Genomic DNA, 71350 nt, shown 5'->3' with positions numbered 1-71350 from the left:
TTTTCTGTGTTTGGTGTACCAGAAAATTACCTGCTTGGTCCCTCTCCACCTGCAGAGAAAGATAGTTGGATACCTCACCAAGATCCTTCATGTCAAAGTGCTCCTTCAGCTGAGCTAGGGTGCTTAGGTAAAAAGCCTGATTCTTCCAAAACATCAGAAGATCATCAACAAAACATAAACAATACAGTTTGTTTTGCCCCTCCTCCTTGACAAACACACATGGATCAGCTTTGCCCTGGTGAAAACCTAGAGAGAGCAATGTCTCAGTGAGTTTTGTGTTCCAACACCTGGCACTCTGCTTGAGACCATATAAGGATTTCCGCAGTTTACAGACCATTCCTTTCTGTATCTGCATCCCGTCAGGTGGAAGCATGTACAGCTCCTCCCCCAAAATCCCGTACAAAAAAGCTGTATTTATGTCATGATGGGAAACATGCAGTTTCTCCTCCGCAGCGATCTTGAGCATCAGCCGAATGCTCTCATATTTGACCGTGGGTGAGTAGGTCTCGTGGTAATCCTGCCCTGGTACCTGTGAAAAACCTCTGGCAACCAATCTGGCTTTGTGTCTGACAACCTTGCCATTCTGGTCTGTCTTGGCCTTGAAGACCCATTTGCTGCCAACCAGTCTCATTCCTGGGACTACCGGTACCAGTTCCCAAGTTTGGTTCCTATTCAAGGAATCAACTTCAGCCTTCATGGCATTAAGCCAAGGCTCAGCATCTTTAGAGGTTAACTCCTGGACCTCTTTGAAGCTTGAAGGTTCCCACACCTTCTCTGAGCTACTAAGAACAGCAGTTGCCATCTTAGCAAACTCATCAGCAAATCTCTTTGGAGGTTTGCCTTTGGTCGCCCTTTCAGACCTGCGAACCAGACGCAAGTCTTCTGGACTCATCTCCTCCTTCTTAGGAGAAAAGTGACCAATGGTGAACAGTGGTTCTTCCAGTTCATTGTCAGACTCATCAGATGGTCTGACCGAGGCCTTTGCGCTCTTGTAGTCTGCTGTGTCATCACTGTCACTGACAGCAGCAGCAGCGCCACCCACTGAACTGGAATCCGAACTCTGATCATCATCATCATCATCATCCTCAGTTTCCTCAGCTTTCTCAGCATGATCTGCTTTCTTCACATCACCTTCATCCTCCTCTGGGTAACTCTGGAAAATTCCCACATTTTCCCCCCACTTAGGATTGTACTTAACACTCCTTGTGAACTTTATGGATTTAGAGTTAGTCATCCATACCCTGTATGCACCTTTTTCGTACCCCATGAACAAACCATGTGCCCCACGCTTCCCAAGCTTGTTGCTTTGTGGGGTGTGCACCCACATGTCAGAACCAAAGATTCTCAAGTGCTTGGTGTTAGGTTTCTTACCAAACATCTTCTCATAGGGAGTGCAGCCTATAGGTGATGACAGTCTGCGATTAAAAGTGTAAACAAAATTTGCCAAAGCCTCCCCCCAAAACTTCTCAGGGAGATTGGCATCATGCAACAAGGTTTTTATCCCTTGCAGCAACGTTTGATTTGCTCTCTCTGCAAGCCCATTCATCCATGGCGATCTGGGCGTTGACAAATCATGCTGGATTCCCTTCTCAGTCAGGAAAGCTTCAAACTGCTGAGAAGTGAACTCCCCGCCCCGATCGGTAAACAGACACCCAATACGTTTACCATGAGCATTCTCCAACCAAGCACAGAATGCCTTGAACTTAGGAAATGCTTGCGATTTCTGCTCGAGCATAAACACATGAATGTACCTGGAAAAAGAATCAATTAGAACCATGAAGTACCTTGCTCTACCCAAAGAGGGCGCTAGAGGACCTACCAGGTCTGCATGAACTAGCTGGTAGGGTTTGGAAGCCTGCCTGCTAGACTCCTTGCCATTTGGAGCAACCTTCACCTTGTTCTCTGCACAAGAGACACATTTCATGTGAAACTTACAAGGTTTGATGTCCAAACCTTCAACCAACTCAGGCATCTTGGCTAGCGCTTGCCAAGAGAGGTGACAGAATCTTCGATGTGCATCATGAATGCATCCTGCATGAAGAACCTTGTTAGTTTGTGCAACACAACAAGTATCAGCATTAGATATAACAGCATTGTCATCATAAGTTAGACAGAACAAACCATCCATCAACTTTGCATGCCACATGTCCTCTTTGCCTTTTCTGATGACACAGACAGTCCTCTTGAAGGAAACCTCAAAACCACGCCCAGTCAGCTGTGGTACACTAATCAAATTGTCCGCAGCTCCTGGAACAAAAAGTACATTGCTAATGGTAGTATGCAGACTTTCAAGTTTCACAGTCCCAACTCCTGTAGCTTGCAAAGTCCTTCCATCAGCCAGCTGGACCTCTCCATCTTGAGGTGTGAAGGAGATAAACAGATGGCGGTCTTTGGTGAGATGGCGCGTGCAGCCTGAATCAATAACAAACCTGGCCTTGGCCTTGTTTCCCACCGGCGTGGGCTTTTGCAGCTTGCCTTTAGCCTTTGGTGAAGCTGTGCCAGCAAACATTGCCTTGTTTTCCACTGGCGATGGCTTTTGCAACTTGCCCCCCTGCTCCTGGCCATCAGACGTGCCTTTAGCCTTTGGTGGAGCTGTGCCAGCAAACATAGCCTTGTTTTCCACTGGCGTGGGCTTTTGCAACTTGCCCCCCTGCTCCTGGCCATCAGACGTGCCTTTAGCCTTTGGTGGAGCTGTGCCAGCAAACATAGCCTTGTTTTCCACTGGCGTGGGCTTTTGCAACTTGCCCCCCCGCTCCTGGCCATCTGCAGGCTTTATCCTTTGTTTACAACTGGCCTTCCGGCCTCTGCATAGGCTCTGACCTTGGTTCTCACGAGAAACAGAGCTCTCAGCTGCCGACTCCTTGGCTCCCCCTGGAGGCTGGAATGCTGCCTGGGATGAGGTTATTGTCTGCTCCCCCTGCAGCTTGCAACCGGTGCCCTCAGCATCCCTGCATTCACTAGCATTCTGGGAAACAGCCAGGACCTCCGATGCATTCAAACACTGGGCTGGGATTATTGGCTGGTGGGCCTTTTTCAAAGCATCCCACATGTCACGTGCCGTGAGATTTCCAGCAAGCGTCTTTATTTCCTCCAGAGAGACAGATAAGACTATTATATCCACGGCCTTCAAATTCTGGCCCTGCCATTTCTCTGTCCGAGGAACTGGAGTGGCTTGAGAGACAGTATGCCAGACTCCAAACTGACGCAGCAAACTCTCACACCATTTTGCCCAGGTCTGATAGTTGTGCTGATTTAACTTAGGGCACTCAGTGGCCTCCGAAGCTTGGAAAAACTCCATTCCAGCTTTTTACGTGAGCCGTTATGCCTTGGAAGACTTCTTATCTCGGCAGCTCATAAATCACGATGCCTCTGGCTCGGCTCCCAGGCCAATTAGTTTTGCCGGACATCAAAGGCCTTTCCGCGGCATCCAGAATAGCCTCTACTTTCACTTTTCCAGCACATACCTTTCAGCAGTCTGTCGCTGTCTTACTCTCCTGCAAGTGCTGTGAATCTGGGCCCGAAACCTTGTTGTTGGGATACTGCCAGGGAGATAAAGTCCATCTGAGCCCCCAAGCTCGGTGCCGGACGATCCATCAACCTCCCGTAGTCAGGCAATATCAGCAATTCAGCGACACTAAGCCTCACGCTTAGTGCACACTATAACAGCAGAATTCACACAGCAAAAAGTTGCACAGCATGAGAGCAGAACATGCATATTTACAGTTTATTAGGCGTTGGTCAGAACAAAGGAGACATGACCGTCTGCTCCGACTGCTCAGGCAAAACAGCTAGAAAACGAAAGGAACTTACAAACATAAACATCCTGTGAGACAGGAAACGCGCAGGCTGTTATACAAACATCCTGCTCCCTTTTAAGGTGGAACGGAAATATCCTAACATTCCCTTCCGGCGGAAGAAACTCTGCAGAGCAGACCCAGTGAACTCCCCGCCTCGATCACTCTGAAAGCTCTGTACCTTGGTGGAAAACTGTAGTTCCACCTCCGCAACCCAGTCTTTGATCAGTTGCGCTGCCTCGCTTTTTTGTTTCAGCGAGAAGACCCACCCGGTCCTAGTAAAATCATCTGTCAGCGTGAGCGCAAATCTGGCCCCGCCCAGACTCTTTGGCATGGGCCCACAAAGGTCTGTGTGCACAAGCTCAAAAGGCTTTGTGGTTACCCTCTCCGACCTGGGATAACTGCACCTTTTTACCTTTGCTCTTTTGCATGCCCTACAATCCAGAAATTTATCACATGATTTCATCTTGCAACCTTCAGTGCATTGGGGCAACTTCTGGATATATTTCCAACAGCTATGCGACATTCTCCTGTGCCACAAGTGAGCACACGAATCATGAGTGGGAACATTAGCACACTTCGCCTGTGCTGTCTCGGCGTCCCCCTTACCCTCCAGAGGTGTCTCCAGAACAAAGAGGTTGTTCTGACATGCAACACTGACCAGTTGTTCCCCACCCCTGGAAATGGAACAGACATCATTTTCAAAGCAAACCTTATAACCCTCCTTTACAAGAGCAGATACAGATAAAAGACAACAATGCATTTCTGGCACAACGTAGACCTCCAGCTCTGCCTGTAAAAAAGAAACAAACACATTTGCAACAGAGGTTAAATGTCTGTGATCCATCAGCAAGAATAACTGTTTTCCCAATTGAAACAGCCCTACAGACTCAGGAAGCCCATGCAGGTGGACAAGAAGAGAAACTTGAGAGTTCTGAGAGTGTGAAGAAAGAGATATATGTTGTTCCTGAGGAAAAGGAAGGAGGAGATGTAATGTTACAGATAATAAAGGAGGGCCAGAGGCCTGGCATGATGGTTACAAAGGAAAATAAGAACTTGATGGTGAAAATTTGGTCTGAATTGGAAACTGAAGAATGGAGAGATCTCCTTATGTGGAGATCGGAAGACCCAAGGGTTACAAATTTGATTAAGGTGGAAGTTGGAGCTTTGGGGACATTTGGACTTGGAAGGAGTAAGAAACAAGATTCAGGCTCCACTTTTAAGTATGGAGGTCTGGCTGGAAGAAACATGGACCCTATTGGACTAGTGCTTCTCCGAGATTTGGTGCTTAATACCAAGGACTATCAAAAAAACCGGCAGAGAGGAACTGAGAGAGAATTAAGAGCCTCGGATGTGAGATCTCCAGGCTGATAGTAGATTGATTGATGGACGTTTGTTGGGGATTGAAACCGGGAAAGGGGGGTGGAGTTTAGGAATCCAAAGGGTGTATAATTATAATTTGTTTTGTTTTTACTTTTGTTATCTGTCTGAGAATGGAGGAAATCGTGGAAGGGAATTTAGGCCGACTTTAGAAAAAGGTTTTAAGAATAAGCACTGATGTATCACTATTGATGTTTATAAGGCAAAATTGGTTTTTTAAAATGAACTAAATATAAAAAGGTTAAAAATTAGGGATAAGAACTTGTTGAACCAACAATTTGAATTGGAATACAAGAGGGGGAGGTGTGGGGAAGTCAGGGAAATATGTTATTGAAAATAAGGATTGTGAATTCTATGTGTTTTTAAACTTTTTTGTTTTTTGTTTTTTGATTTTTTAATGTATTACAATGGAAAATTTTAATAAATATCTTTTTTAAAAAAAGAAACAGCCCTGCAGTTCCACATTTCACCACTAGGTGGCGCTGGCATAGGTGGTGGCTGGCTCCTGAGTCGATGACCCAACGCAGCATGCTGCCTTCACTGGAGTTGTCCCTCAGCGTTGCCATAGAGGCAGCTAGGTGATAAGAAGAACCGTCCTTCTCACTTCCTGTGTCACGTCCTCCCTTCGCATTCCCACGCTGGCCTCCTCTCCTAGACTAGCTGCCATGGAAACCTGGCTGACTGCCATGGGAAGCGACCTTGGAGACATCCTGCCCGGCCTCTCTGGCTCTCCGCGGACAGGATCGACGCAGATGGTCAACAGATGCGCAGATAAAACAGCGACGAGTGGAAAAAACCTGAACTGTGCCTTCTGCTGGCCTGGCCCCCCCTCTGCAACCGGCAGGGCTCTCTGCGCCAGCTCGGCCCTCTCTGAGACGGCGTTCCTGTTCGTCACACAACTCCACAGCTCTTATCTCTACTTGCTGCAGGTGGCTGGCCTTGAAGCCTCCACCACAGCTAGGCTTCAGCTCTTGGCGTAAACAACTCTTGGCAGCTTTTGGAGAAAGAGGCGTCTCTGAGCTTTCACTGCTCACTGCCCCCCCCCACTTCTCACGGGGCTCCCAGGACGTTTTCCTGCACCCCCTCTGGTGGGTAAAGGGCTCCCAACTCTTGGCCTCTCTCCTGGCTCCTCACACAGACTCGTTGCAGCATCCATACAGCTCCCAGGCTCAGCAAAAGCCCCAGCAGCATTATCAGCAACAGCAACAGCAACAGTCCCTTCGCCCCCCGGTGGGGGCTTACAGCTCCTCCCAGCTGTGTGTCGGCTCTCAAGAATGTGGCCGGCACCATCTTGCCTCTCCCCTTCGGATGCAGCCACGTCTCGGCCCTTGCTTCCCACTCCTGCTCCACAAGCTTCTCGGAGTGCTAGCCAAGCGGCCTCTGGCCTTTTAGCATCCAGGACAACTGGCACTCGATGAGCATCCACATTCTCTGCCAAAAAAGCAAGCACACGCTTCTCAATTTCACTTTGCTCTGCAGCCCTTTTAGCCTCTGCTTTCCCAGCTGCCTTCCGTGGTGGCTGGACTATGTCCCACAGCTGCTCCCCCACCAGCAACAGCTCCGCTTGAAAGCTCCACTGCAGCCAATTTTGGCTACCCAGCTTCTGACATGGCAGCTTAAGCTCAAAGCCATGTTCTTGGGGCTGAGCCATTTGCCTCCCTTCTGTTGGCCTTTGCAAAAGTACTCACTCAGCAGCCAAACCGGGCACTCGGTCCTGAAGATGAGATCCTCCCCAGCAAGCCTCTCTGCCTCAAACGTTTGGCAGGGCTCCAACTGGCTCTAGCAGGCTTCTCCCACACACACAGGCACGACGTGGCAACAGCTTCCAAAGCTTGGCTGGCCTCCATAACCTGTGCAGGTAAGATGGCGTCCGGCACGTTTCTGCTGCGCCACTGCTCTTCTGTGCCGAGCTCACTCCAGCTCTCCCAGCAGAGTCCCAGCAGAGTTCAGCAGCAGGAGAAACTGTTGCCGTGTGTGGGTAATAAATTCAGACTGACAGCAGGCTTCTTGCTAATCTCCAACAGTCTTTTAATGAGAAGAAAAACATCATAGATTAACCCGGCGAAAGAGCAGGCATCCTTCGCCTCTCAGTCAAAACCGAAAGAGAACTCACACACAGAGGAAGATTCCCGTATGTGAACATAACCACGCCTCAGAATGTGAGACGTCACACAGAACTGTTTAACCCTGTAAGTTCTGATTCTACTCACAATATATATATATATATATATATCCACATTTTCCTAGCTACGTTTTCCCAAAAAAGTATACACTCGAATACATTTGAATCAAATACATTTGGAACAAGTGGTTGTTACATTTAAGGAACATTCTCTAGGCGATGAGATTGGGGGGAAATACAAAAACCCATTCGGATACATTTGGATACATTTAGAAAAGTACAGCATTTTGAGGAAAAATACATTTGAGTCGAAAAATACATTCAGATCCATTCTTAAAGTCAATGAGAAAGATACAGCAAAAACGATACTGTCAGGGAACTGACATCAGAGATTAGCGGAGAGGGAAGTCGCTCCAATGATGCAGGGGAGGGAACTAGCAAGGAGAGAGAGAGAGCTTCCGCTGGGGAAGGAAACCAAGGTGACACCAGGAAGAAAGGGGAGGCTGAGAGTACTTCGGAGGGAAGGTTCCGAGACTCTTCCAGTGAGATCAGTGGGGAGAGCGCAGGACCTCCGCTTGGCACGCCTACTCTGCGCAGAAGGCTTCCGCACAGAGAAGCTAGGCGGAGACTGGCTGTCAAGGAATTTTTATGTTGGAAGAAGTTCAGGAAACTCCCACTGACGGATTCTGCCAGTGATTGAGACGGTCGCGTTGTAAGGGGCTGTCAAACTAGGGAAAGGTTTAGCTGTACAACCCGCTTGGAGCAGTTTGGAGTTTTACGCATAAGCAACCCCAATTCCCACTACAGCAATCCGTCAGTCCCCTAAGTTGCTTGTGCGCAGAGAAGCAGGGGCAGCATCATGAGTCAAACTGGAGGAGCCGGCGCCGGAGAGGGGGGCAGAGGAGGACCAACTCTGGAGGAGAGAAACAGAGAGTTGGAGCAGCAACTGGCCCTACTAGCGGCGCGGCTGGATGAAAGGCGGACTCAGGATGCCCAGGGGAAGCCCACCCCCATCGCAAGGAAGGTACCGGGACTAGTGCAGAAGTTTGGGGGCAATCCCAGAGACGATAATGCATTTAAGACAGAAGTGCAGTATGCGCTGGACCTGCAGTACGAGGACTTTGTAGACGATGCAGGGAGGGTAGCTTTCGTGGTAGGGCATCTGGAAGGGCGCGCCAGAGATTGGATCCGACCCTTGATGGCGTCGGAGAATGCTGCCTTGAAGGATTTGAGAAAAATTTTTAGCGCCATGGACCATATGTTCTCGAGTGATGTGGAGCAGAGCGTGACCCGCAAAGAACTGATGGGGTGCAAACAAGGGAACCAATCAGTGAGAGAGTACTGGTCGCGATTTGCAATGCTGATCCATAGACTTGGGTGGGAACTGGGTTCTGCACCAGTGCAAATGTTATTTGAGGAAGGCTTATCCACTTGGGTAAAAGATGAACTCTCCCGCGCGCCCCGTCCGGAATCGATGGACCAGCTGACCAAAATGGCGCTTGCTGTGGGAGTACGCCAAGAGGCGCGCGCTCTAGAAAGGCGGGAAGGGAGAGCAGAGCGTTGGTATGACAACCGCATTCCGGACGTGCCTGAGCAACCCGCGCCGCCCGCGGAACCAATGGAGATTGGAGGAGCGCGCGCGGGGGGGGGGTTTCAAACTCCAGCGAGGTTCGCAAGAAGGAGGGGAAAACGACTAAGAAGTGCTTTCTCTGCCAGCAGCCGGGACATTTTGCCAGAGTCTGCCCTCAGAAAAAGGCGTGGCAAGGAATGGTGGGGGCAGTTGGGGGGGAGGAGGAAAGAAATAAAGAGCAGGGAAATGGGAATGCTTGGCTGCCGGAGAGCGGGCACAGCAGCCAGGCGAGCAACCAGTAAAGGTGCCCAAACCAGACCCTCCCCGAGCGGCCATAGCCATAGAGGTGATACTAGAACTCCCTAACGGACACCCAATTAAGGTGAAGGCATTGCTGGATTCAGGCAGCTCTTGCAACTTTTTTAGCAGGGATTTTGCACTAGAACACCAGCTCCAAGTAGTGCCTCTAGAACACCCCTTGCAAGTAATGACCATTGATGGGAGAGAACTCCTGGGGGGGGGGAGTGACCCACCAGACCCCCCCCCATGAAAATGAGGGTCGCCAGACACACTGAGACAATTGCCTTTCACATAGCCACACTAGCAGGACCACCAATCATACTGGGAATGAGTTGGCTGGCACTGCACTATCCAGTGGTGGGATGGCACCAGCGGACAGTCACCTTTGGATCTGCTCACTGCGTAGAGCACTGCCATGGAGGGGAGACCCAGAGGATGGCAGTAGCAAGGGTGGCAGGGATGGTGGTAGGAGAAAAGGGGAGAATACCATCTCAGTATGCAGACCTGGAAGAAGTCTTTAGTGAGAAGGAGGCTGATAGACTACCCCCTCACAGGCCCTTTGACTGTCAGATCAACCTACTCCCAGGGGCTCAGCTGCCCGTGGGTAAGCGGTACACCATGTCGGACAGGGAGATGCAGGAGTTGCGGAAGTTTATTGACAAGAACCTGAAGAGGGGTTTCATACGAGAATCAAGGGCGGTGGGGGGCAGTCCAGTGTTCTTTGTGGACAAGAAAGACTTTAAAGAGCCCAGATTGGTCGTAGATTACCGGACTTTGAACCTGGTGTCGGAACCAGTGACATTCCCAATGCCCAGAATTGACGACATTTTGGCCAGGGTAAGGAAAGGGAAGGTCTTTACCAAGCTGGACCTTCGGGGGGCGTACAATTTGATAAGGATGAGGGAGGGGGATGAATGGAAAAGCACCATGTTCACCCCTCTGGGGGCCTTTGAGTACTTAGTTATGCCCTTCGGATTACAATCAGGCTCAAGCACATTTCAAGCTTTCATGCACCACATGCTGGGGTCCCTGCTGTACAAGAATTGCGTGGCTTTCTTGGACGACGTGCTAATCTACTCGGAGAACGAAGAGCAGCATGTAAAGGACGTCAGGGAAGTGCTGAAAAGGCTGCAGGAGCACCAGCTGTGGGTCAAACTGGAGAAATGCCAATTCCACGCCCGAGAGGTGGAGTTCCTGGGTTACAGGTTGTCTGACAAAGGCTTAGCCATGGACCCAGGCAAGGTGCAAGCGGTGCTAGAATGGAGGACTCCCAAGAACCGGAAGGACGTGCAGAGGTTCCTGGGGTTTGGAAACTTCTATAGGAAGTTCATCAAGAACTTCGCCCACTTAACGGCACCCATAACCGATTGCCTCAGCAGCAAGAAGAAGTTTGAATGGACGGAAGAGGCTCAGCAGTCCTTTGAAAAGCTAAAGAGGGCGTTCGCTTCGGAAGAGCAACTCTTACACGTGGATCTGCAGAAGCCGATGAGGCTGGAGACAGACGCGTCAGACAGAGCGGTGGGAGCCGTATTGCTCCAGCCAGGAAATCGGGGAGAGTGGAAGCCGTGCGCCTTTTTCTCAAGGAAGCTGAACAAGTCAGAACAAAACTACACGGTGTATGACAGGGAACTGCTGGCAATTCATGAGGCTTTTCGCCGCTGGAGACATTTTCTAATATGTGCACAGCACAAAATCCAGGTGTGCACGGACCATAAGAACCTGGAATATTGGAGGACTGTGCAAGTCCTGAACCAAAGACAGGTGCGATGGGCACAGGAGTTTTCCAAGGTTTTTTTTGAGATTAGGTACGTGCCGGGGAAGGAAAACGTCAGAGCAGACGCTCTCTCTCGCAAACCGGAGTACTTGGAAGGAGAGGAAGTGTCGGAAGTACGTCATGTCATACCCGAGGACCGATGGGTGTGTGGGGGAGTGTTGGTAGGGAGACAAGAACTAGCCGGTTTAACGAGGGATGACCAGTACGCCCAAACCAAAATCAGGGAGATTCGAGATGCCGAAAATCCGGGGGGTTTTGAGGTTAAGGAGGGGGCTTTGTACTATAAGGGTGCGTTGTACATACCGGAAGGGGACTTGAGGAGAAAAATACTCAAACAACTGCATGACAACCCCACGGCGGGACATTTCGGTCAACACAAGACCATGTTGCTTGTCACCAGGCAGTTCTGGTGGCCAAGGGTGAGGGAGGATGTGCGGGAATATGCACGGGGGTGCGAGTGCTGCCAGCGAGCTAAAGGGGAGAGGGCAGCACCCGCGGGGTTACTGGAACCCTTACCCACACCAGAAAGACCATGGGAAGGGGTATCAATTGATTTTATGACTGATTTACCCAAGTCCAGGGGGAAAACAGCAGTCATGGTGGTAGTTGACTTGATGACTAAAATGTGCCATTTTATTGCTTGCTCGCATGCAGTGACTGCAGAGGAAACAGCTAGGCTGTTTGTAGATCACGTCTTCAGGTTGCATGGCGCCCCCTTGAGGGTTTTGTCTGACAGAGGCCGGCAATTTACTTCCAGATTCTGGAGGAAGCTCATGAGCCTGCTGGAAGTTGAGGTTAGCTTCTCGACGGCCAGACACCCAGAGACCAACGGACAAGCAGAAAGAGCTAATAGCATACTTCAACAGTATCTACGCTGCTACGTCAATGAAAGGGAGAACGATTGGGTGGACAAACTAGCGCTGGCTGAATTTGCATACAATAACGCGGAACATGTGTCCACGGGGATGAGTCCATTCATGGCCAATTACGGGTGTCATCCCAGGGCCTTCCCAGGGGAGGGGGAGGGAAGGTGGAGTGTACCAGCGGCCGAACAATTTGTGGAAGAAATGGAGGCTTTACACCAACAACTTAAGGTTAACCTGGAGAGGGCGAAGGAAGCGTACAAGAGGCAGGCAGACAAGCACCGCAGAGAAGGGGAAACTATAAGAGTGGGGGACCAGGTGTGGTTGTCTACCCAAGGGTTACCGATCAAAGGGGGGGTGTAAGAAACTACGGCCAAGGCGATTGGGACCTTTCGAGGTAACACAACAGGTTAATCCTGTGACCTTTAGACTCAAATTGCCCACCAACATGAAACTGCACCAGGTGTGCCACCGGTCCTTACTCTCACCGTACAGGGAAGGGAGGGAATTTCTGGGACAAGAAAGAGAAACACCCAGGCATCCCCGGGTGGAGGAAAGGGAACTCAGTGGTCATGCAGCTGAAATTCTCGATTCAAGGTGGAGAGGGAGGAGGGTGGAATATTTGGTGGCGTGGGAAGGGGAGCCCGAATCGGAGAACACTTGGGTTCCTGCAGAAGAGATCAGGGATGAGTATCTGCAGGAGGAGTTTCATCGCAGGTTCCCAAGGAAGCCCAAGCCATTAGGGAGGTTCTGGGAGGAGCAATTTGGCAACACGGAGGATGAAGAAGAGTTTGTGGGATTTCCCGCCTCCGAAGAGGAGGAAGGGGAGAGATCCGAGGAAGAGGAATCCGACTGGGGAGATTGGGCAGAGGAAAGAGAGAGCAGCAGGTGGAGAGCGGTGTTGGAATCATCTGAGGAGGAGGATAGCTCCTTCCGGGGTTTTCCCGCTTCACCGTCCCCGGGACGGATGGGGGAGGGGGAGGGGCCTGGGAGGGAGGTGGGTGTCAGGGAACTGACATCAGAGATTAGCGGAGAGGGAAGTCGCTCCAATGATGCAGGGGAGGGAACTAGCAAGGAGAGAGAGAGAGCTTCCGCTGGGGAAGGAAACCAAGGTGACACCAGGAAGAAAGGGGAGGCTGACAGTACTTCGGAGGGAAGGCTCCGAGACTCTTCCAGTGAGATTAGTGGGGAGAGCGCAGGACCTCCGCTTGGCACGCCTACTCTACGCAGAAGGCTTCCGCGCAGAGAAGCTAGGTGGAGACTGGCTGTCAAGGAATTTTTATGTTGGAAGAAGTTCAGGAAACGCCCACTGACGGATTCTGCCAGTGATTGAGACAGTCGCGTTGTAAGGGGCTGTCAAACTAGGGAAAGGTTTAGCTATACAACCCGCTTGGAGCAGTTTGGAGTTTTACGCATAAGCAACCCCAATTCCCACTACAGATACAATTCGATACAGCGAAAAACGATCCATTCCCCAAGGCACAGTTGACCTTCTTGTAGGGTGTTAAGGCAGAATACAATATATTTGATATTGGTAGGGTCCTTCTCCTTCATTCCCCTCTCTGACCCTGACTCTCTTACGACACAGTGACCATCCCAGAGTGTGGGCACAACTTCTGCCGGTCCGGCCTGATCCAGTGCAGCGGGGCAAAAAGGAGGCTGGCTTCCTGTCCTCAAGGCCGAGTTGGAGTCCAGAGAAGGAGCCTCGTCCGCAATCGGCAATTGGCTACCTTTGTCAAAATAGCCAAGACTCTCAGTCTTCAAGAGGGAAAGGAGGAGTCTGTGAGAAGCACCAGGAGCCCCTGAAACTCTTTTGCAAGGAGGTTGAAGCCCCCATCTGTGTGGTTTGTGGCAGATCCAAGAAGCACAAACACCACAAGGTGATTCCTCTGGAAGAGGCTTTCGAGGAATACAAGGTACCTTGAGGGGGAGAAATAGCTGTGTATTCTTCTTGGCAGGTTATCTTTTTAATTCTCAGATCCAAAGTAGGCATGGTATTAATTGGTGGTTGTTTATTACCTTAGAAGCAGCCAAGGGGAAGCCTGAGGGCTGCTGGGATGGCTGTGAGGAGGCAGTCGAAATTTCTCTCTCTGCCAGGGGGGCCAAGGGATCTTCCCTTGAAATACAGCAGCTTCAAAGATTTGGGTTGGGACCATGGCAGGGAGAGAAAGGGTTAACCTCATCCACATCCCCCAGCAAGGTTGCTTTGTACATATTTAGAACGCTACAAATGTGAATTGCACATACACAACTAAGGACATGTCTCCTTTGGCTAGCAGGATGCCTCCTCAATACCCTGCAAAGCAGATAGCAGCAAGGGATCAGCTGCAAGGGGGTGGGGACTGGTGGCCAGTGTTATAAGGAAAAAACTGCTCCTTTTCCCTTATGGGGTACCTCAGAGCCCATATAGAGTCCTTACATAGGTTCCCTATTGGTAGGAGAAAATAACAGAGGCCAACCAGAGAATATTGAGAAGCAAAGCAGCTAGTAAGCCAGATCTTTATTAACTGTTGCAACAGGGCGCTCACCACCACCACCACCCCCACGCAGAAGGGAGGAGGAGACCCCGAACCATGCACGCAAGTCGTTATATAGACATTTGAAATTGCCCACCCTGGAGCCCAAGACCACCCCTCCATACTGTTGAAATGTCGCCGGCCCAGAAGCTGTGCCAGCCTCCCAGTGCACTCAAAAAGCGAAACATTCCGATGGTCACTCCCTGGCTGCCGTTCAGGAATCTTCCTCTCAGTCCAGGTGACCGGTCATTAGGCAGCTTCTCTTTTATAAGAAAAGCATACCAGTTTCCCTTGCAAACATTAGAAGGGAAAAGGCAGTCTTGTAGTCTCATTACTACATTTATTTACTGCAAAACAACAAACACAAAGGACTGCATGTCTGAGCAGTCAAGCCCTGGGTTTTGCCACACACCCAGCTCTCTCCTGAGAGTGGAAGAGAGTGGAAGAGACTTCTCGTCCCAGCACACAGTGAGAGTCACGCTGAGAACAGAATCTCACTTCCTTTCTCACGCTGTGCCACCTCACATGATGTAAACAGCATCTGCTGTTTCCTGCCAGCGTGGCAACTGGTGGGGGCTGAAATCCCAACACATACATCATACATACATCACAGAAGGGGTGGTCTACAACAGAATCCTGTCTGGCAGGAAACCTGTTGCTGGGTTTACCTGGATATTCTTTTGTGATGATAACTACTTACGGTATTTATGTATGTGTTTATATCTTAGACCTTCTAATTCTCCTAACACCAGGAATTGACCAGATGGTGCAGGATGCCCCCCACCCAAGTATCTGTAGGAAGCAGATTTAGGAGTGGGGGGTGGAAGCATCTACTGGTGGGGAGCACACTTCTTCTGGGGATGCGTCCTCCTCCTCCTCCTCCTCTTCCCACTTCTCCCTGGGGCCTCAAGATGTGAAGTCAGGCTGGAAGTCTACTCGGAGAAGACAAAGGAGCAAGCATGGCTGCCTTTACTCTTCTCCAGACCAGTTAGTTGGACTAGAAAACTTTCCCATCCCAGTTCTGCAGTGGGTTTCAAGCAGTATGCTGTGGCACCTGGGGTGCCTTGAATGATGGTCAGGGGTGCTGTGGGAGACACTGGCCTCTGTCCCTCTTTCCTTCCCTCCCTCCTCGGCTTGCCGAGCTGTTTGTTTCAGCAGCCCTGGCTACAAGCTTCGCAGGCGAATAGTGCCTCTGGGGCTGGCCAGGGAGTGTGGGCTGCCAGGAGCTGAGGCGGCCTCAGAGTAAGCAAGCAAACTGGCGAGGGGCCCTTGCTGTTGGGAATGGACAGGCAAGTCCCAGGCCCCTGGGGGGCAGCGGGGGCAGCTCAGAGACCAAGAGGAGGACTCCTAAGGAGAGGGGAGAGGAGAGGAGGCTGAGAGAGCACTCCGCAAGGGAGGCTGTTCGAGAAAGGGTGAGGGGAGGCAAGCTGGGCAAGCAAGGGGGGACCTAACTGGTCTCCTGAGCCCCACAGGGGTGCCGCAGAAAGAAGGGAGTTGGTCCAGGGAGCCGTGGACCCAAAAAGGTTGAAAACCTCTGTACTTTTATTTCCTCCAGTAAATTACTTTGCTATTATAGCAAGGCCACTGGACCCAAGAAGCCAGTAGAATATTCATCTCCTCTCTTTGTCCCCGCCTGGAGATTCGGAGGAAAGAGAGAGGGGAAATTCTGGCCTATCAAGCAGACCTGGACAAGGAAAGCAAAGACCTCCTTGTAAGTGTCACTATTGTCACTAGTGAGGGAACAAGCACTTCAAGAAGCAAGTCCGGACTGAGGAGGGATGGGGAAATCTGCCCATTTCAACTTCTCCCCATTTCTCCTTTTTCCATATCAGTTTGTTATATTTATTATTCTGAATCAAATGCTAGGGTGTCTACCTTCTCGTATAAATATTTTGATACGTGCTTTACCCTCATAAATACATTTTTTTGTGAACATTACCTGGCTGGGTCAACCTTGAAAAATTCAGAGGTGTGAATTTCAAAAGATTGCTGTTTTGGTCTCCATATTTTTCCAAGAATTGCGAATTAGGTAAGTTCACCTTTGAATGCATCTAAGTGGAGTTTATTTCCCATTGTTGTTTATTATGTGAAAAGCAGTCAAGGAGAAGCCTGAGGACTTGTGAGCTGAGAGGGTGGAAGCAGTTCAGTTCAAATCATAATTCTCTTGCTGATGCTTTGAAGGCTGACCATCTTCCTCACTCAGACCTCCTCAGAACCAGAGAGTCTGAAGACTGTGGAGAAGTTGAGACAACTGCGCCAGTTCCTGGAAGAAGAAGAAGAAGAAAAGCATCTGCTGAATCATGTGGAAGAGGTGGAGAAGGAGATTGCAGGGAGAAGGGATGAGCAGCTGGCCAGACTCTGCAGGAAACTCTCCTCTCTTGAGAGGATCATCCAGGTGATGGAGGAAAAGGGTCAGCAGCCAGCAAGTGAACTGCTGCAGGTAAGACGGCTCCAGGAAAAGGCTGCCTCCCATCCTTTCTGTGCCCCTTTCATGTACGCAAGGAGTGTAGGCGCTCAGTTTATGTACTGAAGTTCTCACCCTGGGCCAGCAGGGGGATACTGTAGATAGTTATGCAAATGAAGGATCGCAAGTGACATTCAGTGATTGGATAGTTTGTATGCAAATGAAGGATCGAAAGTGACGTTCAGTGATTGGATAGTTTTAGAAAATGGCAACAGTTACATTGTTCTGGAGCTCTATAATAAGCAGGCTGACTGAGCTCCTCAGATCAGTTCTGTTCCAGCTTACAAATAAAGAGCTGCTTTGGAAGAATCGCTGTGTCGTCTGATATGTTCGCCCACAACTTAACACTGGCGACGAGGATGGGATCGATGGACTTCAGAGCACAGCCAGATGCAGCCATCCTCTGAACTGAGCTGAATCACTGAGCTGAATCACTGAGCTGAATCACTGAGCTGAATCTGTGGAGAGAGGATCAGAACTCACAGGGTTAAGAAGTTCTGAGTGACGTCTCACATTCTGAGGCGTGGTTTAGAATACTGAGGGGAGTGTTTTACTGTGTTTCTCTCAGTGTGTGTTATGCTCCGGTGCAAGAGAGGAGCGAACATGTGTGCTCTGTCACCAGGAGAGTTATGAGCTATTTGTTTTGCTAAGGGAATAAAGACTTAAAGTAAGATAAGAAGACACCGTGAGTTAAGCCTGATTTATTATGCACACACACGGAAACGGCTTCTGTTCCGCTGTGTTTACACTCTGCTGAAATCGGAGGAGCCCTGGGAGAACAGAGTCGCCCAGAGGAAGCGTGTGGACCCCCCGGGGCTGGTAAAGCTACTAATAAATCACCGGCACAGGTTATGGGTTATCAGCAAACGCCTGAAGCAGAGATAAGCAACATTCGTGTGTGTGGTGCGGCCAGCTAACGAGACGCTGGGAAAGAAGACGCAAGACTGCAGTCAAAGCCAGCTGGAGCTGTGCCTATCTTGAGGCAGAGGGCTCGCTGGGAAGATCTGGTCTGCCGAACCGGCTGCGAGGAGAAGCTACTACTGTAAGTAAGCTGGGCCCCGGGGGAGAAGATGGCAGACAGCCATGAATCGTACTCCGTCCCTTTTGATAAGGTGGATGGGAGCAAGCCCTGGGTCGCGTGGCAGGCACTGAAGACGGCAGTGGGAGCCAGGCCAGAGGGGGCTGAGAGCTGCTCTGAGGAAGCACCAAGCCCAGGAGGGGCTGAGGGACGCCCAGAAAGCTCAGAGGGGGCTGGGACTGTGTTGGAAGGCTGTTGCAATGCTTCTACACGTCTGTCTGATGGGCTGTGTGCTGGGGAGCGGCTGAGAGAAGAGAAGAGAGATGCAGTGGCAGTCTGTTCCACTGGGAACTTTGCACCTGGGAGTGGGGGTGCAGGCCATTCCAAGGGTCTTGAGAGTGCCCAGGCTGTTTGGCAGGAGCTGGAGAGGGTTTGCAGAGTAACCACAGCAGAAGCCAAAAGCCACGTCCCCAGAAGCGCTGTTAGCAAGGTTGGGGGGGCAGAGAAGACCAAAGGCAAGTTTGCAAAGTTTTCCACTCGGCGTTGCTTTGTTTGCAATTCCTCTAAACATCTGCATCGCTGCTGCCCACAGAGAGCAAGGGAGACAGGGCAGGATGTGTCCAAGGTTGCTTCCCATGGGAACCAGCCGGGTTTCTATGGCAACCAGTCCAGCAGAGGAGGCAGGCGTGGGAAAGCGCAGATAGTACATGCTTCAGAGGGGGAAGGAGACGCTTATCAGCTGACTGCTTCGATGGCAGTCTTGGAAAACACCTGCAGCAAAGGCCCCAAGGTCGGGGGCAGCGGGAAGTCTGTTGCTAAGGCAACAAAGAAGGACAACTCCAGTGAGGAGAGAGTGCTGCGTTGGATTGTGGACTCTGCTTCTAATGCTCATTTGGTAGCAGAGACACCTGGTGTCAAGATAAGGAACTGCAGAGCTGTTTCAGCTGGGAAAACACTGTGTTTTGCTGATGGTTCACAGAGACGTGTGACTAATGTGGGAAACATGTTTGTCTCTTTCTTACAGGCACAGCTGGAAGTCTACGTATCGCCGGGGATAAAACATTGTCTTTTATCTGTACCGTGCCTCTTACAGGAGGGATATATGGTTTGTTTTGAGAAAAATGTCTGTACAATTTCCAGAGGGGGGAAGCAGCTAGCACGTGTTGAAAGAAATCAGAACAACCTCTTTGTTCTGGAAACACCTCTGGAGGGTGAGGGGAATGCTGGGAAAGCCACTGATCACACTCATGTTTCGTGTGCTTGCGTGTGGCACAAGAGAATGTCACATGGTTCCTGTGAAGACATTCAGATGTTATCAGAGTGCACCAAAGGGTGCAAGGTAAGAGAATGTGGGCAACCTTTGAATTGCAGGGCTTGCAGAAAAGCCAAGAACAAGGGATATAATTATCCCAGGGTGGAGAGAGTAACCACAAAGCCTTTTGAGCTTGTACATGCAGACCTTTTTGGTATGCCACAGCCAAGTCTGGGCAAGGCCAGGTTTCTGATGGTGCTGACAGATGATTTTTCGCACAACTCATGGGCGTACACGCTGAGAATGAAGGAGCAGGCAACACAACTGATCAAAGATTGGGTTGCAGAGGTGGAACTAAGGTTCTCCACCAAGGTGCAGGGGTTCAAGTGTGACCGAGGTTCAGAGGTCACTGGGTCTGCTCTAAAGAGTTTCTTTCGCCAGAGAGGGATACGTCACAAGGTGACTTCTCCTCAGGAGAGTGGCGTGGCAGAGCTTAGGAGTAAAGCTCTGGTTCAAGCATCAGAGATTCTACTGTATGACTCTGGTTTGCCTCACAGTTTTTGGGGGGAGGCGGTAAAGACGGCCAATTTCACGATGAACAGGTGCTACAATGCAGTGGTAGGTGACACCCCGTATTTCCTGCTTCACGGAGAGAGGCCGCAAGTGCATTTCTTTCGTGCGTTCGGTAGCAGAGCCATGGTGCCTGTACCAAAGTTTCAGCAGCAAGAGGGTGGCCCAAGGTACCAGGAAATGATCTTCTGTGGGTATGAATCTGCGACAAAGGGATGGAGATTCGCATATCCAGAAGGTGATCAGACCAAGCTTCTGATCAGTAAACAGGCTGAGTTCTATGAGCAGGATGGTTGGGCAAGGCGCAAAGCGAGCCCTGACGTTCACTCAGATTGTCTGTCTGACTCTGAGGAGGAGGGAGAGCCAGAGCCTGAACCTGCTGGTGGAGACCAGGTCCCTGAACAGAGTAGGGCGTCTCCACAGGTTGTTAAAAGAGTGTCCAAGAGTGAGCCCTCATCTCCTGTTCGCATAATGGAGAAAGCTCACAGACGTGTCAAGTCAGAGGGGGAATCATCTGATGAAGAAGACACACTTGCTGACCCCAGTGGATCAGAAGGAGCAGCCCAGTTTGTGCCCAGGCGGTCATCTCGGGCAACAAAGGGAATTCCACCTGAGAGGTTTCAGGTCACAAATGCGTGGGTTGGTTTCGCACAGTGCGAACCTGAGATTTGTGAGGAGGTTCAACAGGTGCCTGACAATGATGCCAGAAAGGGGCGTAAGGCAGTGGGGAAAGTGTTGAACACTCAGAGGTCTGTAAATGTGTGTTCACAACTCCTCTCAGAAAGTGATTCGAGAGGGGGTGTGGAGAGAGGATCAGAACTTACAGGGTTAAGAAGTTCTGAGTGACGTCTCACATTCTGAGGCGTGGTTTACAATACTGAGGGGAGTGTTTTACTGTGTTTCTCTCAGTGTGTGTTATGCTCCGGTGCAAGAGAGGAGCGAACATGTGTGCTCTGTCACCAGGAGAGTTATGAGCTATTTGTTTTGCTAAGGGAATAAAGACTTAAAGTAAGATAAGAAGACACCGTGAGTTAAGCCTGATTTATTACGCACACACACGGAAACGGCTTCTGTTCCGCTGTGTTTACACTCTGCTGAAATCGGAGGAGCCCTGGGAGAACAGAGTCGCCCAGAGGAAGCCTGTGGACCCCCCGGGGCTGGTAAAGCTACTAATAAATCACCGGCACAGAATCACTGAACAGAACCAATTCAGAGCTGTCTGTTCTGGCTAGAGCACTGTGTTCCATCCATCGCCCTTCACGCCGGCATCGGAGTCATGGCTTCACTTGTGCCTCTACCGCCGTTTGCGCCAGCCTCTGAATCATGGGACTCCTACCTCGCTCGGTTCAACTGCTACCTCCAAGCCAACGAGCTGACAGCAGTACCAAAGGAACAGAAGTGGGGCCTATTCCTCAGCCTCTGTGGGCCTGAGGTGTTTGAGACGGCCCGAGCACTGGTTGCGCCTGAAGCAGTCCAGGCAACACCATGGGACACGATCCAAGAGAAGCTCTGCAACCACTATGCGCCAAAGCCGTCCAAGATTGCTGCTCGCCATGCGTTTTACCACCGGAACCAGGCAGAGGGGGAGTCAATCAACAACTACACCACCGCCCTGCGACAGGCTGCAATGCACTGCGAGTTCCGAGACTTAGACGATGCCCTGATGGATCGAATTGTCTGCGGGGTCCGGGACATCCATCTGCAACGGCGTCTCCTCGCCAAGCCAGACCTCACGCTGCAGAAAGCCATTGAGGAGGCTGTGGCCTCGGAAGCCCAGGAGATCCGCAAGGCCAGCAGCCCGCGTCTTGCTAGGAAGCCAGTTCCAGTGCCTCACGAAGAGGCCAGCAGTGATGAGGCATCCTCCAGTGAAGATGATGACGTGCACCAGACAAAGCGGGAGCCCAGGAAGTTCCAACAGAAGTCCAAGGGCCAACTGGAATGTGCTGGCTGCAGAGGCAACCATTCCCGTGCCAAGTGTTGATTCAGAGACGCCATCTGTCGGATGTGTTCCAGAAGGGGCCACATCGCTAAGGTCTGCTGATCAGCTCCATCTGACACCCCCCCTTCACCGACTCGCAAGTCCAAGTCTTCACTCCAGTCTGCCAAGGAAAGCTGTTTCGCTCTCACCAACTGCCGCTGCCCATCTGGAACCACGATTGGCCAAACCGACTCGCCTACGCGACGCAAGCTGAACGTCACGGTGCTCACTGAAGGAGCTCCATGCGACATGGAGATCGACACCGGGTCTGCCCTGTCCATCGTGTCTTGGAGCACCATCAAAAGACTGGTACCCAGAGTGTCCAAAAGGCAACTCGACTCTCACCGCGTACACCTGAGAGACTACCAGGGAAACGACATTCCCGTGGTAGGCGTTGGCCGGTTCCGGATCGCCTTCAAGGATTTTTCGGGCCTGCTCCGACGTGGTGGTCGAAGGTCAGCGGCCAAGCCTTCTAGGGCTAGACTGGTTTGATGCCCTCGGCCTGGAAGTCACCGGCATCAACTGCATCTCTAACGCAGAGACTGAGGGTCTGGTCAAAGACTTTGCCGAGGTTTTTGACGGCACTTTGGGGCAATATACAGGTACGCCCATCTCCTTTAGCCTTGATCCACAAGTCGCCCCCATCAAGCTAAAGGCACGCAGGGTTCCTTTTGCTCTCAAGGCTAAGGTGGACGAACAACTGGACAAGCTGATCACCCAAGGAGTTTTGGAGCCGGTTGACCACGCCAAGTGGGAAACCCCCATCATCACGCCTGTCAAGCCAGACGGGTCGGTGAGAATCTGCGCTGACTACAAGTGCACGATCAACAAGGCACTTCAGCAGCACTCTTATCCGGTTCCTGTTGTCCAACACCTGCTGCATTCCCTGGGTGAGGGTAAGGTCTTTGCTAAGCTGGACCTTGCCCAAGCCTATCAACAACTGCCTGTTGATGATGCCACTGCTGAAGCCCAGACGATCGTCACCCACTGAGGGGCATTCCGTTGCCGCCGGTTGCAGTTCGGGGTGAGTGTGGCTCCTGGCATCTTCCAAAGCCTTATGGAGCGTCTCCTGCAAGGGCTTCCGGGCGTGGTACCATATTTTGATGACGTCTTGGTGTCCGCAGACTCACACCAGCAGCTGTTCGAGAGCCTCCGTGCCGTGCTGACCAGGTTCCAGGAGGCTGGACTCAAGGTAAAGAGGGAGAAGTGCCAGATCGCCGTTCCACAGGTGGAGTTCCTGGGCTATCTTATCGACGCCTCCAGCCTTCACCCGACCACATCCAAGATCCGCGCTATCCAGCAGGCCCCCATCCCAAAGAACAAGACGGAGTTGCAGGCGTTCCTGGGGCTGCTGAACTTTTATAAAATGTTCCTGCCCCACAAAGCCACGGTGGCTGAGCCTCTTCACCGACTCCTCAGCACAAAGACCCCTTGGTCCTGGGGTCATCGGGAGACGGCGGCCTTCAACATGGTCAAGGCTCTCCTTTCATCGGACAGTGTGCTGGTACAGTACAGTGAAGCCAAGCCGCTGGTCCTTGCCTGCGACGCCTCACCTTTTGGCATCGGCGCTGTCCTTAGTCACCGTTTTCCAGACAGAAGAGAAGCATCGCTTGCCTACTTTTCCAGGACGCTATCTCTGACTGAACAGTATTACAGCCAGCTCAACAAGGAGGCACTGGCACTTGTGGCTGGAGTGAAGAGGTTCCATGAATACCTCTACGGCAGGACTTTTGACCTCATCACTGACCTGGGCCTCCTCGCCGGTGATCGTCCAACTCCACCGGTCCTCTCGCCACGCATGCTGCGATGGACTGTTTTCCTGGCTGCCTACCACTACCGGCTCGTCCATCGCCCGGGGAAATCGATGGGCCATGCCGACGCCCTCAGCCGTTGCCCTCTTCCAGCGTTTGTGGAAGACCCGGCTCCTGCTTCATCGCTCCTCCTGATCAAGGATCTTCCGGCAGCCCCTGTATCGGCTGCCACTGTGGCCTCCGCATCTGTCCAAGTTCGCACCATCAGCCATGTGCTCAACTGGGTGTGGAGGGGGTGGCCACAAGGGCCTTTTGCATCGGAGTTCCAACCGTTCGCAACCAGACAACATGAACTCTTGGCTCATTGCGGCTGTCTGCTGTGGGGAGACCGCGTCGTGATTCCCCAAAGACTCCGTCAACATGTCCTGGAGGCTCTGCACGTTGGCCACCCAGGAATCATCAAAATGAAGGCGTTGGCTCGGTGTTACGTCTGGTGGCCTAACATGGATGATGCCATCACTGCCTGGGTGTCCGCCTGTCAAGCATGCCAAGGATCAAGGCCTGCACCACCAGCAGCTAAGGGACACACCTGGGAGATGCCCAAGACACCCTGGTCGAGGGTGCACATCGATCTGGCCAGCCCCTTTCACGGCCGGACCTTTATGGTAGTGGTGGACGCCTATTCCAAATGGCTGTAGGTGGCCCTGATGCCCTCCACCACTACCGAGGCCGTCATCTGGGTGCTGCGAGGCCTCTTTGCGACGCATGGGTGTCCTGATGTCCTTGTCTCTGACAACGGACCGCAGTTCACGTCAGGCACTTTTGAGTGGTATCTTTTGGGACTGGGCATCCGCCATGCCCTAACGGCACCATTTCATCCATCCAGTAACGGGCAAGCGGAGAGAATGGTGCACTCGGCAAAAGAGGCACTGGCGCGCCTGGACCGGGGAGACTGGCACGAGCGGGTCGCCGAATACTTGTTTGTGCAACACATCACCCCTCATGCGACCACAAGGCGGAGTCCTGCTGAACTGCTTATGGGCCGCCGCCTCAGGTCCCCGCTCAACCGGCTGCACCCGGACTTTGCCGTGGCCGAACCCCCAGGCTGTGCCAACGCACCACAGTCATTTGTTCCAGGAAACCAGGTCTTTGCCTGGAACTATGTGGGGGACATTCCTTGGGTGCCAGCCACAGTAGTGGGAGTCACTGGACCTTGCTCATACCAGGTGGCACTCGAAGACTGACGCTTGTGGCGCCGGCACATAGACCAGCTTAGGCGCAGGCTTGGGGACTTGGACACTACCATGGTGCCCCCAACTGCGCTCGTGGCTCCGGAAGAGACACTTACAGATGGTGCGGCTCCACCTCTCTCGCAAACTGCCAGCGTGGAGCCGAACCAAGCCACTTCAGAGGGTCTGCCAGACTTACCACAGAGTCAGACCACTCCACTTGCGGAGGCTCCACCCACAGCAGCGGATCCAGAGGACTTGGTTTCAACGCCACCTAGGGTCGCACCACAGCCTCAGCAAGAATTGTGTGGCCCCCCGGACTTGGCTACCAGTCCCCGGCGGTCTGGCAGAGTTTCCAAGCGCCCAACTTATTTAAAGGACTATGTTGTTGGACATGTATCACTGTTGGTCTAAGTATGTGAAATGTAACCGATATGCTTTTGTGCCTAATTGAACCATTACGTGTAGTGCTGTATATAAGGAAACCATTACGATTGTAACTAATGCCTTAGCTAGGTGGGGAGGGGTGTTATGTACTGAATTCAAGCCAGCAGAGCCAGCGAAGCTCTGAGGAATTTGGCCACCCTCCAGGTGCCCGGCTTGAATTCTTGTTGACCTCCTGTCTTCCTCCCGGCAAGATCAAAGGAGGTCTCCAATCGGCGATTCTTCCCAACGTGAAGAAGAACACACCATTCCTCCCCCTCCCATCACCAGGGGGGGGGAAAGAGACAGACAGAAATATATTTACATACTTTTATTTCTGTCATTCCAGCAGTACAGAGAAAACATGTCTGTATTCTCTCATCCCAACTGCAGAGAGTGAGAAACTCCACCCATGTACTTCCAGTACAGGGTCATGTGACACTCTGAGCTAACATCCGGTGCTCAGTGCACTGAATAGACCGTCCCTGGTTCCCACGGTACAATCCAATAACATCAGCTTCCTGTTTACCATTCCAGCCACCTGGAGCTCGCTTCTGCATTGCTCCTTTTTCGTAACATCCTCCCCCAAAAGAATCAATGCGTGTTGCGGCAAGCAAAGCGTGATCCAGAGAAGAAAACAAACAGTTGTTATACACATAACACTCCCCTGTTGTTTCAGTTCCACCCTCGGAACTCCCCGCCACTGGTTTCCCCAGTGTACCTCTCTGGTTGTCTGGCTTCCAAGGAATGAGTGCATCTGCATTACCTTGGCTAGCAACTCCCTGTTGTGTCTTTGTCTCTGACTTAGACACAGCTCCAACCTGTCCTCGGTTGTTTACAACAGCAACACATGCAACAGCTAAGTTAGCAAACTCTTTTGAGTACCTCTTGGGTGGTTGACCCTTTGTAACTCTCTCAGACCTACGTATGAGGTGCTGATCCTCTCTGCTCACTGGTTCTGTCTCAGGACTCTTTGGAGAACCAGTTCCAATGGTAAACAGTGGTTCATCCTTCACCTGTGAAGGCCTATCCATTGTGTGAGATTTCCTCTCAATGACTGTGACAACTGAGCTCTCCGAGCTATCACTGTCACTCTCAGTACCACTGTACTCTGTAAAATCACCATCATCATCTGTATCGTCCTCTGTGGGAAATGTGTGTACTATCACTCTCTCCTGTTCAGGAGCACTCTCTAGAAATTTTGTGAGAATCACCTGACCAGATTCAGACAAAATTACTCTATAGAGACCCTTTTCATACCCCACAAAAATGCCTCTGGCATTCTTTACTCCACCTGGAGCTTCTGTCCTCACATGAGACCCAAAAACCTTGAAATGGGCAACAGAAGGTTTTCTATGGAACAGTTTCTCAAAAGGAGAACTTCCCAACTCTTTTGAAACCTTTCTCATCTTCGTATAACAATACGACATTAGAGACTCGGCCCAGAACTCATGTGGCAGATGTGAACTAAGCAATTGCGCATTCATCCCCTTTTGCAATTCTTTGTTCACCCGTACACAGACACCCCTGTTCCACGCTTCCTCTGAAACAGCAATCTTGTGTCTGATTCCTTTCTTCTGCAGGAACCTCTGGAAATCCTGTAAAAGAAAAATCTGCTTCTCGTCTGTGAATAGACAATCAATGCATATTCTTAACCTTGTCACAATACTCCTGAAACATCTCCAAGGCTTCCTGTGGCTTTCTCAACACATAAATCCAGACATAGTTAGAGAAATGATCCACACACACAAGATAATATCTTGCATTGCCTCTAGATGGTTCTAGAGGACCAATCACATCAGCATACACCCGCTGAAATGCTCTGTTGACCCCGGTCACCTTCTTGGACACACCTGCAAGAGAAACTATGTTAGACACAGATGAATTACATTCCATGTAATCACTTTGGTCAAAAGTCAACAAATATAATCCATCTTTCTCTCTGGCAGAAAGAAATAACTCTCCATCTTTGTAGATCTTGCAGCTCTCAGCATCATAGGACAGTCTCAGTCCTTTCTTTGCAATCTGCGAAACACTCAGCAGATTGAACTTCAATTCAGGAACCAAGTAAACATTGTTTACAGTCAAGTTCAGACTCTTAAGATACACAGTCCCTACGCCGGTCGCTTCCAGCTCCTGACCGTTGGCCTGTTTCACAGCGAAGCTTTGCTTCTTAAACGTTGAAAAGAGTCCTCTGTGTGGGGACATATGGACGGTCGCTCCAGTGTCAATAACAAACGAGTTCCCAACACCTGGCGTGGTTCCTTTCGCCATCAAAGCCTTTCCAGGTTTCACCATAGGCTTGGTATGACCTTTGCCTGACGCCTCAGGCTTTGCTGAGCGGCCCTTCGCTCCTTTTGGCTGACGTGGCTTCTTACAGTTCCGCTGAAGATGCCCAGCCTGTCCACAATTGTAACATTGGACAGCGTTCAAAGCTAGAGCTTTCTCTCCAGTAGCTTCATCTGCGGGGGAATTAGAACTCCGTTCCTCCCTCCCCCTGTCCTTTTCTTCCAGTGCAGCAAGTCTGTCGTGTTCATTCAAAACGACGGCACACACCCTTTCCGCGGTCAAATCGTGAGCGGGGAGGGAACCAAGCTGACTGGCAACGGTTTTGTAAGTCCGATTTAGGCTGTTGATCATCATGAAGCAAAACACTTCCTCCTGCAGACAGAAATTGCGTTCCACCATCTGCTGGCGCAGATATTTCATCTCCGTCAGGTGCGCTTGAACATCTCCATCAGGCACAAGCCTCAGATTGGACAGCTTCTCAAAATACAGCAACGCTGAAGAACCAGCATCCCTCTGATGTGTTCTACGCAGCGTCTCCCAAATTTCCCGTGCATATTCCAAACCCTGAATATGCACCAATTGGTCATCTGACACACACAGAATTATAGCCATTCTGGCTTACAGATTCTGTGACTCCCAACCTCGGGTTGGTGCTGCAGGGATGGGGTTCTCAATCACGTCAAAGATCCTCTGATTCTGCAGCAGGGCCTTCATCTTTATAGACCAAGATGAATAATTGTCATTAGTCAGGGGAGGTGGATAGGGTAACCCTCCCCCCTTCTTGGAATCCATGCTGAATCCAAGTCTTTGCACTCAATCTCAAGCCAGCTTTCACTTTCAAGCCAGTAAAACCCAAAAGTCTTTTGGCTGTTTACTGCTCCACTGGCAGGCAAACTTTTGGGCTGTTTTCAAAATCCTTGCACATGCTGCGCAGAATTCAAAACAATTCCACTTCCCAGGCTCTTTGCCTGCCATTCAGTAACTTTCCAAGTACTGGCGGTCGTTGCCTAGCAACCTGCTCAGGACGGGAATCTTATCTCACCACAGGAATTCCTGGTATGCAACCCTTCTTTCAGAGCTGTTTTCTTAAACGCAGCTCTTTCTTGTGAACCCGAGAATAAATTTTTCTGCGTTCATTCTCTTTAGCCCGAAATTCAGCATACCTTTTTGGCTCCGTTGCCTCTCGGTGTCCAGCTTGTCTGTTCAGCTTCTGGCTGCAGGCAGACGCTTTCTTTATCTCCTTAGGTGCAGAGGATGGCAACGATTCATCGACCTCTCACCTCTCATGCAGATTCTCATAGATCTTTAGCCATCGGCACTGCTACCAGATGTCGATTTCAAGCCAGCAGAGCCAGCGAAGCTCTGAGGAAAATTGGCCACCCTCCAGGTGCCCGGCTTGAATCCTTGTTGACCTCCCTGCCTGCCTTCGACTCCCGGCAGGATCAAGGCAAGATCTCTTCGGCGATCCTTTTCAACGTGAAAAGAACACACCACTCCTCCCCCTCCTCTCCCAGGGAGGGGAAAGAAACAGACAGAAATATATTTACATGTTTTATTTCTGTCATTCCAGCAGTACAGAGAAAACGTGTCTGTACCCTCTCATCCCCAACTGCAGAGAGAGAAAAACTCCACCCATGTACTTCCAGTACAGGGTCATGTGCTACTCTGAGCTAACATCCGGTGCTCAGTGCACTGATTAAACCGTCCCTGGTTCCCACGGTACATTCCAATAACATCCTCTTGCTGTTTACCATTACAACCACCTGGAGCTCGCTTCTGCATTGCTCCTTTTTCGTAACACGAACGACGTCCCTGCTTCTGTTCCGCTGTGTTTACGTGCTGCTGGAGTCGGAGGTCTCTGGGGGAAGAATCAAAGCCGCGCAGAGGAAGCGTGCCAGACCCCCCGGATTGGCTCAATTAAAAAACCAGAAGCATTTTTACTAGGCATTGTTGGAGATGATATAACTAGAAGTGACTGTAAGTTGTTTCTGTATGCAATGACGGCAGCAAGAATATTATTGGCACAAAATTGGAAGCAAGAAGAATTACCAATGAAAGAAGACTGGAGGATGAAACTGATGGACTATGCAGAACTAGATAAACTAACAGGAAGAATTTGAAACCGGTGGGACCAGAGATTCACAGATTGACGTAAATTTACGGACTATTTGAAAAGTAGTTGTGATGACCAGATTACATTTGTAGGTTTACAAGAAGTTTTGTAAGGTAAATAATTGGAATTATTGCTTTATTGAATGAAAAGGATGATGTTAGTTAGGATAATTAAGGCAATAAGAATTTAAGAAATGCAGAATAAATTATAAAAATGGAAGATCATCAGAGGTGCTGATGGAAGTCCAAAATGATTGTATAAGAGAAGAAATTTTGTGGAATGTATGACAATTATTATGTTTGAAATTTATTTAAATTTTTTTTTAAAAAAGGAGAATAAATTGAGGATCTTGTGTGACATTGTAAATGATTATGATTGTGATTATATTTAGACCCTGCCCACCCAGCTGGGTTTCTCCAACCACAATTGTATATTGCCACAGAAAGAAATATTAAAAATTAAGAAGTTTAGTTGTTTGCCCACAAATCTTTCCCTATAGACCAATATTTGGATTCTTCTTGAACATTCTCCACAGTTTGAGGAAGTTCCAGGCAGCTGTAAAAGTTATAAACTGTTCCATGAAGTTTTAAAAAGTGCTAATAGTTGTGAGTAGTAACGTTACATATATGATGTTTCCAACTTTTGATTTTGGGTTGACCTTTTTCCATAACTGAGAATACTTAGTCCCTTTTCCAGTGTTTCTAAGCAAAAGTGCACCCCTTTATGATACAGGGAATTGTTTTTGGGGAAGAAAAGAAAAGTCAACAAGTTATACCCCTAGTGCCCACACAAACACACAGACACGCCTTCTTGGCACTGCCTGCTTTCATCCACATGCCTTGGAATATGTGTAGAGGGTGCTTCTGAGCATGTACAAAGTACCCCCCCACACACACATACACAAAAACCCTATCTCCACCGGCTTATCACACAGCTCACCCATGAGCATGCCTGAGTCTGGATGTGCAACTGGAGAGGGTGAGGGGTGTGTAGAAAACAGTCACCCTTAACCAAATTTGAAAATTGCAATGGATAGAGAGGGGGGGAAGGATTAGATTCTAAATTATACTCTCTATTGCTTCATGTAGGTTATCAATGGATATATGGAACCCCTTAAAAAGATATGGCACACAAATGATTCCCAAGGATGGGAATAAAATTTGGGAATCGCAGCCCTTAAAATCTGCTTCCAGATTTCTTTGGGGAAACTCCTTGAAATTATTGCACAGATGGGAGAGCAGGACCTGGTCGCTCGCGCATGCGCCTGGCAGGGACCTGACCTTGTCGTGAGCAGCAGAGCTTCCAGCCATGGGGCTCACGGCGGACTCCCGAGAAGGGCACGGAGGCTGCATCGCCTGCTGTCGCTTACTCCAAAGTAAGTGTGTACACACTTACCTGGGACTAGTTGGCCTGATCTGACTCAATGCACTTACTTCTGAGTAGACATTTAGGGGATTGCTCTGAACGCCTCCATTAAGGGGGTGAAATGTTGCGTGTGCCTGTTGCGCTCTGTCCTCAGCGCCAGCAAGGAGAGGGAGCTTTCTTGCAGGAAAATTGCCAGGAAAGTGTTATTATTATACCTGTTGCTTGAGAGAGGCAGAGTTTTCCCGAACTGCCAGCACGGCAAGGAGGCAAGGTGCGCGCCAAATGGGTGGCAGACACGTGTATGCCTGCGTGTGTGTGAATGTGAAGTTGCATGCAGTGGGCGAGAGATGAGACCTGCAGCCAGGGAGAAAGTGTGGTTCCCACAGGCTGGAAGGGCTGTGTGTTTTCTCATGGGAAGCGTGCAAGGCAGGGAAGAGGCGCTTGCCTTCCGAGCATGCAGCAGGACATGATACAAGAGCGAGCGCCCAAAAGGTGTGAGCCACCCGTGCACGCCAGGCACAGATGGCAGCAGCGGCTTCCTCCGAAAGCAAGGTGCAGGGATTCGTTTTCTGAGGGTATAGGCAGCAAGGAGCAAAAGACAGCTCATGAGCGTGCAAAGGGAAGGCAGTGTGGTGTTGCGGTTAGAGAGCTGGCCTAAGACCTGGGAGGCTGAACGTGGGGGCCAACCTAATCTTACTCAGAGCAGACCCATAGACATTACTGGACACAGAGATAGTTTGGTGTAGTGGTTAGACTGGCAGACTGAGACCTGGGAGAGACCAGGGTTCAAATCCCACCAGGAAGCTCCTCTCCACAGGGGGTTGGACTAGATGACCCTTGAGACCCCTTCCAACCCTGCAATTCTATGATTCTTTGAGAGCATGAGAAGAACTTTTCCCTACCCGCTTTCTCAATGCCATCCAGAATTAAAAAAAATTCCATCCTGTCGTCTCTTGTTTGTCTAACTCCCAAGTGCTGCAGTCTTTCTTCATCAGGGATTCACTCCACGTGGTGTGTGGCGGGAAGAGAAGACTGCTCTGGTTATCCAAACTGAACGTAGTCGTAATTTGGTTGCATTTTACAAAGCACTTCAGGGCGGTTCAGACACTTCCTTGGAGAAAGCTCCCCTGCCCACAAAATCTTCCTAACAGCCTTGTGAGGTGGGCTCGTTCCCATCTTAGTAGCGACTGGCTTTGAAAGCAGGTGGCAGTTTACTAAGATGCTGACTTTTGTTTGAGAATTTGTATTTTGCTGCCTATAAACCTTACTTTCTCTGCGTTAATTTTCTTGCCCTTACTGGCAGCAGGGGTGGGTGGGAGGTGGGCAGGGGATTTTGTTGAATAACTGCCCAGGTCCGGCACGTTTCCGCTGCGCCAGAAATCCTGGCCAGCAGCAGAGCGGCAGCGTGTGCTTGATGTGTGAGTGAAGAGACAGTCCAAACGCTGTTTGTTCCTAATCTAAACAGCTTTATTTACACAGACAGATAAAACAAACAATCCCGTCAGAGACCGGAGCCATAGTGTGCATCTCTTACTCTTCTCCGGTGAGAAGTGAAAGTAACTCACAAAGAACTCAGCTCCTCCCCAGACGCAGGACACATAGAGGTTAGCCCTATAACCACCATATTCCACCCCCCCTCTTGCCCGTACCTGGGGAAACAAGCAACACTGCTTACCCCAAACACAGACCTTCACAGAACTCCCCATGACGCTGGAAGGTCAGCGGTTTTTCGAAACCATCAGCGAGGTTCTTGGCACTGGGACAGTATTTCAGGTGTACTAATCCCAACCGAAGGGACGCGGGTGGCGCTGTGGGTAAAAGCCTCAGCGCCTAGGGCTTGCCGATCGAAAGGTCGGCAGTTCGAATCCCCGTGGCGGGGTGCGCTCCCATTGCTCGGTCCCAGCGCCTGCCAACCTAGCAGTTCGAAAGCACCCCTAGGTGCAAGTAGATAAATAGGGACCGCTTTCTAGCGGGAAGGTAAACGGTGTTTCCGTGTGCGGCTCTGGCTCGCCAGAGCAGCGATGTTACGCTGGCCACATGACCCGGAAGTGTCTCCGGACAGCGCTGGCCCCCGGCCTCTTGAGTGAGATGGGCGCACAACCCCAGAGTCTGGCAAGACTGGCCCGTATGGGCAGGGGTACCTTTACCTTTACCTTTAATCCCAACCGAACACTCTGGCACACATTCTGGAAACGGATGTCTAGGTGTTTGGTCCTGGCCTTAAACTGCCCAGACTCTGCCAACTTCAGTCAGGGTTGATTTTTTTCCCAAACAGTGACGGGCAAACAACCCTCTTCCCAGATCTCCTGAAACAAGCACACATAGATTTCCAATTCCCTGCAAATCTCAGACAGCGCACTGAACTCAGCCTCAGTAGAGGAGAGCGCTATGAGACTTTGCTTTCGGGACTTCCACCCAACCAAAGAGTCCCCGAACTTCACCACCATACCAGACACGGACTTCCTGTCCGCCAGATTTGCCCAATTGCTGTCTAACCAGCACGTCGATTTGACGTCGCCCTTGGCTGACAGCTTGAGGCAAAAGTCTTTGGTATCTTGCAGGTAACGCAGAACCTGTTTGATACCATTCCAGGCTTGTACGCTTGGGTTTGTAGCTTCCTGGCTGAGCAGACTGGTAGCAAATGCTATGTCAGGTCTGCTCCACTGGGACAGATACAACAGACTACCTAGAGCTGACTGAAAGAGCTCAGCATTTTCAAACACAGCGTGTTTTACTTGCTGACTGTCTTTCACGTAGCTGGTCTCCATGCGTGTCCTGACCCCTGCACATTCAGACATCCTGAACTTCTTAAGCAACTGCTTAATCTTTCCTTTCTGACTGAGCAAGAAACTTCCATCTTCAGCTCTAAAAATCTCTACACCTAGGTATATCCTTACTGCACCCAGGTTCTTGAGCTTGAACTGTTTACCAACCTCTTTGGCAAACTTCTCCACCTGTGCAAGTGTCTTTGAGACATGGACTATATCCTCAACAAAGATTAAAATCAACTCCTGTGACTCACCTGACCCTTTAAGGTACAGGCAGCTATCAGCAAGACTTCTCTTGAAACCTAGCTTCTCTAAGGCTTCATTCAGACACATGTTCCAATTTCTGGCCGATTGCCTCAACCCATAGATCGATTTATGCAATCGCCAAACAGTGCCTTGTCTCTTGCCCTCAAACCATGGAGGAGGAATCATGTACAACTCCTCCTGGAGGTCTGAGTTCAAGTAGGCTACATCCACATCAAAGTGATGCACCTTCCAACCTCTTTGTGCAGCAATGGCCAAGAGCATGTGCAGAGTTTCACTTCTGGAAGTAGGAGCATACACCTCGGTGTAATGCAGCCCCTTTCGCTGCGTGAACCCTCTGGCTACTAGCCTAGCCTTGTACAGCGGTTCTCCAGATTCCATGGGTTTAAGGCGATAAACCCACCTGCTGCTCACAGCCTGTTTGCCAGCCAGCAACGCTGTGAGAGAGAACACACCTAGAGACTCCATTGAGCTCATCTCCTTCTGCATTGCCTTTTGCCATTTGCTGGCTTCTTCCTGAGGCAGTGTCTGAACATCCTCAAAACTTTCAGGTTCACACTGAGCCACCCCAACCCACAAACTTGTGGCCTCAAACCTGTCAGGCAGTTTACCCTTCGTGGTTCGGGTTGATGTCCTCAGCGTGAGCTCCGGTACCCCCTCTGACCCACTAGGGCCAGCTAGACCACCCCCAGTGTCAGAGAGCTCCCCCTCTGACCTGCTGCGTCTTTTGAACCTTACAGCTGGACCTGTGGGTGAGGACGGTTCACTCTTTGGCTCTGTCTTGACAGCCTTTGGAGAGGTTTTAGGCTGCTCCTGCTCTGAACTCTCTTCCTCAGCAGCAGGTTCAGTCTCCACCTCCTCCTCATCATCTGAGTCAAGAAACCTTTGTGAAAGAACATCTGGGTTACCATGTATGCGTGTCCACCCACTTTGCTCACAGAACTCAGCACTGCTGCTTACTAGCAGCCTAGATTGATTGCCATCTGGGTAGGCAAATCTCCACCCATTGGTACCTGATTCATACCCAACGAAGATCATCTTCCTGGACCTTGGTCCACCCTTTCTGCGTTTGGCCTTTGGTATAAGAACCCAAGCCTCACAGCCAAAAACATGGAAGAAATGCATCTTGGGCTTCTTACCGTGCAGCAGAAAATAGTGCGTGTCCCCTATAACAGACTATGCACGCGATTCTGCACAAGTGAAGCGGATTTCCAGGCTTTGGCCCAAAAGCACTGTGGGAGCCCAGAATCAAACAGCATCGCAGCCACAGCCTCTTGCAGTGTTCTGTTCTTGCATTCAGCAACACCATTCTGCTGAGGACTGTGTGGTGCTGTCAGCCTGTGTCTTATCCCTTTCTGGCGGAAGAAATTCTGCAGCGCAGACTCAGTAAACTCCGCCCCCTATCAGATTGAAAGTTTCTGACCTTTGCAGAGAATGTCAGTTCTACAGCTGCTATTCAGTCTTTTACCAGTGCAGCAGCTTCCCCTTTGTGTTTAATTGTGAAGACCCAAGAGTTCTTCAAAAAATCATCCAAAAGAAGCAAAATATATTTAGCCCCACCCAGACTGGCTACTGGCACAGGGCCACACAAGTCTGCATGTACCAGCTCAAAGGGCCTGGTTGTTTCTCTGCTAGACTTGGGGTATGTGCACGTTTTTACCTTGGATTGCTTACATGCTCTGCAATCTAAAAACTTATCACATGCCTTCATTTTACACCCCTCTGTGTACCCCGGGGCCTTCTTGACATAATTCCAATTCAGATGTGCCATCCTGCGATGCCATAAGTGGGAACAACCATCATGTGGTGGGACATTTGCACACTGCACCTGTGTTACCTCAGTGGGACCATCATCTGCAATAGGCATCTCAACCACGAACAGCCTGTTCTTGCATTCAACACTGAACAGTTGTCTCTCACCCCTGGAAAAAGAACACATGCTATTCTCAAAACAAACACTGAAGCCGTCAGCGACTAATGCAGAGACAGACAAAAGACAACTGGACATTTCTGGAACCACATAAGCTTGAATCTCATGCTCCAAGAATGGACAGTACAAAGTTCCAGACATTGCCAGTGAGCGTCTGCTTCCATCTGCCAGCGTGACAGATCATCCACCTTTTACAGCCTTGCAATCCCGAAAAAGCCCAGCAGATGGAACTAAAGAGTGAGTTGCTCCAGAGTCTATTATGAAAGTCAGCCCAGCTTCCTGTTTACAGTCTTTAACCGTTGCCACGGAGGCTGCAAGATGATACTGAGAAGGCTTTTCTTTGCTTTCAGCTCAAGTGGAACCTTTGGGTATCTTCCCGCGCCTCGCTGCTGTGGAAGAGCCCCTTATCCCTCTCGGCCCTTGGCTCCCACTGTGTTTTTGCAAACCTTTTCCAGTGCCTGCCAAGCGGCCTGGGCCATCTTGAGACCCTCAAGGTGGGGCAACAGCAAAGCATCCACGCTTAGCTTCAGCATGCTCAGCACACGCTGATCCCTCTTCAGAGCAGCTGCCACGGCTGCTCCAGCAGCCCTATCAGCAGCCTGGAGCGGTGGGGTTTGCATGCAATCCCAGAGCTGTTTGCCCAACAGCCAAAACTTCATTTTCTCCAACCAGTCCTCCCAATTGGGGCCAGTAAGGAACAAAAAGGAACAGTGAAAGCCTCCTGAGCCTGAGCCATTTTCCTGGGGCTATAAGCTTACTCACGCTTTCTGCCGGCCAGTTGATTAAAAGATGCTTCCTGCAGCAAGCTTCGCTTTCACCAGTGAAATCATGAGTGCCTCTGCCCCTTCACAACAGCAGGCAGGATCTCAGAGCTGGACTCTGCTTCGTTCCCTTCCCACACTCAGCACCAACGCAGCCAGCCGTAACCTGTTGAATAACTGCCCGTGTCCGGCACGTTTCCGCTGCGCCAGAAATCCTGGCCAGCAGCAGAGCGGCAGCATGTGCTTGATGTGTGAGTGAAGAGAGAGTCCAAACGCTGTTTGTTCCTAATCTAAACAGCTTTATTTACACAGACAGATAAAACAAACAATCCCGTCAGAGACCAGAGCCATAGTGTGCATCTTTTACTCTTCTCCGGTGAGAAGTGAAAGTATCGTATTTTTTGCTCTATAAGACTCACTCTATAAGACTCACTTTGCTCTATAAGACTCCCTCCTAAAAAGTAAGGGGAAATGTGTGTGCGTCTTATGGAGCGAATGCAGGCTGCGCAGCTATCCCAGAAGCCAGAACAGCAAGAGGGATCGCTGAGCAGTGAAAGCAGCAATCCCTCTTGCTGTTCTGGCTTCTTAGATTCAGAATATTTTTTTTCTTGTTTTCCTCCTCCAAAAACTAGGTGCGTCTTGTGGTCTGGTGCGTCTTATAGAGCAAAAAATACGGTAACTCACAAAGAACTCAGCTCCCGGATGTAGAAAGCTCCTCCCCAGATGCAGGACACATAGAAGTTAACCCTATAACCACCAAACCTCACAGATTTACCTATTTCTATGGGGAAAAGAGAAATGTCATAAATTCATTTAGTGACGATGACAAAGCAGGTGCCACTTGAAAATAAGTATTAGCTTGGCAGGTTCAAACTTTTTAGCTTTGTTTACTAAGTGCAAGGAAAACAAGCAGGCTAAATTGGATAGCTCATTAGTCCTGGGATGGAGAATCTTTCGTCAGCCCCCGCAGGCGTGGCAATGGCTAGGAATGGATGGAGTTGTATTGTAGTTCAGCAACATTGGGGAGGGGCACAGTGTTCCCCACACCTGCTCTTGGTCATTAGGACGTTTGCCCCCTTCAACATTTCCCCCCAAGTGGTTAGCACGCTGTCCACCAGCCCAAAGAGTGCTGGATTGTCTGTGTGCTGCATGTTCTCTTATGGTAGTCTGTCGTAACATACACAGAGCTACTCTCTCAACCGAAAAGGAGAGTAGAACTCTTCAAAATAAATAACTTAATCAGCCACAGGTTTGCTTGATCTATAAGTGATACATTGTGGTCCTAATATTTATCACTTAATTGGTCTAGGGGTTTTCAATTCAGCTATGCAGTTGTTCCTCGCAATATTGACTTGATAAAATTCTTATGACCCTGAGAGGTAGTGACTGGCCCATGGTCACTCAGTGAGCTTCATGGCCTGCTGTGGATTTGGACCCTGGGTCCAACACCCTTACCACCACCGCACAGTGACTGTCGGAGGAATTGGCAAAAGCCCTCCCAGTGCAGGCCTTAAATACATGAGGGGAAACTGTTGCGCAGCAGTCAATTAATCAAAGCAGGGTCTTCTTCATAAACAGAATAAAAGTTTACTGAAGAAAATAAACTTGTTCAGAAACAGCCTAGTCAAAGAGCATACACCGAGTGCTCCTAACAGCCTTCTTAGTCTTCCCAGAGGCACAGATCTTAGTTACTGATTAACTGGAGTCCTGGAGCCGCTCTGTCTGCAACAACACAACATACTGGTTGAGACACACACACTCTACACACAGACTGAGGCCCACAGAGATGGCTGGTTACATTTATAGGGAACCCAAGATGAGTCACGAGTCATAGTGACACAGCATTTGACTGCTAACACTTAGGTTTGAAAGATTTGTGCAGCCCTCGTAGGCCGCACTGCCTAGGCCTTGCCTGCTTCTGCTCTCAAGAACCTTTGTCTCCTGACAAAAACTCAGCCCTGTCCTTAAGCGCTTAGCCATATTCTTGGTTCTTGGGACAGAAGCATGCAGCTAAAGTGTCCCATCCTTGCTGCTTCTCACCAGTTCTGAGTCAGGCAGGTCTTTGGCCAATTTGTGGCAATGCATCAACTTTGATGTGATAGAGAGAAGTGAAGCTACTGTGGAACCATTGCTCTGCCAAGTCCTCAAGGGGCGGTACAGAGTTCTCCTCCCTCCCACTTATTCCCACAGCCACGCTGAGAGGCAGGGACTGGGCATTCAGTGAGCTTCACGCCTAGTGTGGATTTGGACCATGGTCTGCCCAGTCTTAGTTCAACACTCTTACCCCTACCTGTTAGAGGAATTGGCAAAAAGCCACAGGAAAAGTCTCTCAATCTGTGCACTTTTGCCCATGCTAGACCCCAGCAATGCTTATGCAGCTGCAGAATGCTGCTACATGTAGGATATCAGGTGCAGTAAAAGAGCCAGGATGCTTCCTTGGATGTTTGATCATGGTCCATATTGGAGATCTAACTTCTTTTTGTGTCTCTCCTCCTGCTGTAGGTCCGAGGGCGGCTTCCAAAGAAGCTACTGGGTAAGTTTGTTTTACTTAAAGTCTTTGCAAAAGAGGTGGACAATATTGATGCTGCTTCTGTGCAGTCGCTTTGACTGTGAGCCCGATTGAGATGCACAACAGTGCACTGCCGCCTTGGGCAAACGAGAAGCTATGGAGGGATCATGCAACTTTTTGTTCTTTTCAAAGTTTGCACTTCAAGACTTTTATTTTTTTTTAAATCCCCTTTGCAAATTTGATAAGTTTCCCCATGTTGTGCCTCAGCATTTGACACTGCTTCTGTGCAGCCTCACCAGTGCACTGTGCTCACAAGAAAGACTCCCTTAAAAATCCATTCTTTGCCAAACTCATTTTGGCACCAATGCTCATAATAATAATAATAATAATAATAATAATAATAATAATAATAATAATTTATTTATACCTCGCCCATCTGGCTGGGCTACCCCAGCCACTCTGGGTGGCTTCCAACAAAATATTAAAATACAGTAATGCATCAAACATTAAAAGCTTCCCTAAACAGGGCTGCCTTCAGATGTCTTCTAAAAGTCTGGTAGTTGTTGTTCTCTTGGACATCTGGTGGGAGGGCGCTCCACAGGGCGGGTGCCACTACCGAGAAGGCCCTCTGCCTGGTTCCCTGTAACTTGGCTTCTCACAGCGAGGGAACCGCCAGAAGGCCCTCGGCGCTGGACCTCAGTGTCCGGGCAGAACGATGGGGGTGGAGACGCTCCTTCAGGTATACTGGACTGAGACTGTTTAGGGCTTTAAAGGTCAGCATCAACACTTTGAATTGTGATCAAAAACGTACTGGGAGCCAATGTGGTCTCGGCGGCCACTCCCAGTCACCAGTCTAGCTGCCGCATTCTGGATTAATTGCAGTTTCTGAGTCACCTTCAAAGGTAGCCCCATGTAGAGCACATGGCAGTAGTCCAAGCGGGAGATAACTAAAGCATGCACCACTCTGGCGAGACAGTCTGTGGGTAGATAGAGTCTCAGCCTGCGTAACAGATGGAGCTGGTAAACAGCTGCCCTGGACACAGAATTGACCTGCGCCTCCGTGGACAGCTGGAGGAGAAAAATAATAATTTCCTTAATAACAATTTAAATAGTGCATTTAACTAAAACAATAAAATTATAGCATATGTATCCATGTTTGTTAACTGATGTGGTTAAACGTGGGGGTTTTTTTTGTTAAAAAACCCAGAAAAACCTTAGACTGAGTTTTAGCACACATGAAAAACTTAAAACAAATACTTCTTTCCTGATGAATAGCCTTTGGACTATAATGTAACTTAAATAGAAAACTATCTTTAGAAAGATCTTTCCTCCAAAAGCATTTTATTTTAAAAATCCAATTTAAATAAAAAACAGATTTTTTAATTATTATTTTTTAAATCATTGATTTTTATCCACCCTGTTGGGTGTACACACTGAATGTGTCATACCTGAAAAATACCTCTTGCAAGAGCAGCCATAGGAGGTGCGCTCTAGTAGAGGCAACTCGTCCTCAGCTTGGCTATGTGCCCTGGTTCTTCTTGAACAAAAGACATTCATCATGAATTCTTCCCTTCTCCTTATCAGATTCTTGTATAAAGAGGACTGTCAAGGTAGGGAAAGATGCTCCACCTCGTAATAATCCTAATTGTTTTAGCTAATCTCTTGGCTGAAAGATAGAAAATTAATATTTGTGTGCCTGCTTCTTAGCCTAATCATGTTTCTTCCCACTTTAATGCAGTTCTGTAGAGTAACATGAAAGACACCCTAACTCAGGCTTCCTCAACCTCGGCCCTTCAGATGTTTTGAGACTACAATTCCCATCATCCCTGACCACTGGTCCTGTTAGGTAGGGATCATGGGAGTTGTAGGCCAAAAACATCTGGAGGGCCGAGGTTGAGGAAGCCTGCCCTAACTCCTTGAGATGTTCAACTTGCTCCCAGCTTCGGAGTACCTGGTATAAAATAGACAACTCTAAAAAAGTCACAGTGCTCCAAAGCGTCACCAGTTGCATAAAGTTGCTTTAGAGAGAGCATTCATGATCATCCTTATCACATTACAAAATTGCTTGGCGACTAAGCAGTGAGCAGCACACGGAGATAAGGGGGGAAGCAAGTACTCTGCAGCCTGTGCCTCTCCCATCCCTGTGCATCATGAGTTCAACAAGTACAGAATGTAATGCAACCAAGCACAGCAAAAGCAAGAGGGGCAGTCGCAACACCTCCGCAAGACCTCCTCATACTCTGGACAAGATGATGGTGGGAACTGCTTCTGAACCCTGTATCCCCTCCTCCTCCTCCTCCTCCTCCTCCTCCTCCTCCGCCTCCTCCTACCTGTCACACAGCCTTAATGATAGAAGTATTGATGTGGAAGTAGTTGACCTCACTTGTGAAACTTCAGAATCTATAGTTGTTGATCTTACACAAGACGATTCTCTTGTGCTTGTTGGAGAGAGTGGGCAGCAGCCCAATAGAGAGTTAAGACATCAACCATTGTCTGACAGCCTCATATTTAGTGGTGGTGGTGGTGGTGATAGCAGACACACACAGAGTGGTGCTCTTGCCACTAGAAAGCTCCCCAGAGAAGTGGGAAGGATGGAATTTGCAAGATCCTCAGGTACTTTGAGTTGTGGAATTTGCATAGACAGCTATGCAGAGAGTGTGCAAAGCGGACGGCTTATAGTGTCAACAACATGTGGTCACATCTTCTGTAGTCAGTGCCTCAGCAATTTTCTTAGGCATGCTAACTTTTGCCCAATTTGTAGGAGGAAACTCACTCCAAAGGAGTATCATCCAATTTATATATGAAGACATGGGTGTTCCTGAACACATTCTAATGTGGCCTTCATAAACTGATGGTTGTGTGCAGATTTGCCGGTTTCACTGTCCCAGCTCCTGCAATTCTCAACATCTTTCCATCAGCCTGTTGGATCTCCCCATCTTGATGCGTGAAGGAAATAAACAAGTGCCGATCCTTCGTAATGTGCCTCGTGGCTCCAGAATCGACAATAAAGTGGCCTTTGGCCTTTGGAGAAGAAGTGCCAGCAAACAAAGCCTTGTTTGTCAGTGTTTGTAAAAAGGAAAAAGAAGGAGGAAAAGGTTCTAACCTCCCTTTGTCTCCTCAGCCTGGTCCTCGGACCCTTGTCAGCACAAAAAGAGTCCACGAGAATATCCTTGCAGAGTTTTATTCTTAAAAGTCTTTGTGCAAAAGCGACTGAACTATACACACCAACACTAACCAACCAACCAACCCCACCGCAACAAACTAACATTTATCATTCTATATTGTAATGCGTATGGGTTGCTCGTGCGTAAACTGCCGCCTCTCCAGGCTAAATTGCCTTGTTAAACCTTTCTGACTGGACAGCCCTTCTCACCGTGGCTGCCTCAGTCGCTAGCAGAATCCGTCAGTGGGCGTTTCTTAAACCTCTTCCAACATAAAAGTTGTTTGACGCCCAGTCTCCTCCTCCTCTCACTGCGCGGGAGTCTTCTGCGCAGGGAGGGCGTGGGTAGAGGAGGACCTGTGCTCTCCCCGCTGATGTCCAGTGAAGAGTCCTGGAGCTCTCCCGCCGATTCCCCCATCTGCCCCCCTTTATCCCTGGTGTTGCGCTGATTTGCTTCCCCCTCTACTGAGCTGCCTCTCCCCCTGCTGGGCCCTTCGCCACCATCATCTGGGAGCCTTCCCTTCGCCTCTCACTCCGATGTTAGTTCCCTGACATATATATACAACCCAGTGCAGGCCGCTGACTCATGCTGACCCAGCTTTATTCGCATTAAAGAAACAGCGGCCATTTTAGCCGTGACATTGTTTTCCACCGGCTTGGGCTGCTGCTTGCCCCCCTGCTCCTGGCCATCTGCAGGCTTCTTCTTTTGTTTAGCTCCAGCCTTTGGACAGTATCTCTGAATTTGACCTTGGTTTCCACAGTTCCAGCACTTCACAGCTGCCAACGCCTTGGTTCCCCCTGGAGGCTGGACTGCTGTCCCACACTGCTCCCCCTGAAGCACACAAGCTGACTCAGCTGCATTCCTCCTATCATATTCGTTTTGCAAGGTCGCCAAAACTTTTGTAGCAGTGAGGTCCTGCGCAGGAAGAGTTGCCAGCTGGCTTGCCACAGCATGATAGCTCTCATCCAGGGAGTCCAGGATAAGGATTGCAAACAGAGACTCAGGCATATTAAAACCTCTATGAGTCAATTTCTGTCTGAGATGCTGCAAATGCAAAATGTGGGCTCTAAGGTCTTCCCCTGGCTCCAAATGCTTCCTGTGCAGCTTTCTGAAGTAAAGCAACACAGACCCAGCCTCTTGTTGGAGATGACAGGCTTTAAGCCCATCCCACATCTCACGGGCGCTGGCCTTGCCAGCCAGGGTGATTAACTCTTCAGGAGCTACGGAGAACAAAATTATTCCCGTGGCTCTTGAATCTTGTGCCACCCATTCATCTGTCAGAGGTGCTGGGGGGTCCTCAGAAACAGTGTGCCACACACCAAGCCTTCTCATCTGCCCCTCACAGTAGCTTGCCCAGGTCTGATAGTTGTGGCCATTAAGCTTTGGGCACGGAGCCCCAACGGAGGCTTGTAAAAGCTCCATTTCAGCTCTTTACTTCAGCCGTGAGCCTTATTCCCTTCACAGGCTCCTTATCTTTAGCACGTCGTAAATTACGAGGCCTGCTTGCTCTCTGCCGGCCTAATTACTTTGCTTGGACTTCAAAGACTCTCTGCCGCGGCACAGAAAAGCCTCGCTTTTCTCCACATACCTCTGGATCTTGCAGTCTTCAGCAGTCTTACTCTCCTGTAAGCACAGTGAATCTGGGCCCGAAACCTGTTGTTGGGATACTGCCAGGGAGACGGAGGCATCAGGCAGGCCCCCAGTCATCTCCGGACAATCACTGGTCTCCCTTGGAACAGCATCAGTCAATCAGCGACACGAGCCTCAGAGACATTCCAAGACCCATGCACACCCTTTCAGCATAGTCTCCACAACAAAAGGATGCAGACAGAGGAGCATATTTACAGCTTTTTTCAACATAGTTCAGAACAAAGGAAAAACATGACTGCTTGCCTCCATGTCCAGGAAAACAGCTAGAACAAAAGCTATATACAAAACGGAAGTTCTCAGCAGAAGCTGGAAGTAAACAGGCATGTGACACACAACAGCCTGTTCCCTTTTTAAGGTGGAACAGAACTATATCCTAATAGGAGCAAGGGTGGCAGATGTGGAAAGGGAAGGGGTCCACGAGGTGGAAATAAGCATACCCCATTACTACGCTGCCTCTGCAGATGTTTTTAGTGAACAGGAGGCAGATAAGTCACTGCCCCCCCCCCAGAGAGAGTATGATTGCAAGATAGACCTGGTGCCAGGGGCAAATTACCCCCTGGAAAGCTTTATTCCATGTCAGAGGGAGAGACACAAGCACTGAAGGAGTTCTTAGACAAGAACTTGGAAAAGGGTTTTAATCCACTGCAGCAGGAGGTTCCCCAGTTTTCTTTGTAGGCAAGAAAAACACGGATCAACTTCGCTTGGTTTGTGATTACAGGAGGTTAAATTCCATTACTGTACCTATAGCCTATCCCTTACCAAAGATAGGCAATCTATTGGCGAGGGTTAGGACTGGTAAGATCTTCACTAAGTTGGATTTGAGGGGAGCGTATAATCTGATCAGAATCCAAGAGGGAGATGAGTGGAAAACCACCTTTTACACCCTTTTTGGGTCATATGAGTTCCTCATTGTGCCCTATGGCTTACAAGCGGGCATGCCCATGTTCCAATCCTTTATACAGCATGTATTGGGGTCACTGCTGTACAAAAATTGTGTGTGTTATTTGGATGATGTGCTGATCTATTCAGAAACGGAAGAGGAGCATGTGAAGCACGTAAAAGAGGTATTGGAGAGGTTAAAAAGGCATAAGCTGTATGCCAAGTTAGAGAAATGCCAGTTCCATGTACAAGAAGTGGAATTTTTGGGCTACCGCCTCTCAGCAGAAGGTGTACACATGGAAAGAGGGAAGGTGAAAAGTGTGCTGGAGTGGAAGCAGCCCAAAACCAAGAAAGATGTTCAGAGGTTCATAGGCTTCCGTAATTACTATAGAAATTTTATACCCAATTACGCACACATCACTGCCCCTATAACCGATTGCTTGAGAGGAAGGAAGGCTTTCTGTTGGACGTCTGAGGCACAGGCGGCCTTTGAAAACTTGAAGAAGGTGTTTGCCTCAGAAGAGTACCTGATATATGTAGAGCCACACAAACCCATGAGGGTTGAGACAGATGCATCAGACAGGGCCATAGGGGCAGTGTTGCTGCAGCAGGATAGGGAAGGAAACTGGTGGACATGTGCCTTTCATTCCAGGAAGCTGAGCCGCTCTGAGCAGAATTACATGATTTGGGACAAAGAGCTTTTGGCTATTTATGATGCTTTTAAAATTTGGAAGCATTTCTTAGCAGGGGCCCAGCAACAGGTGCAGGTATATACAGATCAAAAAAACCTGGAGTACTGGAGGACGGCTAGACTTCTTAATCAGAGACAGTTAAGATGGTCGGAGTTCTTTTCAGGATTCCACTTCAAGATAGGATATGTGCCAGGAGTGCAGAATGCGAGGAAGCCAGAATATATGGAAGAGCAACAGGCTCCAACTGAGAGGTATGTGTTTGAACCTGAGCAATGGCAACGTGCAGCCACCATAGAAAGGGAGCAGGAGCTGCACGCACTCACAGAAAGGGATGAGTATGCACAAAGGAAACTGTCAGAAGTAAGACAAAAAGAAGGCAGAGAGGGGGGTTTTGAAGAAAGAGGGGGTTTGCTTTATTACAAGGGGGCGCTGTATGTGCCAGATGGGGATGTGAGAGCAAGAATTCTCAGGCAACATCATGACAATCTGACAGCGGGGCATTTTGGGCGTAATAAGACTATGTACTTGATTACCAAGGAATTCTGGTGGCCCAAAATTAAGGAGGAAGTAGGAAGTAGCAGAGTACGTCAGGGGTTGTGCAGTTTGCCAAAGGGCAAAAGGGGAAAGGGCAGTACCTGCAGGTTTGCTCCAGCCTTTGCCCACACCTAAAAAACCGTGGGAGGCGGTATCTATGGATTTTATCACAGACATGCCGGTTTCTCAGAGGAAAACAGTGATTCTAGTGGTAGTGGACATGCTGACGAAAAGGGCGCATTTCATACCCTGCACCAAGATGCCTTCTGCACAGGAAACAGCCAAACTGTTTATAGACAATGTATTCAGGTTGCATGGGATGGCCTCTAAGCTAATTACGGATAGAGGAAGTCAGTTTACTTCACGATTCTGGAGGAAGTTAATGCAGCTGCTGGAGGTAGAAGTAAACGCCACCTCAGCTAGACATCCCCAGACGAATGGGCAATCAGAAAGGGTGAATGCTATCTTGCAGCAATACTTGAGGTGTTATGTAAGTCATCAGCAAAATGACTGGGCAGAGAAATTAAGTTTGGCTGAATTTGCATATAATCAGTGCACACCTCTACAGGGGTGTCGCCCTTCATGGCAAACTATGGGAGGCATCCCAGGGCCGCCTTCAGGTGTCTTTTAAAAGTAAAATAGTTGTTTACTGCCTTGACATCTGCTGGGAGGGCGTTCCACAGGACAGGCGGGAAAAGGGTTAAAGCTGAAAGAATATGAGGAACTAAAGATTTTTTTACAAAGTTGGTTACATCATAGACAATTAAACGAACAGTTTAAGGAAGACAATAAGAAAGGTTTCAGCTACACAGTGTCAAACTTTCAAAAAGAGATAATTGAGAGTGATACGAAATTACTCAAAAAGATGCATAATCTCCTGTTATATGGGGAAACGCTGGACAAAATGGTAAAGTCAGCACAAATAAAGTGGGGTCAGGATTTAGGTCACAATATACAACTTGATCGCCAAAGAATTGATGCTTTTGAATTCTGGTGCTGGAGGAGGTTCTTGAGAGTCCCATGGACTGCAAGAAGATCAAACCTATCCATTCTTAAGGAAATCAGCCCTGAGTGCTCACTGGAAGGACAGATCGTGAAGAGAAGACTCCCTGGAAAAGACCCTGATGTTGGGAAAGATGGAGGGCACAAGGAGAAGGGGATGACAGAGCACGATATGGTTGGATAGTGTTCTTGAAGCTACCAGCATGAATTTGACCAAACTGCGGGAGGCAGTGGAAGACAGAAGTGCTTGGCGTGCTCTGGTCCATGGGGTCACGAAGAGTCGGACACAACTAAACAACTAAACAACAACAACATACAACTTGAAGATTGGGAAAAGATGTGGAAGGTGAATTTGAAATTTACAGATTGTATTTTATTGAAAGAGAATTATATGAAAATGATGTACAGTGGTGCCTCGCAAGACGAAAAGAATCCGTTCCGCGATTCTCTTCGTCTAGCGGTTTTTTCGTCTTGCGAAGCAACCCCATTAGGGTCTAAGCGGATTAGCGCTATTAGCGATTTAGCGGCTTAGCGGCTATTAAAGGCTTAGCGGCTAAGCTGTTAAAAGGCTATTAACAGCTTAGCGCCTTTGAAAAAGGGGGGGAGCGGGGGGGAAATGGCGAGAAGCAAGCCCATAGGGAAATTCGTCTTGCGAAGCGCCTCCGTAATGGAAAACCCTTTCGTCTTGCGGGTTTTTCGTCTTGCGAGGCATTCGTCTTGCGGGGCACCACTGTATAGATGGTATATTATGCCAGAGAAAGTGGCAAAAATGTATAAAAAGGGACCTTACACTTGTTGGAAATGTAAAGAAAAAGATGGTACATTTTATCATATGTGGTGGGAATGCAAAAGGGTTAGAAATTATTGGGAAATGATATATAATGAATTGAAAAAAAATGTTTTAAAAGACTTTTGTTAAGAAACCAGAAGCATTCCTCCTAGGAATTCTAGATCAATATTTAAAGAAAGAAAACTGGAAATTATTTATGTATATTAGCACAAGCTTGGAAGACAGAAGAAATACTAACAAAAGAACAACGGCAAGGGAAACTTATGGAATATGCAGAACTGGCAAAATTAATAGATAAATTACATGAAAAGGATAACAAAGTTTTTTACAGAGAATGGGAACCATTTACAACATATATGAAGAGGCAACATAAGGAATTGGACTCACTGGCAGGGTTTGAATAAACACACACAATTGTATATAACAAAAAGTAAGACTATATGTATTGGGGAAATTTTGGGAAACAACACGCAGGATGAGTAATATGGAAATAAAACAAAATGGGAATATGAGGGAAGTCTAGGGGAGGAGGGGGGAAATATGGAAAATTGTTAGAGAAATACTGTTAGCGGATGTATACATGGAAAAACCAATAAAAACATTTTTTAAAAAAACAAAAGCAAATGGTATGGCTGTGCCTTTTTGCTGTATTTCTTTTGATTTCTCATTGTCTTCATTTGTTTCTGTTTTGCATCTTTGCAGTTGGCATGCCTAAAGAGCATTGGCTTTAAGAAAAATTGAAGCAAAGCAATGCAGTGAACAGGGACTAGCAAGGGTCCAAGGAATGTGTGGCGGAGGCCGTGGGGCCAGAGTCAGATCCAGGGGGAGAGGGAAGTGATTTATGTGAGTTTGTGCCTCCTGCAAGGCAGGAGCTGCAAGAATGGATACAGTCTGAGCCGTCAGAGATGTGCAGAAGCTGCAGGATGTGGGGAAAGAGCCAGGGCTGGAGGAAGAGCAGGATGTGCCAGGAGCAGAGGAGGAGACCATGTTGAGGGAGAAGAGCGGTAGAATCTCCTCTGTCCTCTTCTCTGCTGTCCTCCAGCACCAGAGGGGCTTGAAGAGGCAGGCACAGCAGCAACATCCATGTAGGAGAACTCACAGGTTGCTTGCAGGCATCCAATCAGGGGAGAGTACTTAAGTTTGAGTGGAGGCATGGTCACACCGTTGCTCCAACAGTCCTCCTCTGAGCACAAGTCTGGAGAGGGATGCCAGCTACTTAGTCGCCAGAAGCGGGTTGTTGGGAGTCATTCTGCAAAGAAACAGTAAAGATGTTTGTACCTTTAAGAACTGTTTCTGTGAGCTCTGGGCAGATTGGGTACAACTGGTCATGACTACAAAAGGAGGAAAAGTTGCAGTTTGAACTTTGCCTGCAGAGAGAAAACACCCACAAGCTTTGTTGTTTGTTGTTTTATAATAGTCTCGTGGTGTCGTAGTTTCTGTCACCTGCCACCAGAGGAGGAAAAAAACCCTTTAACAGGTTATGGGCCCAGTCCTGAGTGGGCAGAGACACATTGTGGAAAAGAACCCAGAGACTGGAAGCAACTCAGCGTTTCTCAAGCAGCTGGCTGTGGTAAGGTGAAGGTGTCGGCAGAGAGTGTCTGTTTGAGACCAGTGTAGTGATCAGGTGGGATTGCTATGAGGAATTATAACAAATATAGAATAAGCCATCTGTGTCAGCAATGAAAGCATTGTGTTGACTGGGTTTAAACTATTTTGATATGATTTTTGATCAATATGATTTTTGATCAATCCACACCTCTGCATCCCTGTTCCATTTCTCTTTCTTGACCAGTCACGTACACTGCCAGTTGCTTCGCCAGGCAGGCATCCTGGGTCATCAAAGACAGTGGGCAGTTTCTTTGATGTAGCTTTTCTGATATGTTAATCTTAGGATGTTAATCTTAGGGCCAGGAAACAGATCTCACCTGAAGGTGATAATGATCGCTGTCTTCCTGGCCATCCTTCTTATCATGTGTATTGCTTGTTTATGACCTCGGGGGGTTGCCAAGTGCACTCCTTAGTAGTTCTGTTTTGTTTACCCCAGAAATATGTGTGCTTAATTAGTTTTGGTAGTTTAATGCTTAGAAGAAATCTGATGGGTTCTTACGAACACTCTGCAAAAAGTTCTTTTGTGAATAAAACGACCTGGGCCAGGGGGTGCAGAGACAGATTATTATACGCACCCTTCCCAGAGTCTTGCTGGTTCAAGCCTCTGTGTGTATTCTTATTAATCAGAGTTCAATCCTTCCTTTACTTTGGGAACGCCTCAAGTGGTGCCCCGTGTGAGGCTAAGCTAAAAAGAAATGTGTGAGGCTTGTAAAAAAAAACCTCAGTGTGTAAGGCAAAGCTAAAGGGAAACCTCAGCAAAAGGAAACCCCCAGGATTGGACTCCCCTCGGAGCTAGCAACCTGCTATCCCTCGGTCACGGTGGATCATCTCCTGCAAAACGATTCCCGGACTTAGGATCTCATTCGCTCGGAACGAGCCCCAAAGACGCGTGTCTATACCCCTTCAGGTGAGATCATGGGAAGCAAGCTTTCACATGGGCAGGAAAAGCATAGGAACTTTTTTATTTTTGCTAGCTCAGGCAGGGCATGATAAGAATTTAGTACCCCTAGTAGAAAATTTGTTGTTAGAGGTTGCTGGACTATGCCCCTGGTTTCCAGAGGGGGGGTACTTATGGCATTAAGAAATGGAATGAGCTGGGAGATGCACTCCATAGACATCCTGGGGCATCTGTACAAATCTTGCACACCTGGCAATTGTGTAGAGACGCAGTTGGAAAGCTTTCTAACCCTTTGCTCCAACCACCAGCTGTCTCTGTGAATGCTCCCACATTGTTGCAACCCCTAGCTGCCTTTAAAAATACCATAATGGTAAAAATACCATAAATACCCTCCATCTCAGCTTCTAGATTTCCAGCCTCTCTCCTCTGAGGTCATGCCAAAGGTAATTCCATTGACACCTTCCTTTGCCAGAAATTTGCCTGGGTCGAATATAAATTCCATGCCACCTTCGGCGGACCAATGCCCACAAGGGGCTCAGACCACAGTGCAAAAATTGGCGATTCCAAGTATGGCAGAAGGAAGCAGTGAAGAAAAAATAGCTGACACCTTACCATTATTAGCACTCTGTCCTGTTGTTCAGAATGCACAGGAACAGAGAGCCCATGAATCATTGCCCTTCGCAGTTTTTAAACAATTGAAGTGAAGTGTGACAGAAAATGGCTTGCATTGCATTCTTGATGGGCTAAGAGGAGCCAGTACTTTAATTCCAAACCTTGAAGCCTCTGAAGTTTTAATGAAACAATTGGCTTATGAAAATGAAAGTGCTGATTGCAAGACTGCTCTTAAAGCGATGTACCAGAAGCCAGAAACAGAGATTGCTCAAACGATTAAGCCTTGCCAGAATATTGACACCGAGACTCACAAATCTGCCCTCTTAGCAGCAGCTTTGTCTCCTTCAGTGCATCCTGCTAAAGACAGGCAATGCCAGGACAGGTGGCCTTCCAGCCTGAGTTTAAATGGGAGAACAAAGACTGTTGTGCCAGCTGATTGTCAGGATTTTACTGAAGCTAAATCTGCCAAGCCAGCTATTGCTTCTAACACACTTGCTGTTAACACACAGTCTCCTGTCACAAATCTGCGCCATGCCGCTAAGGGCAGTGCTGGTTTGAATCTAATGACAGCAGAACTTGCTACTTTTCAGTTCCAGTTCCCTATGGTGGTTTATAAAATTAAGACATAGCATACAGGTCTGATTCCACCTCAGACAGTGAGGCTCATTCTTCATCACTTTTTGCATACTGTTTTTTCTCCTTTCCTCCCTGAACTTACAATTCCTAATGAATTTACTTTACAGCAGTTGCAGAGTTTTGGAGTCACTTCATACGAGTGATTTTCCTTAATAAAATATTTTTACCTAATCCTACAGAACTACTTTTTTCCCCAGACACTGCTGACAGAATAGTGATTTTAGAGTGGCTACACTCTGATTTGCCTAACATTGGGTTTGATATTGCTGCTTGTTATTTGCTTTTTTCTAAACAGGAGCACGAATCCTTAATGAGTTCTTCTCTTTCCTATCAGTTTGCATTTACTGATTAACTTGGGATAGTTTATTGTAACCCTCCTAAAGACTCACGCCTAGTTTTAATTCAACAGGTACCCTGAAAATTGGTTTCTGTCCAAAACCAGGTTCCTATTCAACACCTTTAGAGTGTTTTAACGTATAAGGATTCTGAAAGTAACTGGCATTTTTTTTTGCAGCCAATCAGGAAGCTGACAGAGATCAGCCTACACTTCCACTGCAGTTTATGATTTTTGTGTGAAGTGGGATATCTTTTTATCACATTGGCTAATTCCTATCTTTCTCCTATGCTAGATTTTAATCTACTCTTTGTTCTTGACACTGAAATATCTCTTAACGCATAGAACTATGCCTTTCTATGCTGCTCACATTTTGCTCCCATACAGAATTCAAGGACATAATTTCAGAAGGAAATCAACATGCTGATTCTGCTCTGAAGTCTTTCTGTCCATTATTTTCTAATGCAATTGACAGCCATGCATTCCCCCCACCCCCAGGGAGCTAAGCAGCTGATTTTAAACTATTTTTCCATTCCTCTGACACAAGCTAAGGATATTGTTGATGGATGTCCTTCCTGCGCTTTACCTCCTGTTAACTTTACCTTAAATCAATTAACTGTTTCCTTTCTTAAGAATTTTTCTCCTATGAAATGCCATTGTAGGAAAGAGGTACCTCTGGAACGACCTCTGGAATGCCCTCTGGTGAGGTACCAGCAGCTCCCCAACCCACAGTGAGAGGGACCTGTTCCTTTGTTTACCTAGGACAGGATGCCCTACTGTTCTTACTTCCTCAGGTCCTGTGTGGATTCCAGGTCACTTTATCCATCCCTATAGGCCAAAACATGCGCTGGCACCAAGGCCTCCAGAATCCCATTCTGGACTTTGCAAGGATCATGACCCTGACTCCGCATCTACAGGCTCAGCAGCCCTGTGCGAAAGTCCATCATGTCCATCCTCATCCTTGGAAGGCTGAGGGATGCCCGAAGATGACATGGGGAATGCTGAAGACCTTGGACTCTGATGCCAGGACACAATTTCAGCATCATGATGTTCCAACGGAATCAGAAACTTTTTTAGTAGCTCTAATTACTCCGCTAAATATGAACTCTATGCTGATTTTAACATGTATATTATTTGTTTTCTTGATACCTAGTACTCAATGTATCTATCTTCTTCCTGACACTTCTTCTAGTCATAGCTATAATATGTGGATGCGTTTAGCTGAAGTTGTTAATGTCTCTCATTTTTGTTTGAGTGAAACATATGATATGCACACTGCCTTAGGAAATTGTATAATCCCTGTTTGTACACAACCTTTTCACATGGCACATGCCACATGCCACACACATGGGAAAGTGGTTTTCTAAATGGATTCCTGAAGGTATCATTGGTTATACCAATCTCCATGATTGGGGAACGGTGATGCAAAAGTTACCTCTGGATGCTAAAACATTATACACACCTACAGTTGCAGCCACGCCAGACACCTCTTGTGTTCAGATTGTGAACTGCAGTAAGAAAGTAGATCACTGTCTGGAAACAGGAGGAAGGCCAACTTGGAATTATTCACGTGTTCAAAAGATTACTTTTAGTTATGCTCATGTGCGCTTACCAGATGGTTGGTTTTTCATGTGTAATCAAAGAAGTTATAACTACATTTCCACAAATTTATCTGAAGCTCAATGCTGTCTCAGCAGACTGACATGGGTCCTGCCTAGTTGCTCAGTTTTAGAAAAGAATAGGCAAAGGTTGTTGAGCACTCCTTTAGGAATGTCTGCTAGACATCCTTCTGTGATATAAGAACACATACATGATCATGAAGAGAACACGGTACCCCTGCTACCTTAACCTCTACTATCTTAAACTCTTCTTACAAAAAAAAAATATATATAAAATAAAAATTTAAAAAAATTAAATAAATAAATAAACGGTGAGATGTAGGAGTGCAAATATCCAGAGTGTGGGGTCAGGTGGGATTACTATGAGGAATTATAAAATATGCATCAAGCTATTGTGTCCACGATAAATGCATTGTGTTGACTGGGTTTGATACATTGACAATAATTTCTGATCAAATCCCACAACCCTCTGCATCTCTGGCCATTTCCTCTACTGTCCATTTCTCTTGCTTGACAAGTCACGTACACACCTAGACAGGCAGGCGTCCTGGGTCATCAAAGATAGTGGGCAAGTTTCTTTGATGTAGCTTTTCTGATATGTTAATCTTAGGATGTTAATCTTAGGGCCAGGAAACAGATCTCACATAAAGGTGATAATGATCGCTGTCCTCCTGGCCATCCTTCTTATCCTGTATATTGCTTGTTTATCACCTCCTGGGTTGCCAAATGCACTCCTTTGTAGTTCTGTTTTGTTTACCCCAGAGATATGTGTGCTTAATTAGTTTTGGTAGTTTAATGCTTAGAAGAAATCTGATGGGTTCTTACGAACACTCTGTAAAAAGCTCTTTTGTGAATAAAACGACCTGGGCCAGGGGCTGAAGACAGAGATTATTATACGCACCCTTCCCAGAGTCTTGCTGGTTCAAGCCTCTGTGTGTATTCTTATTAATCAGAGTACAATCCTTACTTTACTTTGAGAACGCCTCAAACCAGGAGCCGAACAATTTCTTCAAGCCACGTGTGAGTAAAGACTGAGTGGAAAGCTGAAAGCTGGGTGGAGCCATGGCTGGACTTGGAGATGAAGCTCAAGGGGGAGCTTCATATTTTCCAGCAGAGAAACTGGGAGAATCCAATTATATGTCATGGAGTTTACAGATGCAGGCATTTTTAAAGAAAGAACAGTGTTGGACTGTTATTGTTAACCCTCCTGTAAAAGATGAGGATGAAGAAGTAGATGAAGCAGACCAAAGGCTGGAGGACAAAGCCTATGCCAATCTAATTTTGAGTTTAGAGAAGTCTCAATTATCTCATGTGCAAGACCTTGAAACAGCAAGTGAGATTTGGAAAGCACTGAGAGTGATACACATTAGAGATACTGCTGGCAGCAAAATTACTCTAATGAGAGCTCTCTACTGAGCCAGACTAAGTGAGGGTGAATGTGTTTCAAAACACCTTCAAAGAATGCATGATTTATTTTCACAGTTGGAGAACATTTTTCTGGGGGGAAAACTTGGGGAACATTTTTCTGAGTAGAGAAAGGTTTATATTGTGCTGTCTTCACTTCCTGAGTCATGCGATAATTTAGTGATGATGCTGGAGGCAATTCCAGAAATCCAATTAATGATGCATTTCTTTTTTTTATTTATTTTTATTCAAAATTATAACAAGACATATTATCCAAAAACATACCATCCTTATCCCCCCCATTTTTCCTCCCTCCCCCCCACAGAACCCACCCCCCACCCCACCCCCCGATTTCCTTCAGTTCCAGTCTTTGGTTTCTCTAATAATGCTGTTTTCTGCATGTTACAAAGTTGTATAGATCCTCAAACTGTTTAGCTGATTATTATCAGTAAAAAATCAGTAAAAAATGTTTATTCAAAACCTGCCAAGGAGTCCAGTTCGCTTTGTTGCATCTTCAGATACTTTGTAAAAGGTTCCCATTCATCCTTAAAGTCACAGTTTTCCTTGTCCCGTAGCTTATATGTCAGTTTTGCCAGTTCTGCATAGTCCATCAATTTTTCTTGCCATGATTCTTTACTTGGGGTTTCTTCAGTCTTCCATCCTTGTGCTATCAGAACTCTTGCGGCCATTGTCGCATACATGAAGATGTTTTTCAACTTTTTTGGCAGGTCTTTCCCTACAATCCCCAACAAAAATGCCTCGGGGTTTTTAACAAATGTTAAATGGAACATTTTCTTCAATTCGTTGTATATCATTTCCCAGAAATTTTTAATTACCTTACAATCCCACCACATATGATAAAATGCCCCCTCCTTTTCCTTACACTTCCAAGATATATTTGAACTAGTTTTGTACAATTTCCCTAACTGCACTGGTGTTGTGTACCATCTGTACATCATCTTCATGTAATTCTCCTTCAATAGGGAACAATCTGTAAATTTTAAGTCAGTTTTCCATAAGTTAACCCAATCTGCCATCATAATGTTGTGACCTACATCTTGTGCCCATTTAATCATAACTGATTTTTTCATCTGCATACGCTTTTAACTTGAATTCACTTTTCCCAGTTTTTACACCTGTAATCTCTTTATTTGCTCTTATGTTTTTGGCAAGTACTTCCTAGACCAGAATAAACAATAATGGTGATAATGGGCATCCTTGTCTTGTTCCTTTTTGGATCTTACAGTCATCCGTTATCACCTGATTTATAATTAGTTTAGCTTTCTGTTCTGAATAGATTGCTGCTATTGCTTTTAAAAACTTAGGACCACTTCTGATTAGTTCTAACAGCTTTATCATGAACTTCCAAGAAACATTATCGAAGGCTTTTTCAGCGTCTATAAACATCATTGCCACTTTCTTTTCATTTTTAGCCTCCAAATATTCTATTATATTCAAAATATTCCTTATATTCTCCTTCATTTGTCTTCCTGGTAGGAACCCGGCTTGATCTTGATGTATATACCGTATTTTTTGCCCTATAGGACACACTTTTTCCCCTCCAAAAATGAAGGGGAAATGTGTGTGCGTCCTATGGGGCGAATGCAGGCTTTCGCTGAAGCCTGGAGAGCCCCACCGCCAGCCCCACAACCTCGGGGAACAGCGGGGAGGCGCAGCGCGCCTTTCCCGCTGTCCCCCGACTTGGTTAGAATGCTGGCGGGGGGGGAGAAGCCTGCTCCTCCCCGTCGCCAGCCCCGCAAACTCGGGGGACAGCGGGAGGCTCCAGAATTTAAACCGTTAACATTCCAACTCAATAATTTAAGATTGGCCATTTCCAGAGTCAGTTACAATATCTGTTTTCCCTGAAGCCGCCTCTTCCAGTGCAAGTTGTTCCAAAGCTTTCTTTTGCTCAGATCAGGGATCTCCTCTGTCTTGTTTGGGGTCTAAGTCTCTCTTATTTTTATCCAGGAATTCTCTCGCCTGAAATTCTGATGTCAGTTTATATCGCCTCTTCATGTATGTAAAGGAGATACCCTCAGGAAATTCCCATTTGTATCTGATGTCGGCTCTCCTAAGAGCCGTTGTCAAAAACCGGTATTTTGTTCTTCTTAATCTCAATTTCAGAGGAATTTCTCTAAAAATGTCTACTTTCTGTCCAGCAACCACGAGATCATTTTCAAAGCTATTCTGAAGGATTGCGTCCTTCACTTTTTTTGTCACTAATGTTAACAAAATGTCTCCTGGACGGTTCCGTTCTCTGCTCTGAAACAATTTAATTCTAAAACAGCTTTCAACTGAACCATCCAGCCAATCTGTACTTTCCCCCATCCACTCTGAAATTATCTGTGTCACATATGTCTCTAGGACTGGCTCAGAGTCAGAGTCTGGTAGCCCTCTGATTCTGATCGTCCTGTCCCGTTCTCGTAGCTGTAGAAGTAAAACCTGATCTTCTAAATCACTCTGCTTCTCTTGAACCCCTTGTACCAATCCTAACATCCCTTTTTGTTCCTCCCTTACTTCTGTGACCTCCTCTCTTAATTTTTCTAATTTTTCTACTTTTGTCTCCAAGTTGCTAACCTTGTCTCCCAATATCCCAAACTGTTCCTGTGGAGAGAATCAGAACTTACAGGGTTAAGAAGTTCTGAGTGACGTCTCACATTCTGAGGCGTGGTTTAGAATACTGAGGGGAGTGTTTTACTGTGTCTCTCAGAGTGTGTATTGCTCTGTTGCGAGAGAGGAGCTAAAATGTGTGCTTTGTCACCAGGAGAGTTATGAACTGTGTTTTGCTACGAGAATAAAGCTGTTTCTAAGATAAGGAAGACACCGTGCGTTAAGCCTGATTTATTACGCACACACGGCAACTGTTCCTGTTTCTACGCTGTGTTTACACTCTGCTGAAGCTGTGAGGAGCCCTTCAGAGCAGAGCAGCCCAGAGGAAGCGTGTGGACTCCGGGGGGCTGGTAAAGCTACAAATAAATCATCCCATAGGTTATGGGGTTATCAGCAAACGCTTTGAAGCAAAGTTCGTGCCGGTGTGTGTGCTGCGGCCAGCTGAAGAGACGCTGGAGAGAAGCCGAAGCCAGCTGGAGCTGTGCCTACGTTTGAGGCAGGGAGCTCGCTGGGAAGATCTGCGCTTGAACCGGGTGCGAGAAGAAGCTACTACTGTTCGTAAGTAAGCTGGGCCCCGGAGGAGAAGATGGCAGACAGCCATGAATCGTACTCAGTCCCTTTTGAAAAGTTGGACGGCAAGAACTGGGAGGAGTGGAGTAGGAAGCTGAAGGCCTGGCTGGTAGCCAAGGGTTTGTGGGAAGCGGTCCAACAGCTTCCATTACCCCAACCAGCAGCCGGAGCTGCGGCAGCAGAAGTTGCAAACGCACACGCGTCGCAGAGAAAGAATCAAAAGGCCCTGGGAGCTATAGTGCTAAGTCTGGAGGGTTCGCAACTGCCATTGGTTGAAGGGCTTGAGACTGCTTTTGAGGCCTACCGTGCACTGGAAAGAGTGCACCACAGAACAACAGCTGGGGCAAAGATACACACCACCAGACGCTTGTTTGAGATGAAGCTGCGTCCTGGGGACAGCATCAGGAAGCATGTAACTGAGATGCTTTCTGTGTTCAACCAGCTGAGATTGCTGCAAGTGAACTTCTCGGAGGAGTTGAAAGTTTATATCTTGCTCAGCTCTCTGGACAAGAGTTATGACAATCTGTTTCTGACTCTGGAGTCGATGGATCCGCAACAGCTGACGCTGGAGTATGTGACAGGCCGTTTGGGGGATGAAGAAGAACGGCGTATCAGAGAGGGCAAAGCTGGCTCGGGCGGCTCCTCAGGTTGCAGAGGGGCCAGACCAGCGGAGTGCTCCGTTCAGGCTTTTTCCGTTCGCCGTTGCTTTGTTTGCAATTCCCCTGACCATCTGCGTCGCAACTGCCCACAGAGAGCAAGGGAGACAGGGCAGGATGTGTCCAAGGTCGCTTCCCATGGGAACCAGCCGGGTTTCCATGGCAACCAATCCAGCAGAGGAGGCAGGCGTGGGAAGGCGCAGAGACGACGTGACTCAGAGATGGAAGAAGGCGCTTATCAGCTATCTGCTTCGATGGCAGTTTTAGAGAACACCTGCAAAGGCCCCAAGGACGGGGGCAGCGGGAAGTCTGTTGCTAAGGCAACAACGAAGGACAGCTCCAGTGAGGAGAGAGTGCTGCGTTGGATTGTGGACTCTGCTGCAAATAAACATCTCGTCACTGAGACACCTGGTGTCAAGATAAGGAACTGCAGGGCTGTTTCAGCTGGGAAATCAGTGTGTTTTGCTGATGGGTCACAGAGACGTGTAACTAATGTGGGAAATGTGTTTGTTTCTTTCTTGCAGGCGCAGCTGGAAGTCTACGTGTCGCCAGGGATAAAACATTGTCTTTTATCTGTACCTTGCCTCTTACATGAGGGGTATTTGGTTTGTTTTGAGAAGAATGTCTGTACAATTTCCAGAGGGGGGAAGCAGCTAGTACGTGTTGAGAGAAATCAGAACAACCTCTTTGTTCTGGAAACACCTCTGGAGGGTGAGGGGAATACTGGGAAAGCCACCATTCACACTCATGTTTCATGTGCTTGCGTGTGGCACAAGAGGATGTCACATGGTTCCTGTGAAGACATCCAGATGTTATCAGAGTGCACCAAAGGGTGCAAGGTAAGAGAATGTGGTGAAACTCTACGGTGCAGGGCTTGCAGGAAAGCCAAGAATAAGGGATACAGTTATCCCAGGGTGGAGAGAGTAACCACAAAGCCTTTTGAGCTTGTGCACACAGACCTTTTTGGGCCCGTAGCAAAGCCAAGTCTGGGAGGGGCCAGGTTTCTGCTGACGCTGACAGATGATTTTTCGCAGAACTCATGGGAGTTCACGCTGAGAACAAAGGAGGACGCAACGCAACTGATCAAAGATTGGGTTGCAGAGGTGGAACTAAGGTTCTCCACCAAGGTGCAGGGGTTTAAGTGTGACCGAGGTTCAGAGGTCACTGGGTCTGCTCTAAAGAGTTTCTTTCGCCAGAGAGGGATACGTCACAAGGTGACTTCTCCTCAGGAGAGTGGCGTGGCAGAGCTTAGGAGTAAAGCTCTGGTTCAAGCATCAGAGATTCTACTGTGTGACTCTGGTTTGCCTCAAAGTTTTTGGGGGGAGGCAGTAAAGACGGCCAATTTCACGATGAACAGGTGCTACAATGCAGTGGTAGGTGACACCCCGTATTTCTTGCTTAACGGACGGAAACCGCAGCTGCATTTCTTCCGTGCGTTCGGTTGCAGAGCCTTGGTGCCTGTACCAAAGTTTCAGCAGCAGGAGGGTGGCCCAAGGTACCAGGAAATGATCTTCTGTGGGTATGAACCTGCGACAAAGGGGTGGAGATTTGCATATCCAGAAGGTGATCAGACCAAGCTTCTGATCAGTAAACATGCTGAGTTCTATGAGCAGGATGGTTGGGCAAGGCGCAAAGCGAGCCCTGACGTTCACTCAGATTGTCTGTCTGAATCTGAGGAGGAGGGAGAGCCAGATGATGGGGACCAGGGCCATGGTCAGGGTCAGGACCAGGGTAGGGCGTCTCCACAGGTTGTTAAAAGAGTGTCCAAGAGTGAGCCCTCATCTCCTGTTAGCATAATGGAGAAAGCTCACAGACGTGTCAAGTCAGAGGGGGAGTCGTCTGATGAAGGAGACGCACTTGCTGGCCCCAGTGGGTCAGAAGGAGCACCCCAGTTTGTGCCCAGGCGGTCATCTCGGGCAACAAAGGGAATTCCACCTGAGAGGTTTCAGGTCACAAATGCGTGGGTTGGTCTCGCACAGTGCGAACCTGAGTCTTGTGAGGAGGTTCAACAGGTGCCTGACAATGATGCCAGGAAGGAGCGAAAGGCAGTGGGGAAAGTGTTGAACACTCAGAGGTCTGTAAATGTGTGTTCACAACTCCTCTCAGAAGGTGATACGAGAGGGGGTGTGGAGAGAATCAGAACTTACAGGGTTAAGAAGTTCTGAGTGACGTCTCATATTCTGAGGCGTGGTTTAGAATACTGAGGGGAGTGTTTTACTGTGTCTCTCAGAGTGTGTATTGCTCCGTCGCGAGAGTTTTCAATATCTCTGTGTACTTGTTCCTTCAATGATAAATTAGATTTTTTCCATGTCACTACAGACCTGTTGTGTAAATTCTTGCATTGATTTAATCACCTCTTTCCTGAATTCTAAAAGCTGCAGTGCAAAAGGGTCTGTCTGTTCTTCGTCACCTTTTTCCTCATTATCGCCCTGTACACTGGCCCGTCTTGCAGCTGCAGCAGCAACCGAAGCTGCTGTTTTCTGTGTTGTTATTCTGTCTGGCCCCAACATTTCTTATCTGTTGGTTCCCAATGTTATATGAGTTGTTCAAGGTCACACCTGCCAGCTCTGAGTCTGTTCAGCCGTACAGCTATCCCCCCTCCCAGATTTCTCCCAGTTTCCCTTTCGCTTTTGTCAGCTATTTCTCTCCCCGTCACCCTTTCACATTCACTTTTATCCCCTAAGCAAAGGAAGATATAAAAAAGGGGGGAGAAGGGGGGGAACTTTCAATAAAGCATGTAACATAGAATATATAAATATACAATAAAATATTTAACAATAAGGGGGGAGCCAGTTAATTAATATTCCAAGAACAAGGGAGGTAAAATTAAAAAATATACAGTGGTGCCCCGCAAGACGAATGCCTCGCAAGACGGAAAACCCGCTAGACGAAAGGGTTTTCCGTTTCGGAGGCGCTTCGCAAGACGAATTTCCCTATGGGCTTGCTTCGCAAGACGAAAAAGTCTTGCGAGTCTCGCCATTTTCCCCCCGCTTCCCCCCCCCCTTTTCATAGCCACTAAGCCACTAATAGCCTTTTAGCAGCTTAGCCGCTAATCCTTTAATAGCCGCTAAGCCGCTAAATCGCTAATAGCGCTAATCCTCTTAGCCGCTAATGGGGTTGCTTCGCAAGACGAAAAAACCGCTAGAAGAAGAGAATCGCGGAACGGATTCTTTTCGTCTTGCGAGGCACCACTGTATTAGGTCAGTCCAATTTCCAACTTCCAATATTTTCTTGGAACAAAAGAAATGCACAAAACAAATTTAAAAAAACCAACAGAGAAGAGATTATTCTTTAAATTGTACTTATCTACTTATAGTCTCTCAAGTGGCGGTGATTTGCAGTATTTCCAGAACTTGTAGGTCCTTTTAGTTGGTTCTTATTTTTAATCCCATGACCGTAGTCTTGTTTTCCAAATCGTAAACTCACAGGTAACTAAAGTTCCAATTCGCAACCAGCTGAGGCTTTGATTAACAACTCTTATTTGGAGAGCTCTCCGATTTCTTTTTGGGGTACTTTAGAATACTTGGGAAGCTGTTCCAGGCTCTTTTCCACTTTTATTTTGGAGGTTGCCCCCCAAATGTGCAAGAGTTCCCTGCAGGCTTCCTGTCTTTACTTCCCCCTTTCTTCTTTAGCTCCTCCAAATTTTTATAAAGTTGCTTAAACCTCCAGCTGTGTAGATTTTCACTTATATGCCATCCTTCCAGTCAAAGTTAGCTGTAGCAATTCTCCATAGCAATAAACAAAGTCTGAGTCCCATTCACACAAAAAAAAATCCCTTGCAGAGCCTGTCCGCAAAGATTGGAAACTGACTTCCTCTTTTGTTTCCGTCTCGCCAAATTGAAGTTTTATGGTCTAATTGCGCCTTTAAATTGTTTTATTGGCTTTTACCTCTAATTAGGAAGGTCTGCTGCTTCTGGTGTCGGATTGTAGCTTTGGCAGGAGGCTGCGTTGTTGCCTGGACCGTCCTCAAGCCTCTCCCCCTTTCCTCCCGTGTGCTAAACAGCCACGGGGGTGCTCAGGGGGGCGAGAATTTTTGCTCTGCAGGAACCCTTGGGTCCCAGGCTTCCGGTCAAGATGGCGGCAGGCTAGGCAGTCAGCTCCAGAGCTCCATAAATTTTAACTGAGTTTTAATTGATTTTATCTCGTTTTAACTTGCTTTAGACCAAGTATTTTATTTTTCTTAATCACAACTGTTTCTTTTAACTTGGAGCTTGAGAGCAGAAGAATGTTGAGCTGTGAGCAGAGAAAGTGCCGGATGAGTCAGCGCTTTGCAGATAAGGAACAATAGACGACACCATTAATCTTGAAAGCCTGCGACTCCCACGGCAAAGGAGCTCAACAAATTGGTTTTAATTATTTGCGTAGAGCAGCAGCACCCTTGACGCTGCCCTGTCCGCCCGTCACTCACTCGCTAGGTCTCTCCACAGTCTCACGACCACCTGAGGCTGAAAGAAAGCGGCGAGAGTGGAAAGCTGCGAGGCTGCGAGGCTTGGGTTGCTGTAATTACACTCCGAGAGGTGAAGAAGAAGTTTTCGGCAGAGAGGGGTGAAGAGAGAGGAGACGGAAGTTTAAATCAATCAAACAAAAGCCTGGAAGTTCACAAAGCGGTGAGACCTTCTGTTCCTGCACTTTTCCCGGAGACCGAATAGGGGAGGGATGGGGGACTGGATAAAGATTCAAATTGAGAGCCCTTCCCTCGAACAATTGATCGTGAAGAGGGCTGAGCTGAGATGATCTACTTGAGCCCTCAACAGGGGTAAATCTTTATCGGAATTTGACTCTTATTATAGCTCTTCAACGAACTGCGGAGAAATCCCTGGAGTTAAATACTCAGCTGTATAGCTAAATCATTGACTGTGGTAGGAAGTCCCCTTCTTCTCTCCTGTATTATTTACACTATTTAGCTCATATCTACTGTAGCTATGGGCAAGAGGAAACGCCTCAGAGAAGCAGAGGAATTACTGCTTCTCCCTAGCCCTAAGCTACAAGCGAAAGAAAGAACAGACCAGTCAAATTTTCAAGCAGCAGTTACTACATACAATAGATTTCTTCCACTAAGTGACTTGGATGTAGCTAATAACATTCCCAAGTCCCAAAATACCACCTTACACACTTGTAATCTAATGAGCACTCCCATCAAGGGCGGGCCCGATGTGGAGGGGAAAAAGATCCGGGATAAAGAAAACCAGCTGGGAAATGAGCCCTCCCATTTACAACTAGTCATTAGGACACTGGACTGTATATTTAAAAAGACAGACTTTCTGACGTGCTCAATTTCCAAGCTAATGGAAAAAGGGATGGATATGGATGCCAAAATTGCCCTCAAAAATAACTACCAGAGGGGACCTCCAGTGATAGCCCCACCAAACCCTGGGGCAAAGGGGATGGGAAAATACAAACTAAACGATCTCATGCGTAAGCAAAATCTAACATTGCAACCTAAGAAGATATGCCTAACAATAAGGTCTGAGATATGGGACTGGTCAAGCTTGGAAGGAGCTAAAATTGCCCTAAGTAAAATCCTGAGAATAAGCATAGTTCATATTGATCTTCATGCTTTACTTCCGCTAACTCAATCATATGGCTCTTACAAAGTTATTTTAGCCTTCCGTTCGCTGAGACTACCCTTATTAATAATAAGACAAAAATGGAAATTTATAAAAACAAAAATCATACCCACAAGGGTTTTTGCGGACAGCATAGTAAAACCACTACTTGTGGAAAAAGAGAAAGAGATATTAGATTCAGAAACAAGCTCTACAAAATCGTCAGACAAAGAGATGTTGCTTTCCCCGCAGAGAACGGAGGAGATTGCCTGCAGTCCACAACCAGGAATGAACTTGGGTGGTTCCAGAATATCCATTGATGAAAGCGCCCTTATGAATTCATTTGACGAATTACAGTCACAAGAAAAAGAAAAAATAATAAATAAATTAGACAAATTAAGGGAGAAGATGTCTCAGGCCAAAAGCAAAATAGGAAACAAAGAAATTCAAACCAACAGGGCCATTGGAGACTCAGTGGACCTTCTCAAATTTAGCCCACAGCCTCAAAATAGGTCCATAAAATCCAAGGCAACGATACAGACAATCGTCTCGCCACCCCTATTAGTTAATCTGGAACCAGCTCTTCCTGCACCTGCTGGAATGGTTATACCTGCTAAAGAACAGCAAAATGTAAACAAAATTTCGACACATTCCTCAATGCCTGACCTGGAGTCATCATTATCGGACGGTGAATCTCTAGCTGATGATTTAGAAGTTCAATCTGCTACCGATATGGACTGGACAGAAGACCCCTTGGGCCACATAAATAAGATGATATACCCACGGAAGGAAAATCCAATAATAGTTAAAACTTGTACTGACTTAATCTCTGCTCCCCCAGGTGATAAGCTCTCTGATAAAATAAGGGATTTCAGAGAGGAGACTAGACCAAACCAGGACACTACCCCTATAGGATCGGGCGAGCAGAGTATAATTACAAATAGCTCAAGAAGCACACCTGTGCCAAAAGGAGAGAAGTCATCTACTATTAGGCAAAGGAAAATTACTGACTTCTTTAAATTTGACAACCCACCAAGATCAGCGTTCCCCCCTTCTCCACTGTGACTACCCAAACCTCAGTCAAATCCTCTCCCGTTCTCCCTTTTAAGCTGGAACATAGCAGGCTGGAAGGGGAAAAAATCTGACCCGGACCTTGTAAAACTAATAAACTCACACCAAGTAATTCTCCTGCAGGAAACATGGGAAGAGGGGAGAGTAGATATTAATGGCTTTGATGTTACATCATTACCGGCATGCCCGTCCACTAAAGGAGGCCGGCCTAGTGGAGGATTAGTTATAGCAGTTTCCTTGAAAATACAGGCAAAACTCACGCTTGTAAATGCTTCCACCTTTGCAATTACAGCCCTGATTACGGGGAAAAACTTTGAACTTGTTATAACAAATGTTTATCTTCCTCCTGGAGGCAACATTGCAGACTTATACAATAAATGAGGAATCTTGGAGGAACATCTTACTCTTTGCCACTCCAAATACCCCAATATACCCAATGTTATAGCAGGGGACTTCAATGCTCGCATTGCAACAAACTGGGAGTCCTTAATCAAAGCCAAATGGTGGATAACCCCAGAATTCATTAATGACCTCTCCCTCCATAATCAAAGACTTTCCAAAGACAAAAGGGTAAATGAAGCAGGAACCCTTCTTTACCAATTGGTACTACGTCTAAACTTAGTGATTCTAAACGGGAACTGCCCGCCTGACGTACCGGGTGAGTTTACACACATAAGCTCCTCTGCAAACAGTGTCCTGGATTATATGTTAGTATCTCATGACATATTCCCCAAATTTTCCCACTTTAAAGTTGAAAATATTCAACTGAGCGACCACCTACCGTTGGTTGCCACAATGATTATAGACTGGACCCCAGATGGAGATCGACACCCAACACATTTGATTACGAACTCAGCATTGCAAATCAAAAGTATAAAATGGTCCGAACTACAGGCCCAAAAATATTCAGCATATTTCCAACAACGACTAAAACAAGCATACTCAGGCTTAATCGAGGATTATTATGATTATGATCAAACTCTAAGACTATTCTCGAACCTGTCGGCAGATCTAACGTCCTTTTTCTCTGTCCCGACGCACAAAATAAATCAAACACAAAGGAAGATAGGTGCACTGTGGTTCAATAGTGCTTGTAAACAGGCTAGACAACTTCTTGGTAACATATATAAAGAGTATAAAGCCTCCGGAGCAACGGTCCTGCCAAAAGAATATTTCCAAGCAAAATCGGCCTATAAGCAAATTCAAAAGGGAGCCAGACAGGAATGGCAAGTGAATCAATGGCGGGCAATCATAGAAGCCTCATCATCACGGAACTCCAGACAATTTTGGCTCCTGGTAAATAAAAGAACTAAAAGATACCCTTTAACTATTATTCCTGCCCCGGTTTGGGAATCTTACTTAAAAAACTACTTTGCCACAACTGACTGTATTGTTAACACAAGAGATGAATCTCAAGATCAGCTTCCTCTCTGGCCCCCCACCGATCCGGAAGACATCCATGACTTGATCGTTAAACTTAAAACAGGGAAAGCGCCTGGACCAGACCTGATCCCGGCTGAAGCTATAAAATACCACGCGGACTGGTGGGCCAAAGCCCTGGCAACCATCTTCGATGCCGTTAACAACTCTGGAATGATTCCGGAAGTATGGAAGGACGCTGTTATCGTTCCAATCCACAAAAAGGGCTCACCAGATGACCCGGGGAATTACAGAAATATCAGTCTGCTCTCAATAGTGGGGAAACTGTATGCCCGCTTCCTGTTGAACAGACTTATTCAATGGGCCGAAGAGAAAAAATTAATTGGGCCCGAACAAGCTGGATTCCGCCCAAAACAGTCAACAATAAATCATATTCTAATTTTACAGCATCTTGCCTGGAAATATTCCACCCCAAAGGGTGGCCAACTCTGTGTGGCATTCATTGACCTAAAGGCAGCATTCGATAGTATCTCCAGGAGCATCCTCTGGGAAAAACTCACCCGCTGGGGCATCGACAGAAGGCTTCTCTGGCTAATAATCAAACTCCATGAGAACTCAGCGGCTAGAGTGAGACTCACCCCGGAGGGTGATCTCACCAATTCAATTCCCATTAACAGAGGTGTCCGACAGGGTTGTATATTGGCTCCATTCCTGTTTAATTTGTTCATAAGCGACATGAGGACTCCCCTAATAGAGGCTCAAGAAAGGATTCATGCACCCCGCCTAGCACTTTATCGCTGCCCTTTGTTACTATATGCGGATGACGCAGTCATCCTTTCTTTTTCCAGAGTAGGTCTTATGAGGGCCTTAAAATTTTTTGGATCATATTGTAACGCAAATTCCCTTACAATTAATTATGAGAAATCTAAAATTCTAATTTTCTCAAAGAGCCGGAAACTCCATAATTGGAGAATTGATGGGAGAGTCATCGAACAAGCCTATAGATTCCAATACTTGGGAGTTTGGTTACAGCATAACCTTAGATGGAAGGCCCATGTAGCCTATGTTACAAATAGAGCCAAAGCTATCTCCTTGGCGATCTTGCGATTTTTCTTCACCGATGGGGCCCTTTATATCCCATCGGCGTTGAAAGTCTTCAAGGCCAAGGTGATCCCGACAATTGCTTATGCCATCTCAATTTGGGGGACTTTTGTCAACTTATCCCACCTAGAGGTTATTCAAAATCAGTTTTTAAGAGGGATAATGAAACTGCCCAACTGTGTAAGTAATACAGCGCTACGCATGGAACTTAATATTGTATCCCTGGAAAACGCTCTGTGGAAGCACATACTTTGTCACTGGTTATCTCTGTGGCACAATCTCCCAAACTTGTACTTGATACAATGCATGTGGAGAGACGATTTCCAGAGCCCATGGGTAAAAAATTTACAACTGAAAATTACGGCAATGGGAATCTCCCCATCCAAATTACTAGAGCAGGATATAGTTCCAGCTAAAAGAACAGTAACCTGTAAACTAGAGGAGATGGACTTGCAGCAGAAAATGGTCTTGGGCAATGGTACCTGCTCACCTCTAAATCTTGGTTTATTACCCCTCTTAAGGCTCCCAAACGATTTGAGTTCCTTAACTTCTTCGGCTCATAGATATGCCTTTATAAAGGCAAGATTCAACACCTTCCCATCGAACGTGCTGAGAAATAGATTCTCCAATGGACAGATATCGCTCTTATGTGATTGTAATTGTGGGGCACCGGAATCGTTGCATCACATAATTTTTGATTGTGCATTTCACTCATCGGCCAGGAGCAAGTTTCTTGCTCAATATCTAAAGGGAATTGCCGATGATACGAATGAAGCCAAACTGAGATATCTATTAAATGATGATGACCCCCTAAGATCACTCATGGTTGCCAGATTCTTGATCAGCGTTCTATCCCTAAAGAAGAGAAACGGACTCCTGTGCGGCTCGGATAATCCCTCTAAACTATGATCCATGTTTTAGGATGTAATTAGGTGATATCACCATTGATGTCTTCTACTAATTTACGAGTAGAGGGCGATGTTTATGTTACAGATTTATTGTAATGTATGATGTTGGTCTGTTGTTTTTGTTTTGCTTTGGTTCTTGTCTGTTTTTTGTAAGTTTTAGCGGTTTTAAATTTGGAGCTTTAAGTACATTATGTTGGTATGGGAAACTGTCGTGTGATGGGCCAATGGCCGTAATAAAGTTCAATACAATAATACAATAAACCCTTGGGTCCCCACACTCCTGTGGGGGTTTTTGGGGGGTGCGCTGAGCTCTGGCACTGCCCTCAAAGCCTCTCTGCCGGCTCCGTGTCACAGACAACACTTAGCACACCGACATTTTTCCTCCACAGCAGTCCGGAAGTCAATGATGCATTTCTTAACTGGGCGTTTGCTTGATGAGGAGGAAAGACGCCATGAGAGGAAGGCGACAACACCTCACCGTAACTCCGGAAATGGGAGGTGGTCCAGTAAAAGATATGCAACTGATGAGGAGCGGCAACATAAAGAGGTTGTTGACCACACAGAGGCAGCAGCTGTCACAGTCAGAAAATGCTATTGTTGTGGGTCAACCAAGCATTTAGTACGTCAGTGCACTGTATCTGTGGGGGAAAACACAAGAAAAGGGCGGCCTGCGTTTGCTGGGAAGCGCGGAGACAGGAAGAGTCGAATCCAGTATGTTTCTGCAGCAGTTCGAAGCACCAGTCACAACGTTGGACAGGACTGGATTTTAGACTCAGCAGCGACAAACATTTTTGTCCAGTCTGCACAAGCCCTTGTAGAAAAGCAACCTTGTAAATCTGTAAATGTAGTACTAGCTGACGGAACAGTGCATGAGTCAGCTGGAAAGGGTAGTGTGAATATTAACTATTTAAGCACCAAATTTACCAATGTTTTATGTGTACCAAGTTTAGAAAAGAATTTGCTTTCATTTGCAAGTATTGTTAAACAGGGGTTTAATGTAACCTTCTCTGGTTCAGGCTGTAAAATAGAGAAAGCTGGGAAAGTGGTTAGAGCATCACTAAAAAATGGTTTATTTGTTTTGAAAGACCAGCAAATAAGTGAGTCTGGGGCATGTGTTAAAGCCTGTAATAGAGCCTTGCACGATGAGTGCCAGCATCTGTGGCATCGTCATTTGGGGCATGCCAATTTCTGCAGTATTGCAAAAATGCCAGAATTAAGTAAGGGAATTAAAATTTAAAAATGTTCAGTTTTTCTGGACTGCAATATGTGAGGAGAACCTGAGCTTACAGGGTTAAACAGCTCAGAGTGTGCGTCCTGCCTACTATGGGGCGGAGAGACTCTGCGTCACTTCCGAGAGTCTCAGCCCTTTGTTCTATTCTGCCTTCGTTTTCATGTGGAGCAGACGTGTTTTTCACGATGCTCCGTGCTGTGATAGATAATGGTTAGCTTCTGCTGTAAATAAAGCTGCTTTTAGCTTTTAGTACCTCTGTGTGAGACTCTGTTTATGCACACTGAAGCACAGAAGACAGCGGCTGCTTTCTCTGGACGCTGCCGGACTCTGCTGTTTGCTCAGAGCATTGGAATGCAGGCTGTGATGCAGAGACCTGGCGCAGCTTTGGAAGCGGGCTGGACGCCAGGCTTATCTGGGCAATAAATCAACTCGACAGGTTATGGACGCAGTGATACATAGTCAGAGATAGCCTGCTTTGATGTGTTGTGTGCTGGAGAAGCTGGAAAGCTTTCGGCTGCAGAGGAAGAAAGCCCAGCTTTGAGGCCCTGCCTGGAAGAAAGCAGGGGGTCTCGCTGGCTGCAAGCTGTGTGCTGGAAAGAGTCACTGGAGGCCTCTCCTCGGAAGCCGGCTGGTACGCGTGAGTACTTCAGAGCCCCAAGGGAGGACTGGGGGAGGAGATGGCTGAGCTCCAGGAGTCTTTTAATGTGCCGTTTGAACGGCTAAATGGGCAGAACTGGGAGGACTGGTCTAGTAGAGCACGGGCGTGGCTCACAGGGAAAGGCCTGTGGGGCTGTGTTCAATGTGAACCTACCCCAGCAGCTGCTGGTGCCGATGAAGCAGCGAGGGTGCAGGCAGCTACTGCACTGCGAAGGGACCAGAGAACGCTGGGACTTTTAATCCTTGCCTTGGATTCCTCCCAACTCCCTCATGTTGACGGTTTGACCACAGCGAAGGCCGTCTGGGACACTCTGGAGTGTGTCCACCAGAGAACGACTGCTGGGGCCAAGATCCATACTACCAGGAGCCTTTTCAATTTGAAGCTTGTGCCGGGGGGGGGGGTTCGAAGAGAGAGCATATAACCCAGATGCTGGCTGCGTTTAATAGGCTTTGACAGCTGCAAGTCCCTCTCTCTGAGGAGCTCAAAGTGTACATTCTCTTGAGCTCATTGGACAGGAGCTATGAGACATTGTGTCTGACCTTGGAGGCTATGCCGGCCGACCAGCTGAATCTGGATTATGTTACGGGCCATCTTTGTGATGAGGAAGCCCGTAGACAGAGAGCTAGGGTGCGAGCTGCAGGCCCAGGCTGTGCTCCCAAAGGTGGGCGTGCAGGGAATGCAGGAAGAGCTGGAGGGGATGCTGTGAGGGCAACAAAACCGCCACCCTGCAAGATTTCTTCACCTCGCAGGGGGTCGACCTGGCTTGTGTGAAAGAGACCTGGGTGCACGAAGGGGAA

At 47.8% G+C, this 71350-nt stretch overlaps 1 protein-coding gene, 1 long non-coding RNA gene and 1 pseudogene across 2 annotated transcripts; 2 read left to right on the top strand and 1 right to left on the bottom strand.

Annotated features, from left to right (window-relative positions):
• Window positions 1–21850: 21850 nt before the first annotated feature.
• Window positions 21851–27582, top strand: LOC128406128 (uncharacterized protein K02A2.6-like; annotated as a pseudogene).
• Window positions 27583–30714: 3132 nt separating this feature from the next.
• On the top strand, window positions 30715–41807 carry LOC128406127 (E3 ubiquitin-protein ligase RNF4-like). The gene is made up of 3 exons (XM_053373148.1): window positions 30715–30781; window positions 38997–39027; window positions 41345–41807. The coding sequence occupies exons 1-3, from the start codon at window positions 30715–30717 to the stop codon at window positions 41805–41807; spliced, it is 561 nt and encodes a 186-aa protein (XP_053229123.1).
• Window positions 41808–49443: 7636 nt separating this feature from the next.
• Window positions 49444–54208, bottom strand: LOC128406094 (uncharacterized). Its single transcript, XR_008328401.1, has 2 exons — window positions 53955–54208; window positions 49444–49494 (listed from the first exon to the last, which is right to left on the bottom strand). It is a non-coding gene; the product is annotated as an uncharacterized LOC128406094 (long non-coding RNA).
• Window positions 54209–71350: the final 17142 nt, after the last annotated feature.

The sequence above is a fragment of the Podarcis raffonei genome, chromosome W (genome assembly GCF_027172205.1).
Source record: "Podarcis raffonei isolate rPodRaf1 chromosome W, rPodRaf1.pri, whole genome shotgun sequence".
Classification (NCBI taxonomy): domain Eukaryota; kingdom Metazoa; phylum Chordata; class Lepidosauria; order Squamata; family Lacertidae; genus Podarcis; species Podarcis raffonei.
Note: the sequence above shows the minus strand (reverse complement) of the source record. Positions and strands in the feature narration are given on the sequence as shown.

Coding starts and splice junctions, on each gene's coding strand:
- LOC128406127 (XM_053373148.1), top strand. CDS start 30,715: ATGGGGCTCACGGCGGACTCCCGAGAAGGGCACGGAGGCTGCATCGCC. Junction 30,782..38,996: donor CTGCTGTCGCTTACTCCAAA/GTAAGTGTGTAC, acceptor CTCCTGCTGTAG/GTCCGAGGGCGGCTTCCAAA. Junction 39,028..41,344: donor GCTTCCAAAGAAGCTACTGG/GTAAGTTTGTTT, acceptor CCTGTCACACAG/CCTTAATGATAGAAGTATTG.